Source organism: Panthera pardus, unplaced genomic scaffold, assembly GCF_024362965.1.
Source record: "Panthera pardus isolate Hobbes unplaced genomic scaffold, ASM2436296v1 HiC_scaffold_181, whole genome shotgun sequence".
Taxonomy (NCBI): Eukaryota; Metazoa; Chordata; class Mammalia; order Carnivora; family Felidae; genus Panthera; species Panthera pardus.
This window is the reverse complement of record NW_026526745.1, coordinates 356,389-428,477: the sequence shown is the minus strand read 5'-3', so window position 1 is coordinate 428,477 and position 72,089 is coordinate 356,389. Positions and strand designations below refer to the sequence as shown.

The following is a 72,089-nucleotide window of genomic DNA, read 5'->3' as shown; positions in this document are numbered from 1 at the left end:
CAGGCAATACTTTAAACGTAGCCCAACAAGAGGTCACATGTCCCAGAAAGATTCAAACAACTTCTGAAATGAGAAAACCCACTGGCACCTCATCAATTCCCATCCTAACCTTCCATCTTAACCTTCCATCCCAATACCATTTAATCACCCATGCTAAGCAGCACCTGGTCATCAAGATCATTGTTGGGCACACTTTCCTTGCTGGCAGCTGCATGTGGCATGCACCTTATCCGGTCCTCCAAATGCTTTAATATTGGTGATTATAGTCCTCCAGTGTTGACCAGGGAAGACCAAGACCACATGTGCCTACATGTTATGACAGCTGGAGCTCAAATTCAATGAAAACTCATTGTTAGAAAGCTCTAAATGGCTTTCTTACATCCTTCCACTTTTCCCAAATATTGCTTCTGCAAGAGGTATCACTCGAAGTATCACAGGTATCACAGGTATCAAAGGTATCACAGCTGCTTCAGGGGGCAGCTGTGATAATTCAAGGGATTATCAGTCATAACACAGTTCTTGAGAGATTCAACAATATGATGCAAAAACCTCTACAGAGATTCAAAAATTCAAGTATCTGTTTTCAGTTTCTCCTCCATTCCACCTTTCACATTTTGCCCCTTCTTTCTTTTTCTTTCTTTTTTTCTCTTTCTCTCTTTCTTTCTTTCTTTCTTTCTTTCTTTCTTTCTTTCTTTCTTTCTTTCTTTTCCTTCCTTCCTTCCTTCCTTCCTTCCTTCCTTCCTTCCTTCCTTTTTCCTTTTTTTCCTTTCTCGTTTCCTTCTTTCTTGGTCTGGTTAGTGGTCAGGTGTTAGCATAATGAGATACTAAACTTTGTCTTCAGCTCATGCTACATTAACATCCCTGATTCACTGTAGGCCTTCCCTGATCTGTTTATTCCTTTTATTCTTATTTCCTGCTTCCATTCCTACCCCTGCCCCACCATACACAGGCAGGCTTTGAGGTTTAAAGTGCATTCTTTGCTGTAATGTGTTCATATGTAATACATATTGTTGTGCCTGTTTGTATTTTCAATCCATGTGCATCATTCCATTGTTTGTCTCTGCGCACTGTGGTTTAACATTCATTTATTGCTACCTCTGATCCATTTGCACCTTACAGATGCTGTGTATGTTTCAGGGTATGCATTCATGCACTGACCTGTCTACTTTCTCCAAAGGACACCCTGCCCCAAACAGCATTTCAGTGAACACCCTAGTCATGTTCCCTGTGCACCTGTATGAGATTTTGTTGGGGACTGATATTTAGGGTAGGAATTTCCTGGTATGTCTGTATTTCAGTTGTCCAGATAGTGCCACACTGCTCTCCAGAGAATGATTGCTTCAATCTACTCTCCCAGGGGTAATATGCTAATGAATGCAAATTTCTGTGCACTCCTTATTAGCATTCAGAGCTACTCACATTTCTCATTTTTGTTGGTCTAATAGATGCAAAGTAACATATCATAATTTACCAACTTTTTGTTTTTTGATGGTATTGGTGAGGGGCGGTTTTCTTCCGTAAATTAACAGCTCATTTATTTGCCTCTTTTTATACTCAGATTCCTGTCCCCTACTTTTTGATTTGTAGCTCTAATATAGTGTATATATTAATTATATTTTAATTGTAGATATTACAAATATTTTCTTTCTTTCTCTCACCTATTCACTTTGCCCAGGCAATTCTTAGTGAAGCAAAATCCAAAATCCTTAAGTTTCAGGTAATTGAATTTATCAAATGTTTTGCCTCCATTTTCTTTTTGGGACATTTGTTTAAGAAGCTCTTCACCATTCCTAAGTCACAATGATTTTCTTCTCCTTTTTCTTCTGATAAAAATAGTTGTATACTTTTGTCCTTAATGTTAGTATCTCAAATACACTTGGATTTGACTCTTGTATGTGGTCTTAGGTATCCAGTTGTGTATTCTGGATACCTATATAGTGATCCAGATTTCCCAACATTAAATATACTATCCTTTCCCCATTAATAAGTAGAATATGCTTAAATTTATATATATTGAGTCCTCTTATACACATAGAGTTGTATTTTGGGTCTTTCCTCCTACCCAGGCCAATTTTTTCCTGTGCAAATACAATACTATTTTTCTAACTATCACCTTGTAATAAATAAAGAAATTAAATATGAAAATATGTGGTATGTTTTAAGGTGATAAGTACCATATTGTGGAGAGAAATTAAAGCAGTAAAAAACAAAGAACAAACAAACAAACAAAAAACAAAAAAAAAATTCGGAGTTCCCAGTGAAGCTGAACTTTAAAATATAATCACCTAAAATATTATCATTAGAATATAATTTGTAAATAAGAACCTACAGGAAGGAAGGGAGTAATCCATGCATATATCTGGTGGAAGAATTTTACAGGAAAAAGAATCTGTGAGTACAAATGGCCTGAGGCAGACCATGTCTGTTATATAGAAAAATAAAAGAAAACAAGTGTTACTCTGGTAAAAATTTAAAAATACTTTTTCTAATAAAAAAGAAAGAAGAATTATTATCAATCCTTCACAACCTCTTCCAAAAAAAATAGAAAAGGAGAGAAAATTTCCAAACTCATTTTACAAGGCCTCCTTTACCCTGATAAAAATCAGACAAAGACACTATAAGAAAGGAATATTACAGGCCATTATTCTTGATGCACATAGATGTAAAAAAAACCCTCAAAGTATCAGCAAACTATTGAATTCAATAATACATTGATAGGATAATATACCATTGTCAAGTACTAATTATTACTGGGATACAGGAATTATTCAACACCCACATTTCAGTGTTATATAACACATTAACAAAATGAAGCATAGACACTACATTTATATCTCTATAGATGCAGAAAGAGCATTTGACAAAACTGAACATCCATTCACGATAACAAGTCTCAACAAAATGGGTATGGAAGAAAAATATATCAGCTTAAAAAATGCCATTTATGACAAGCTCAGAGCTACCAACATACCCAATGGCAAACAACTGAAAGGTTTACATCTAAAATCACAACCAGGATAAAGATGGCCATTCTCACTAGTTTTATTGGAAATCCTAGCCAGAGAAATTAGGCAAGAAAAAGAAATAAAAGGTTTTCAAATTGGAGAGGAAGAACAAATCTGTCTATTTGTAGATGATAATGATATTATATTTAGAAAGCATTAAAGACTCTACCAAAAATACTGTTAGAACTAATAAATAAATTCAGTTAAGTTGTTAAATTGCAGGATATGAAATCAGTATACAAATATAAGTTGCATTTCTGTACAATAAAAGTAAACTATCAGAAAGAGAAATTAAGAAACATCTAATTTATGACAGCATCAAAAAGTATAAAATATGCAAGAATAAATGTATTTAAGGAGGTAAAAGACTTGTATACTGAAAAGTAAAAGACACTGCTAGAAAACATTGAAGAAACCAAAAACAAATGATAAGACATTCCCTGCTCATGGATTAGAAGAAACAACATTGTTAAAATGCCCATAGTACATAAAGCAATCTACATATTCAATACAATCCCTATCAATGTTACAATGGCATCTGACACAGAAATAAAACAAACAATCCTAAAATTTGTGAGCATAAAAGAGCCCAAATAGCCAAAGTGGTTTTGAGAAAATAAAACAAAGCCTGATGCATCAGACTTCTTGGCTTCAAATAATACTACCAACTTACGCTAATCAAAACAGTATTGTATTGGCACAAAAAAAAGACGCATTGATCAATGGAACAAAATAGAGAGTCCAAAAGTAACCAACCCATGTATGGTTAATGAACTTATGGCTCCTTTGTCCTATTTTCCCAACATAGGACAGGCACATGCAAAAGAATGAAACTGAACCACTCTATTACAGCAGACATAAAAGCTACCTCAAAACACATTAACACATGAGTGTAAGGCCCAGAAGGATAAAACTCCTGGAAGAAAATTTAGGTAAAAGACATCTATCTTAGCAATGTGGTTTTTTTGTTTGTTTTTTTGTTTGTTTTTGTGGGAATGGGTATATGACACTGAAAACGAATACAACACAGCAAAAATGAGCAAGTGGGGGAGTATCAAACTGAAAAGCTTTTGTACAGGAAAGAAAACTATCAACAAAATGAAAAGGCAACATACTAAATGGGGAAAGTATTTGTAAATCATTTATTAAACAAGGGGTTAATATTCAAAATATATCAAGAACTCCGACAACAAATAGAAAAATTAACTAAAGTGTAATTGAAACATGGACAAAGGTCTTGAATAGACATTCATGTATATATACACACACATATATGTTTTAGTCTGATCTGAGTGCTACAACAAAATATTACCCAGATAATTTAAGGTTTATTAAACATGAAAATTAGTGTAACCTAATTTTCTTCCTTCTCATGTACTTAGTTATTAAATACAGCTTCAACCGTATGTCCAAAGTATCTGCCTAAATGGTAAATATTTCTGCATCCTTTCCCAGCCCACTTCGGCAACTCAGTGTTTAATAGGGTGTCTTCAATTTCTACTTCAGTACTTTCTCCATTTCCTTGTCCAAATCAAAAATAACACAGCAGAGTGCCTGGGTTTATCAGTTGTTCAAGCATCCAACTCTTGATTTCGACTCAGGTGATGATCTCACAAGTGTGAGATTGGGCCGCACGTTGAGGTCCCAGCTGAGCATGGAACCCACTTAAGATTATCTCTCCCTTTCCTCTACCTTTCCCTTGCTTGTGTCCTCTCTCTTTCAAAAAACAAAAACAAAACCAAAAACTTACAGCTACATTGTAAGATACCTTATTTTATAGGATATTAAATTCAGTTAACTCTATAATATCCAATAGATTAACTGCATATGTCCATGTATAATACTAGTAAAAATACAGAGTTACCATATTATAAAAGTATCACATTAGCTATTATAATACAGAACTCACCAGATTTGGAGTGTGTGATTGTGAAGACACCATCTTCCTTAATTTCAAAATCATTTAAATTTTCTATAAAACCAATATCAAGGGTTTCCCAACCAAAATAATACCCTTTCAATTTGAATAAAAATGTGTCTGTGTCTTCCATATACAAGTCACCTGCAAAAGACAGACAAAATCATTTTAAAGAAATTTAGTAAAATGTGTGGAGTGTTCCCTTATGTATCTTCAGTTGTTGGCCATATACTGAGAAAAGAAATTTATTTCCTGTTTTCTTCACAAACACTAAAAACCAGCTGTCTCTAAAAGCTACCATCTTGGACTCCAGACCTGTGGAGTTTGGCCCAATTCCCAAGCACCAGTTGTTCAGGGACTTAGTTTTATGTGCGTGTGTTCCACTTACGTAGCTACAAGAAAACTAGTTAAAAACGATTTTTGTAATTACAAAAAAAAGACACCTTTAGTAAGAAATCATACGTATAAATGTGTGTATATATATAAATAAAGTAAAAATAAATGTACAAATTAAAAGTGAATAGGCTTCAGAAACACTTGTCTTCAACCACTCCATCAGTTTGGCTTTTTTTCCCCTGTAACTCAAGTACAGTGTCTTAGCTTTTAGCAGGTTTGTAGAAGCTTTCTTTATATAGCTGTGAGGAATTAAATTGTCCATAATGACAAAATGGATACTGGTAAGCATGAAGAAAAGTCAAGTAAGTAAAGTATGAAATAAAACATTCAAATAATGTGTCATACATAGAAAGTGCAAACCAAGCCTGGGGAGTCATCACTTATGTACATATTTTGTCTGTCATTATTATCTGTCACTGGCCATATGGAAATATCTATTTTGACACTCTGAACTCTGAGGTTTAGTTGACTTGGAGGTTGTTCCAGATGACTTTGAAGTGTCCTTTTTTCTATTTCCCAAAATAGATAGTCACAGGAGTATCTCACAAATAAAAGCTTCAGAATCACAATTGGAAAGCAACTCCAGGAAGTGCAGACAGAGCATTATTATAAGAAAATGGGAAACAAGCAATTTTTAAACATATTTTGATGGTCACACTATTACGACCTCTGTTTTCAAAGGAGATTCATGAATCATAAGGATACCAGCTAGGCTTGAGAAAATCATAGAAGACATTAGAGAATCCCTACTGCAGAGATAAAAGAATAAAAACTAGTAAGGCTGAAATAAAAAAAATCCTATAATTGAGATGCAAAACTGAATGTTGCAATGACACTGAGGTTGGATGAGGAAGAAGAACAAATCAGTGACACAGAAGAAAAAACTACAGAAAATAATGAAGCTGAGAAAAAGAATAAAAGAAAGGTACTGGATCACAAATGTAGACTGAGAACTCAGTAGCTCCTTAAATAATAATAACATTTGTATCATAGTAGTTGCAGAAGAATAAGAGAAAGGAAAAGGATCAGAAGGTTTAGTTAAACAAATTATAGCAGAAAACTTCTCTAATCTGGTGAAGGAAAGAGATATCCAAATCCAAGAGGCACAGAGAATTCCCATCAAAATGAACAAAAGCAGGTCAAAATCAAGATATATCATAGTAAAATTCACAAAATACACAGACAAGGAAAGAATGCTGTAAAGGTAAGGGGAAAAGTCCTTAACTTAAAAGGGAAGACAAACCAGGTTCACAGCAGATCTGTCCGCAGAAGCTTGGCAGGCCAGAAGGGAGTGGCATGATATGTTCAACATGCTGAATTAGAAAAATATGGAGTCAAGAATATCCAGCAAGACTGTGATTCAGAATAAAAAGAGAGATAGATGAAAAGTTACCAGACAAACAAAAAGTAAAGGAGATCATGATCACTAAATCAGCCCTGCAAGAAATATTAAAGTGGACACTTTGAGTGGAGAAAGAAAGATCAAAAGCAACAAGGACTAAAAAGGAACAGAGAACATCACCAGAACCACCAACTCTACAGGTACCACAATGGCACTAAATTCATAACTTTCAATATTCACTCTGAATGTAATGGACTAAATGCTTCCATCAAAAGGCATAAGGTATTAGAATGGATAAATAAACAAGACCCACCTATATGCTGCCTACAAGAGACTCATTTTAAAGCTAAATACACCTCCATATTGAAAGTGAGGCAATGGAGAACCATCTATCATGCTAATGTACGTCAAAAGAAAGCCGAGTAGCCATACTTATATCAGACAAACTAGATTTTAAACAGAAGACTGTAACAAGACATGAATATATGATAATAAAGGGGGTCTATCCAACAAAAAAGATCTAACAATTGTAAATATGTATGCCGTGACCTTGGGAGCACCTAAATATATAAATCAATTAATAACAATTATGAAGAAACTCATCGACAACAACCCAATAATAGTAGGGAACTTTAACACCCATTTACAACAATGGACAGACCATCTAAACAGAAAATCAACAAGGAAGCAATGACTTGGAATTACACACTGGGCCAGATGGACTTAATAGATATATTCAGAACATTTTATCCTAAGGCAGCAGACTATACATTCTTTTTTGAGAACACATGGAACATACTTCAGAATAGATCACAGGGGGTATAGCTCAGGGGGAGAGCATTTGACTGCAGAATAGATCGCATACTGGGTCACAAATCAGCCCTCAACAGGTACAAAGCATCGATATCATACCATTCATATTTTCAGACCACAATGCTATGTAATTTGAAATCATCCATAAGAAAAAATTTGGAAGTTAGGTCCTGGATGTGTTTTGGTCTCCTTGTTAAGAGAGGCTTGATACAAAAAAGAGAAAAGAAACAAAAAAATTAAAAATTAAAAATATAAAAGTTAAGGGCACTTGAGTGGCTCAGTTAAGTGTCTGGCTCTTGATTTGGGCTCAGGTCATGATCTCACAGTTCGTGGGATCGAGCCCTCATCTGGCTCTGTGCTGAGAGTATGGAGCTTGCTTGGGATTCTCTCTCTACCTCTCTCTATGCCTCTCCCCTTCTCACCCTCTCTCTTTCAAGATAAAATGAATAAACTTAAAAATAAATAATTAAATAATTCAAATTCAAATTCAAAAATAATAAAATACAACAAAATAAGAATAAAAAGAATAAATATTTTGCTCCTTCTGTATGCAAGAAACAAAACAGAAGCAACAAGAATGAAAACAGAAGCAACAACAACAGAAACAAATGAACAAACCAAAAACCCAAATGAAGCTAGATCTAGTTTCCCCTAGTGCTGAAACTGCAGCAGTCTATCGTCAGTAGAGTGGCTCTTGGAAGTGATTTGTGCTGGTCTTCTTGGGGTGTGGCCTGCTGCTCTGATTCTCATGCTGACTTTCTCTAGTGGAGATGTGCCTGGAAGGCACAGGGGGGTGGAGTTTGGGGTAATGGCTTTGTTCTCCACTCGGGGGTGGTGTTTAGCTCAGTGGGGTCATTCAGTGCAGGTGGGCTATAGGTAAAATTCTCTACTCTCCAGAGAGGGAAGTTCCTGCCCTCACAGAAGAGGGATCAGTTACCTGTCCTGTGTCCTCCCTTTCGCCAGCTCCCCACCTTCCCCAGGTCTGTGTCTGAGCTGTCTGCCCACCAGGCAGCACCTCTCTCCAGAGTTTCATCTCAGGCGCAGCTGTGTTTCAAAATCCCATGCTTCAAAGACCCCCATGGTTCTGACCAGCAGTGGTTTTCTGGGGGAGGCACTCACCTTCCTGTGGCCAGGGCAGACTTGTCCCAGGCCAGCTGCAGCAGCAGCTCAGAATTTATGGTAAATCTCAACACACAGCTGGCACCAGGGTTTGCTACCCTCAGCCAGTGTCTTTATTCCTATACAGGTGAACGTGGCGGCTGGATGGAGCCTACTCAGTCTTTTCCCCCAGGAAAAACTGTAGCACCTCCACTAAATGCATTCCAACCAGGAGAACCGCTTCTCCCCATGTGACGCAGGAGATCTTCAGACGACACTGCCAGCTCCCGGGGCTCTAGCCTGCTTCCTTGCCACAGCACTGCCAGGCACTGACCTCTGAAACTTCAGACTCTGTGCTCTGCTGGTTATGAAAAACAGGCAGTATGGAAATCCTCTCCTTTTTCCCCCATCAGTGGTTTTGGGGAACAGTGTTTTTGTTCAGTCCTCTGTGTTTGTTTGCACTCTCTCTCTAGCTGTTTTTAAGGGAAGTGCTTTCTTACACAGGCTGGATGCACTACTCTTTCCCCCTTTCTCTTTCTCCTACCACAAAAATCGTTCTCTACCCTCTGCACTACCAGGCCTCTTCTCTTGCCAAACTCACTTCTCCATACCACGTACCTGCTGCAGTCTTTCACTGAAATTTTGCATATTGTTTTGTTAATCCTCATACAGATTTCCTAGGTATCCAAAATTCTTTGATGTTGTTTGATCTAGCTGTGTTCGAAGGATGAGAAAAGCCCTGGGTTCCCTTACTTTTCTGCCATCTTATCTCATGAACTATTTTCTCACACTATTCACAAAAATACATTTAAAAATGAATGAAAGATCTAAATGTGAGACAGGAAATCATCAAAATTCTAGAGGAGAACACACATAGCAAACTTTTTAATCTCAACCTTAGCAACTTCTTACTAAATACATACCTGGAGGCAAGAGAAACAAGAAAAAATGAACAATTTGGACTTCACCAAGATAAAAGCTTTGGCAGAGCTTTTGGCAGGAAAGAATCAACAAAACTAAAGGCAGTCTACGGAATGGGAGAAGATATTTGCAAATGGCATATCTGATAAGGGGTTAGTATCCAAAATCTATAAAGAATTTATCAAACTCAACACCCAAAGAACAAATAACCCAGTTAAGAAATGGGCAGAAGACATGAGTAGACATTTTTCCAAAGAAGACATCCAGATGGGTAACAGACACATAAAAAGATGCTCAACATCACACATAATCAGGGAGATACAAATCATAACTACAATGAGATATCACCTCACACCTGTCATAATAACTAAAATTAACAACACAGGAAACAACAGATGTTGGCAAGGATGCAGATAGAGGGAACCGTCTTATACTGTTGATGAAAATGCATACTTGTGCATTCACTCTGGAAAACAGTATGGAGGTTCCTCAAGATACTATAAATAACTACTTGTTGCCATGCAATTGTTCACAGTAGTCTCTTATGCTCCTATATATTGATGTAGTGTAAACTGTAATGCCTCCTCTTTTATTCCTAATTTTATTTGAGTCATCTCGCTTTTGTCTTAGCTAGTCAAGTTTTGTCAATTTGGTTGATCTTTTCAAGGAACCAGATCTTAGTTTTGTTATTTCTTTTTATTGTTTTCCTGAACTCCATTTCATTTATTTCTGTTCTGATCTTTGATTTCTATTATTTCCTTCCTTCTGCTAAGTTTGCTCTTAACTTGTTCTTCTCTAGTTCCTCAAGCTGTAAAAGTCAGTAGTTTATTTGATGCCTTTCTAACCTTTGATATGTGATTATTGTTATTAAATTTCCATTCAGTATGTTTTTCCTGCACCCCACAAGATTTGATATGTTGTTTTTTTAAAAAAAATTGATATGTTGCATTTTCATTGCACTTATTTAGAGATAATGTTTTATTTTCCTTTTGATTTATTTCTGACCTATTGGTTATTCAGAGATGCATTATTCAGTTTGCACATATTTGTGGGTCTTGTCACTTTCTATTATCAGTTTCGTACATAGAGAAGATAATCTGAAATTTGCTAAGATTTGTTTTGTGTCACATTATATAATCTACCATGCAGAATAATGAGATGAATGTGCACCTCACAGATATCAGATGGAATGTTCTGTAGATGTCTCTTAGGTCCATTTCTCCTAAGGTATTTTCCATTGCAATGTTTCCTTGTTGATTTTTGTCTGGGTGATGTATCTATTGCTGATGGTGGGGTAAATTCTTTACTGTTACTGGATCGCTATACATTTCTCCCTTAAGATCTCTTAGTATTTGCTTATTAGATTTCAGCGCTTGAATGTTGGGAGTAAAATACTTTGGGTTTTTATATATTTTCATTGTACTGACTCTTTATCATTATATAATGACCTTCTTATCTTTTGTTACCATTTTTTACTTCAAATCTATTTCATTTGCTATAAAATGGCAGGCTGTGTCTACCCTTTTTTGGTTTTCAGTTGCTTAGAAAGTCATCTTCCTATCCCTTCACTTTGAGCTTATGTGTGTCTTTAGAGCTGATATAAGTCTCCTGTAGGAGATGGTCTTGTTTTTTGATCCATCCAGCCACTGTATGCCTTATTATTGGTAAGTTCATCCATTTATAATTAGGGTGATTATTAATAAGTAAGAATTAGTAGTGCTCTTTATCTTTCACTTTCTGGTTATTTACTATCTATATCATTTATTTTTCATACTGTATACCTTTCTAAATTGGTGTTTTTTACCATGATTTGCTCAATCTTCCTTTTTTTAATGTTTTGTGTCTGCTCTAGATCTTTTATAATGGTTACCTTGAGACTTACTAAAACATGCTAGGCCTTTTTCTGTTGCTAGCAGCTCATATTCATTTGTGTCAGATCTAGATTTTTGCTTTATGATTATTTTGAGGCTAGCATAAAAATGCTAGTCTTTTTCTGCTGCTACCAAATCATATCCATTTACCTACAATGGTTCCACACTTTTACTTCTCCCCTTTTATGTTCTTGATTTAACAAATTGCCTTTTATTATGCCGTGAATTTGTTACCCAATTGTAGCACCTATTGTTATTTTTTTTAATGTTTATTTATTTTGAGAGAGAGAGAGAGTGTGAGCTGGGCTGGGAGGGCAGAGAGAGAGAAAGAGAGAGATAGAATCTGAGAGAGAGAGAGACAGAATCCAGGTTCAGTCTGAGCTTTCAGCATGGAGCCCAATATGAGGTTGGAACTCAAGAACCATGGATGATGACCTGAACCGCAGTTGGACACTTAACTGACTGAGTCACCCCAGCACCCCTATTGTTATTTTTAATGCTCTATTCCTTTAATATTTATTCTATAATTAATTAACAGACTATTCTTAGACAGAGTTCATTTTCTAATTTTGACTCTATATCACCTTTATCATGTTTTGTGTGATTTTATTTTTTGTATGTCACTAGTGTCTTTTCATTTCATCTTGATAAGCTCTTTCTGTATTTCTTTCAAGGCAAGTGTAGGGGTAATAAACTCCCTCATCTTCTGTGTGTCTGGGGAAGTCCTTATTTTCCTTCAGGTGTTCAAATGAACACCTTTGGCGGATACAGTATTCATGTCTGACATTTCTGTCTTTCAATACTTTGAGTATGTCACTCTATTGTCTACTGGCCTGTAGAGTTCCTGCTGAGAAATCTGCTGATATCGTAAGTTGGGGGAGGGTCCTTTGTGGGCTAATTGTTTTCTTCCCCTACCTTAAGAATTCTTTAGCATTGATTGATACTCATTGACACTCATTATAATTTGCCACTGAGAAAGTCTTTTTGCACTGACATAATAAAGCGTTCTATTAGCTCTGTGGACTCATATGTTAAGTTCCTTCCCCATTTGGGAAGATCTCAGCAATTATTTCTTTACATAGAGTCTGCTCCCATTCTTCTCCTTCTGGTATAATCATTATTCTTATATTGCCTTTTCTAATAGCTGATTACTTACACAGTGTTTCTTCACTTGTTTGAAATCTTAGTTCCCCTCCTATCACTTGAATCACTTCTAAATTCCAGTCCACAAGATAGCTTATTCCTGCTTCCATCTGACCTGGTATATTTCCAATGCTTCTTAATGCATTTTTTTTTTCATCTCATTCACTGAGTACGTAAGCTCCATAAATTTTTTGGTTCTTTTTTATACGTTCATTCCCTTTAGTAAAGTACTCCTGTTCATTTTTTTTTTTATGCCTGAGTTGACAAAACTGCCTTCTAAATTTTCTTGTGCTCATTGAATTAATTCATAAAAGCTGTTTCGCTATGTATATCAGTAAGATTACAATATTCTTTGTCTTTGAATTTGGATGCTGGAGAATTGTCATTTTTCTGTGTGATACCATATAACTATGATTTTTCACAGTGGATGAAATGTGCCTTTCTCATCTCACTTGAAGGCTTGAATACCTTTCTTATGTAGAAAAGGCTTTGTTTACATTGACTGTAACAGTTAAACAGATTGGCAATCAGAAACTTTATTTTTGTTTCACAGAAGACCTCATGACATAGCACAATATTTTCTTTCTCCTAAAGGAGCTGATTCTCCACGAAATTTAGGAGCACACCAAATAGAGCTGACATTAAAAACAAAAACAAAAAAAATCTGGTAGCACAGCAGCAAGGGAATTGTGGGCTTAGCCCTTGGGTCTTTGGGTGTGCCCAAGGACTCTAGGGTGGGTGGGAGGAGTCTCAGAAGTCCCAGACCTCTTCCTGAAATACCAAGGCAGACAGCAGAACACTTCTTCCTTCAATTCCCTTTCTCTGCCTTCTTCCCTTTCCGTCCTTTGTCCCAGTCGCAGAGTTCTCTTCCGGGAAACCCAGGTGCTGCTGAAGAGCAACAGGCTCCAGCTGCACCTGAGCAGTCGGGAGGACTTCACTTACCACCTGTGCTTTCCACCTCCTGTGCCTCCTCTGCCGGTACCAGCACTGCCGCTCCTGCTGTTGCACCTCCCTTGGCCCCATAGCCTCTCTGCTTCTCAATCCACCTGCTTTTGAATGAGGATGGATGGATCACACTGTATCCTTGTATGCTGGGTAGAGACACTTTTATTCAGTCATGGATGTCCAGTTAGATGCAAACTGAAGGGGAGACAAAAATGAACAACTTACACTGCCAAGATGCCGATTTTACCCCTATTACTCTCATTTCAATAGAGTTGAATGACAGATGTTAAATGAGGACTCTTTTCTATCTGGAATTTTACCTAAAGGGGGACTGAGATGAGGTTTAAATGCAGTACAATTGTTATCTGGAAAGAGCAGGCATAAAGGAAAAGGGAAGCAATGAACCTAAGATTGGCCAGTTTCCAAGGAGCAGGTGGTTGTTTTTCTCTACAACTGTATTACAAATACTGGAACAGTGAGAACCCTACCAGGGAAGTCATGACTTCACCTGAGATGCATTGTTTCCAGAGGAGCTTAATACACATCATAGTTTGCCCAAACCCCATTTAATACCCAGAGATCAAAACTCTATCACTCTAGTTCTTGTTCCAGGATGATGGCATAAACCCCCTTCAGCCCATCTTTCACACATCTATAAATTTGAGACAAATACAAAAAGAACCCACGAGTAGCTGAAGATACCAAAGAGTGCATGGGAGACGAAACCTGAACAAGAGGCTAGTACAGGAAATAAGGTTTACAGTTTATTTCTTTTTACACCTTTTGTTTCTGCAACAGTTTTTTTTCTTGTGAGAAAAAAACTGGTTCTTCCCATCTGACATATTGTGACAAGGGAAAATACTCCCACATATTTCCAGTGCCCACTCGGACCCAATTCCTTCACAGTCCTTGGGGTGTGTGGGTCACCAAGGGCCCTAGTCAACACCCATCCCACGAAACTCTGCCCTCAGCCGGTTCTGGTCTAGTGCTGTTCTGCCACTGAACACCAGGCTGCTTTAATTGAAATCGTTTCATAAGGTGTTTTACTTTGGGTCCTCCCAGAATTTGCATGAGGACTGGGAACTGCCCTCAGGAACAACACCTGTGAGGGAGTGAAGGCAGGTGCTCTGGGCAGAGGGAGAAGTTGGACTGCGATGCACTAGCAACAAAACCCACAAGTGATCACACAAGGAGCTAAGGAGTTGGGCTGCCCTTCAAATTGTTTTAACTTGAGGCAGTTTGGCTGCTACAGATGTGAAGGCAGGTAACATTTGTGTAACTGCTGCTGACAGAAGTGCTGCATGCACTGCTAAATGGCTGGTTTTCTCATGGATTCGATTTTTTGGTGAATAATGTCAAAAAAAAAAAAAAGATGGAGGAGTATTTGTCTTAGTCCAGCCAGGCTGTTATCACAGTACAGTATACACTGGATGGCTTGTGCGGACAGACACTTGTTCCTCACAGTTCTGAGGCTGGGAAGTCCGGATGATGACACCAGCAGATTCGTGTCTAGACAGAATCCCCTTTCTTCGTGGCCTCTTCCCTGTGACCTCACATGGCAGAAGCAGCAATGGAGCTCAAGACCTCTTTTATAAGGGCGCTTATATCCCAATCATCACCTCCCCAAATCCCACCTCCTAGTATCATCCCCTACAATTTCACAACATGAATTTCTGGGGGACACAAACATTCAGTCCAAGCAAGGCAGTACACTTCTTCCCTATAATTTCACTGTGTGAGGCAGGGGGAAAGGTGGAGTGGGAAACATGGGGAGATTTGTAGACGAAGCCCCAAGGATAACTTCAGTGGTAACGCACCAACTTCAGCGTGTTTACTAGTTACGCTTTTTAATAAAAACTTTTGTATTCAGGAAGTATTGTGATCCCCCATTTACAGGTGAGGAGGTTGAGGATCAGAGGTTAAGTGAGTGAGTGGAAGCTCCCAGTTAGTAGCAGATTCTGTTGTTCCAGTTCTCATCTTTCCACCAGAAACTTCTCGTGTGTTTTCAACTACCCAAAACATCCAAGTTCATTGCTGAACTAAAACAGTAAGTACTAAATATTAAATCTACACTTTTTCACCTTGTGTTCATGCTCTCAGGTGCTGACTCAACATGTGCTGTTTCATTACCAAAAGGGCAGCAACGTCAGAGAGAAATCCCAAGCTCCTTTCATAAACCACCATAGCATAGGGATACTTTCGGTCTCAAAAGAGTTCTGTAAGATTAGTTGATAATAGCAAGGAAACAGATAGACACTAATGCATCTTTGAGGATGTGCCTAACGCTCTCCTTTAATGTCATTTTCAAGGGCAGAGCTTCAATATTTACTTTTTAAAACAAACACCTGTAGTAACAGATCCTGTTTTCAGGGCCTTTAGATAAATAGAGATGTATCTGCCTGACCTTTGAAAAGTAAATTAAATGTCAGAATACACTTCCAAATTCATTTCAAGAAGTTATTTTAAAAGCTTTATCCACCAAATGTAAAGGTTGAAAAATATCCTGGATCCATACTTTCTGAATAGACTGAGTTCCACAAGAATCAATCTATTAAAGATATCACCAAATCTGGAGTATAAATTATTTTATTCTAATGATTATATCATACGTAGATATATTTGAACTGCTATGGTTCCACAAGTAACCCAAATTTTAACGTTTTATGCATGTGGCACTAACCCACAAACTAGTAATTTCTAGGCCTTTAATTCCTTTAAGCTTAATTATCTTCTTGGGGAAATAATATGGCTTCATTCTCTTTTTTTCCCTGAGCACCTTCATTTACACCAAGAAGCCCCCCTTACCTAAAATTCCACATGGTTCCACCTCCAACTCTTTCTTCCTAATAGTTTTAGAATGGAGGCCAGAGAACCCTGAAAGCCTTTGGGACCTAACAAGGACAAAGCAAGATGAGTGAGCACTGATCTTGGGTGCAAAAGTTAAGGAGGCACACAATTCAGTTACTAGGGTAAATAATGTTTTAATGCAGTAGTAAAAAAAAATCAAATGAGATAAAATCTCTGATAATGAAGTGTCCAAATTTTAAAATATTACCAAATTTTCTTTGACCTCACGTGTCAAGAAGTCTCTGCACAGTAAGGTTATTTTTTTTATTTTTTTAAATGTTTATTTATTTTTGAGACAGAGAGAGACAGAGCATGAATGGGGGAGGGTCAGAGAGAGGGAGACCCAGAATCTGAAGCAGGCTCCAGGCTCCGAGCTGTCAGCACAGAGCCCGACGCGGGGCTCGAACTCACGGACTGTGAGATCATGACCTGAGCCGAAGTCGGAGGCTTACCTGACTGAGCCACCCAGGCGCCCCCACAGTAATGTTATTTAAAATTTGATTTTAAATCCCTCTACAATCTTCTTGAAACTTTTCCAGCATTTTCCCATTACTTTTTTTATTAGAGAAAGCTTTATTTGATGGAGGGCCAGGTATCTGCTTCCCAGCAACGCCGCTTAAGTAAATGCCCAACTCATACAGTCAGCATTACTGTCTCAAAAATCTTTCATTCTGACATATTATCACACATTTTTCATTAGGGAATTGCATACTCACATATGTCCATAAATATTTGGTCTTACTAGATCCAGGTTGACCTGCTTGAGAAGCAGAATGGGGAAAAAATCTTATCTCTGTCCTTGGAAAACATACAACTAAATGAAGGGAAAGTTTGAATGTGGCTCTGAGAGACTCTGTTTCCCTGAAAACAAAATCATTTTGTTCTAGTCAATCAATAACTACATGGTAAATGTGAATCTTAGGCTCAGGAAGAGGTTATCGGCCACAACATTTCCTAACACTTTCATAATGTTATCAGGAATTAAAAGGTAACATTTGTCAAATATTTACAAGTTGGGTGGGACACAGCACACTGTAAACATATGAATCTGCCAAACTGCAGTTTTAAAACAGATCCAAAAAAATCTCAAAAATGTTTGCTCTTCAATGATACATTCTCCATCACAAAAATTTTTTTAATTTTAATTTTTTTTATAATTTACATCCAAGCTAGTTAGCATATAGTGCAACAATGATTTCAGGAGTAAATTCCCTCATGCCCCTTACCCATTTAGCCCATCCCCCACTCCCACAACCCCTCCAGCCGCCCTCTGCTTGTTTTCTATATTTAAGAGTCTCTTATGTTTTGTCCCCCTCCCTGTTTTTATATTATTTTTGCTTCCCTTCCCTTAAGTTCATCTCTTTTGTATCTTAAATTCCTCATATGAATGAAGTCATATGATATTTGTCTTTCTCTGACTACCCTCTACCCTGAATACACAATACTTCTCTGACTACCCTGAATACCCTCTAGTTCCATCCACATAGTTGCAAATGGCCAGATTTCATTCTTTTTGATTGCCGAGGAATACTCCGTTGTGTGTGTGTGTGTGTGTGTGTGTGTGTGTGTGTGTGTGTGTGTATGCCACATCTTCTTTATCCATTCATCTGTCGGTGGACATTTGGGCTCTTTGCATACTTTGGCTATTGTTGATAGTGCTGCTATAAACATTGGGGTGCATGTGCCCCTTCGAAACAGCACACCTGTATCGTTTGGATAGATACCTAGTAGTGCAATTGCTGGGTCATAGGGTAGTTCTATTTTTTGTTTTTTGAGGAACCTCCATACTGTTTTCCAGTGTGGCTGCACCAGTTTGCATTCTCACCAGCAGTGCCAAAGAGATCCTCTTTCTCCACATCCTCGCCAACATCTGTTGTTGCTTGAGTTGTTAAAGTTAGCCATTCTGACTGGTGTGAGGTGGTATCTCATTGTGGTTTTGATCTGTATTTCTCTGATGACGAGTGAAGTTGAGCATTTTTTCATGTGTCGGTTGGCCATCTGGATGTCTTCTTTGGAGAAGTGTCTATTCATGTCTTTTTCCCATCTCTTCACTGGATTATTTATTTTTTGGGTGCTGAGTTTGGTAAGTTCTTTATAGATCTTGGATACTAACCCTTTATCTGATATGTCGTTTGCAAAGATCTTCTCCCATTCTGTCGGTTGCCTTTTAGTTTTGCTGATTGTTTCCTTCGCTGTGCAGAAGCGTTTTATTTTGATGAGGTCCAAGTAGTTCATTTTTGCTTTTGCTTCCCTTGCTTCCAGAGACGTGTTGAGTAAGAAGTTGCTGTGGGCAAGATCAAAGAGGTTTTTTCCTGCTTTCTCCTTGAGGATTTGGATGGCTTCTTGTCTTACATTGAGGTCTTTCATCCATTTTGAGTTTATTTTTGTGTCTGGTGTAAGAAAGTGGTCCAGGTTCATTCTTCTGCATGTCGCTGTCCAGTTTTCCCAGCACCACTTGCTGGAGAGACTGTTTTTATTCCATTGGATATTCTTTCCTGTGTTGTCAAAGATTAGTTGGCCATATATCTGTGGGTCCATTTCTGGGTTCTCTATTCTGTTCCATTGATCTAAGTGTCTGTTTTTGTGCCAGCATCATACTGCCTTGATGACTACAGCTTTGTAATACAACTTGAAGTCTGGGATTGTGAGGCCTCCAGCTTTGGTTTTGTTTTTCAAGATTGCTTTGGCTTTTCGGGGTCTTTTCTGGTTCCATAGAAATTTTAGGATTGCTTGTTCTAGCTCTGTGAAGAATGTGGTGTTATTTTGATAGGGATTGCATTGAATATGTAGATTGCTTGGGGTAGTATTGACATTTTAACAATATTTGTTCTTATCCAGGAGCGTGGAAACTTTTCCATTTTTTTTTTTTGGTGTCTTCTTCAATTTCTTTCATAAGATTTCAATAGTTTTCAGTGTACATATTTTTCACCTCTTTGGTTAGATTTATTCCTAAGTGTTTTATGGTTTTTGGTGCAATTGTAAACGGGATCGATTCCTTGATTTCTTTTGTGTTGCTTCATTATTGGTATAAAGGAATGCAACCAATTTCTGTGCCTTGATTTTATATCCTGCGACTTTGCTGAATTCATGGGTCAGTTCTAGCAGTTTTTTGGTGGAATTTTTTGCGTTTTCCATATAGAGTATCATGTCATCTGTGAGGAGTGAAAGTTTAACTTCCTCCTGGCCAATTTGGATGTCTTTTCTTTCTTTGTGTTGTCTGATTGCTGAAGTTAAGACTTCCAATAGTATGTTGAGTAACAGTAGCGAGAGTTGACATCACTGTCGTGTTCCTGACTTTAGGGGGAAAGCTCTGTTTTTTCCCATTGAAGATGATATTAGCGGTGGGTCCTTCATATATGGCTTTTATGATCTTGAGGTATGATCCTTCTATCCCTACTTTCTTAAGGGTTTTTATCAAGAAAGGATGCTGTATTTTGTCAAATGTTTTCTCTGCATCTATTGAGAGGATCATGTGATTCTTGTCCTTTCTTTTATTGACGTGATGTATCACATTGATTGTTTTCTGGATATTGAACCAGCCTTGAATGTCAGGTATAAATCACACTTGGTCATGGTGACTAATTCTTTTAATGTATTGTTGGATCCAGTTGGCTAATATCTTGTTGAAGGTTTTTGCATCCTTGTTCATTAGGGAAATTGGTCTGTAGTTCTCCTTTTTAGTGGGGTCTTTGGTTTTGGAACCAAGGTAATGCTAGCTTCATAGAGTTTGGAATTTTTCTTTCCATTTCTATTTTTTGGAACAGCTTCAAGCGAATAGGTGTTAACTCTTCTTGAAATGTTTGGAAAGCCCCTGGAAAGCCCCTGGAAAGCCATCTGGCCCTGGACTCTTGTTTTCTGGGAGAGTTTTGATTACTAATTCAATTTCTTTACTGGATATGGGTCTGTTTAAATTTTCTATTTCTTCCTGTTTCAGTTTTGGTAGCATATATGTTTCTAGGAATTTGTACATTTCTTACAGATTGCCCATTTTATTAACATATAATTGCTCATAATATTCTCTTATTGTTTGTATTTCTATTGTGTTGGTTGTGATCTCTCCTCTTTCATTCTTGATTTTATTTATTTGGGTCTTTTCCTTTTTCTTTTTTATTAAACTGGCTAGAGGTTTATCAATTATTTTAATTCTTCAAGGAAACAGTTTCTGGTTTCATTGATCTGGTCTACTGTTTTTTGGTTTAGATAGCATTGATTTCTGCTTTAATCTTTATTATTTCCTGTGTTCTGCTGGTTTCAGGTTTTATTTGCTGTTCTTTTTCTAGCTCTTTAAGGTATAAGGTTAGGTTGTGTATCTGAGAACTTACTTCTTTCTTTAGAAAGTTCTGGATTGCTATATACTTCCCTCTTATGACCATCTTTGCTGCATCCCAGAGGTTTGGGCTGTGGTGCTATAATTTTCATTGGATTCCATGTACCTTCTTATTTCCTCTTTAGCTTTTGGTTATTCCATTCATTCTTCAGTTGGATGTTCTTTAGTCTCCAAGTATTTGTTATTTTTCCACACTTTTTCTTGTGGTTGATTTCGAGTTTCATAGCATTGTGGTCTGAAAATATGCACAGTATGATCTCGATATTTTTGTACTTATTGAGGGCTAATTTGTGTCCCAGTATGTGATGTATTCTGGAGAATGTTCCATGTGCACTGGGGAAGAATGTGTATTCCACTGCTTTAGGATGAAATGCTCTAAATGTATCTGTTAAGTTTATCCGGTCCACTGTGTCATTCAAAGCCATTTTTTTCTTGTTGATTTTCTGTTTAGGTGATCTATCCATTGCTGTGAGTGTGGTATTGAAGTCCCCTACTAATATGGTATTATTATCAATGAGTTTCTTTATGTTTGTGATTAATTGATTTATATATTTGGGTGCTCTCACTTTTGTAGCATAAATGTTTACAATTGTTAGATCCTCTTGGTCAATAGATCCCTTAATTATGATATAATGACCTTCTTGAACTCTTGTTACAGTCTGTTTTTTAAAGTCTAGATTGATAATTATGTCTACTCCAGCTTTCTTTTGGCGACCATTAGCATTATAGATGGTTCTCCATCCCCTTATTTTCAATCTGAAGGTGTCTTTAGGTCTAAAATGGGTCTCTTGTAAACCGCATATAGATGGATCTTGTTTTCTCATCCATTCTGTTACCCTGTGTCTTTTGATTGGAACATTGAGTCCATTGACGTTTAAAGTGAGTACTGAAAGATATGAATTTATTGTCATTATGTTTCTTGTAGAGTTGGAGTTTTCTGGTGGTGTTTCTGGTCCTTTCTAATCTTTGTTGCTTTTGGTATTTATTTATTTATTTATTTATTTATTTATTTATTTATTTATATTTTCATCTTTTCTCCCCTCAGAGATTTCCCCTTAAAATTTCTTGCAGGGCTGGGTTAGTGGTCACAAACTCCTTTAATTTTTGTTTGTCTGGGAAACTTTTTATATCTCCTTCTATTTTGAATGACAGCCTTGCTGGATAAAGAATTCTTGGCTGCATATTTTTCTGATTCAGCACACTGAATATATCCTGCCACTCCTTTCTGGCCTGCCAAGTTTCTGTGGATAGGTGTGCTGCAAACCTGATCTGTCTTCCCTTGTAGGTTAGGGACTTTTTTTCCCTTGCTGCTTTCATGATTCTCTCCTTGCCTGAGTATTTGGTGAATTTGACTATGATATGCCTTGTTGATGGTCGGTTTTTGTTGAATCTAATGGGGGTCCTCTGTGCTTCCTGGATTTTGGTGTCTGTGTCTTTCCCCAGGTTAGGAAAGTTTTCTGCTATGATTTGCTCACATAACCCTTCTACCCCTATTTCTCTCTCTTCCTCTTCTGGGACCCCGATGATTCTGATATTGTTCCTTTTTAATGAGTCACTGATTTGTTTAATTCTTAAATCGTGCTCTTTTGCCTTAATCTCCCCTTTTTTCTGCTTCATTATTCTCTATAAGTTTGTCCTCTATACCGCTGTTCTGCCTCCTGCACCCTTGCTGCTGTGGCATCCATCCGTGATTTCAGCTCAGTTATAGAATTTTTTATTTCATCCTGACTAGTTTTTACTTCTTTTAATTCCACAGAAAGGGATTCTAGTCTATTTTCAACTCCAGCTAGTATTCTTATTATCATGATTCTAAATTCTGGTTCAGACATCTTGCTTGTATCTGTGTTGGTTAAATCCCTGGCTGTTGTTTCTATGTGCTCTTTCATTTGGGGTGAATTCCTTCAGTTCATCATTTTGAAGGGAGAAAAGTAATTAATGAGGTAGAAAAGTTAAAATTAAAAAATATTAAAATGAAAAAAATAAGAACACACCCACACAAAAAATCGAATAAATGGGGCGCCTGGGTGGTTCAGTCGGTTGAGCGTCTGGCTTTGGCTCAGTCGGTTGAGCATCTGAATCATGAGCATCATGATTTCATGGTCTGTGAGTGCAAGCCCCGCATCAGGCTCAGTGCTGACAACTCAGAGGCTGGATCCTGCTTCAGATTCTGTGTCTCCTTCTCTCTCTGCCCCTACCCTGCTCATGCTCTGTCTCTCTGTCAAAAATAAATAAACATTAAAAAAAACAATTTAAAAAATTGAATAAATGATGCTAGATCCTAGGTGTGTTTGGGTCTGAGTGTTGAAAATGGTTTGATAGATTAGAGAAAAAAGGGGGGAAAAGAAAAAAGGAAATCATTTGAGAATTTGAAAAAAATTAATACATTGAAGTAGACTACAATGAAATGATGGAAGTAAAATAGCATATGAAAAAATTTACACAAAAGTAAAGAATAATAGAAAAATAATTAAAGAAAAATATTTTTAATAAAAATTAAAAATAAAGGTGAATTGTTATCTCTCTGTATTCAAGAAAAAGAAAAGAAACGAAAAAGAGAAAAAAGAAACAAAAAAGGGAATCATTTGAAAATTGGAAAAAGCGAATACACTGTAGTAGACTAAAATAAAATGATGGAAGTAAAATAGAATTTGAAAAACTTTACACAAAAGTAAAAAATATAGTGAAAAATTAAAGAAAAATGTTTTTAATTAAAATTGAATATAAAACTGAATTTTCTCTTTGTGTATTCAAGAAAAAGAAAAGAAGTGAAAAAGAAAAAAAAGCAAATTGAATAGATGGACCTGCTAACAGATTGAAATATGACTGAAATTACTTCATTTTCCCCTAGAAGTCAGACTATGAAACGCTTTATAGTCCATAAACTAAGCAGGTGGTGAGACTTGTATTATTGAAAAGCGAGGTTGACCCAGTTGGGCGGGGCTTAGTGTAACGGCTCCGTTCTCCACTAGATGGTGATGCTTAGCTTACTGGGGTGTATTTTTGTGGTGCACTTAGGCACATATGTGCATGCGCAGGAGGGGTGAAAATGGCATCACCAGCTACCCAGTCTCTAGTATCAGAACTCTGTGCTCTCCCTCACCAGCAACGAGCAACCCGCCTTTGTCTCTGGCTTCCATCCACTCCTTGCTTTCACACTGTCCATGACCAAGCCATCAGGCTGCCAGGCAGCACCTTCCTTCTGAGTTTTATATCAGATGCACCTGTGTTTCCCAACCTGAGGGGCTGCGGCTTTGACCCATTCTGCCCCTCTGCAGGAGGGTCTCACCAAGCAATGGCCAGGTCCCCGCCCACACCCAGGAACATTCACAAGACCGTGCTGCTGCTGACCCCAAGAGACTGCCGCTGGGTGCCAGCCCGCCCCAGAAAAAGTTCATGGGATTGTGTGGCAGCAGCGTTTCAGGGATTATGGAAAATCACAACACACATCTGGCACCAGGCTTCCCCCTTAACATCCTTGTTCAGTACCAGCAAATGTGGTTGTTCTCCAGGGTCCGCTGGGACCTTTGCCTGTGGGGAGGCTGAATAGCCTCTACCAAAGGTCCTCCAAGCAAGGGTACCACCTCTCCCCATGTCACCCGAGGACCCCTTGGACCTCACTCTCTGCTCCTGGGGATTCGTGCTTCCCACCAGAGCACTGCCAGGTATCGAGCTGTGGAACTTTAGACTCTGTGCTCCCCATGTTTATAGAGTCCTAAGTGAATTTCAACCCTCTCCTTTCTCCTTTCTCCCTTGTTTTGTTCAGTCCCTTGTGTACTCTTCTTTTTCTCTCTAGTTGCTTTAGGTGGGGTGCTTTCCAGTACTCTCCCCCTGTCTCTGTCCTGTCTCCAAAAGCAAAAATAGCTCCCTGCCCTCCATGGCTTCTTTCTCCCCCAGTTCACCTCTATGCACCAGGTAACTGCCAAGTTTTGTGGTTCAAGTTGTGCAGATTTTTGTGTTAGTCCTCAAATCAGTTGTCTAGGTGTGCAAGATGGTTCATTGTTGATCTGGCTGCATTTCAGGGACAAGAGATGCAAAAAAAAACTTCCATGCTGTTCTTGGCCCCTCTCCTCCACCTTTCATTTTATGGCTCATAGGGTTTGTATCTAAGTTAGAATGTTGCTGTCACAAATGTTTGCATGTATTCATAAATCTGATCTATATTGAATCTGAATATTTATCTGATGTTGTAAGACACCTGTCTATTTCTTTTCTAGGAGAAAACAAATTGGCCCAAGATTGTTTACAGAATTCCCATCATTTTCCTACTGGTTAAAATAGACACTGTATTCTTCTAAACAATTGTATGTACATCAATTGTCTTATGTAAAATGACATCTTTTCTGTTGGTATATTGTTCTTTTTTATAACCACGCTTTAATTTTTAACATAAATTAATAAACTGTCATGATGAGTTGTGTTGGAACTCTGCTAATTATTGCTTTACCTTGAAATGTCACATAAAAACTGACATCACCACTGAGAGTTTCCACTTAGAGATATTGTATACTCACCTTGCATTTGTGTTTTCTAACCAGTTATTTGCTACAAATACAAGGTGGTTATATTAGCCTCGTTCATTGCCTGTGAAGATTATTTTCAGCAGGCATAGATGGTGTCTGTCACTATTGGGAGGAGGATATTTTTGAGTTACATTTTCTAACTGCTCTCCTTTGCTTACGGATTTTTGCCTGCTCATGCATCATCTGGGTTTCTTGTAGTACAGCTGGCTGAGTGAAAGCAGTGCAGTTAGTCTGGGCCCATAGGGGTGTAGATGCGCCATCCATAATTCTATAGACCCACTTGTGTATCTCTGTATGTTTGTGCCCAGCTGGGGGCACATGCCTGGTGTCAATGCCTTTATTCAATTTCAGTTTTCTCATTGCTGTGTTCGTCTTTTCCAAGAAACACACGTAATTTCTTTCTTAAGCTGCAGCTACTCTCAAATACAACTGTGGGGCAACATTGGTCTGAAGTGAATTAAGTTGTCCTTGTGCAAGACCTTGTTCATAGCACAGGTGTTGTACCAGTGATTCCTGATGCTGGGACATTCTATGGCTTATAAACCAATCCTCTGAACCACTTTCTCCTGGAGTGATCCATTTCTCTTATTAACATAAAAGCTCTTTTGCACATTATGATTGAACCATTATATGTTATAAGAAGAAAGATGAACATTCCAACCCCAATTCATCAGTGGGAAAACTGAGATTTTCGATAGGTAATCTGCAAACAATTCATTATACCTCAGTGAATTACTTTAATTATTTCACAATATACTTAGATGTTTCTGTTTACATGAGTAACATCTTTCTACTGCCTTTCACATAGATCCATCCCATTTAACTTCCCCAAGTGATCATCCCTGAGATGAGGCAAAGGATGTATTTCAAACAAGATATGCATTACCTGTGCAGTGGTTTTTGTACCTCCACTATATAGAAATTTCCTGGTTTGTTTGTGAAATATAGGTTTTCTGGCCTCACTCCCTAGAAATTCTGATTTTGCAGGCTTTTAGGAAGGCCCAGAACTGTGTGATTTCTGGGTAATCTATAGTCACACTTTAGGTGATGCTCATCAATGACTTCCATGTATGGTGTAGTAATTTGGTGTGTGTGTGTGTGTGTGTGTGTCACTATGTCTCTACTTTTCTATGAAATCACTCTCACAATTAATTTTTAAAAATTTAACCAATTACCTGCCAACAGCGTCTCAAATTAACTACACTATAATTTTCTGGGTGTTAATGCCAACATCCACTGAGTTTAGTTTGAAGTCCATGTGCTGGGACATGTTCAGGATCTGGCTCTTCTTTCATGTTCTTAAGTGTTAGGGGTTGTTCTGAATAATAGAAATTCACAATAGCTTCACTATTTCATGGAGGAAAACTTTATTAATTATCAGAGAAAGGGAATATAAGGGATTAAACAATTATAATCAACATAAAGAGGGAGAGAGTATGGAGAAGAACAGGGAAGGCTTAATACATCAAATTGGGTAGTCACAACTTCCAACCTTCACTACAGGAAGCCCCGTAGTGAACAGCCAGGTTAGAGACCCTTTGAGGGCCCTGAGCCAAGCATCCTTTCCTTAGGTGAGGCTTCCAACTACCTATTTCCAACAGGGAAATATATATACCAACCGTGTGTGATTTATGGTGGGTCATTAAGTTTGCTTAAGTGGAGTCCCAAGCAAGATGTTTTTCTCTCTCTCTTTATGGTATCCTACAACAGGGTGCCTGGGCATGTGTATATTTCTCTTCCCCTCCTGATCCATTCCAGGGAGCCAGCCTGGTCTGGTCAAGGAGATGAGGCAAGTTAATCCCTCTTGGTGTCAGGAACAGAAGGGACATTTATGATCTTGAGGCAAGACACGAAGTTCAAGCCAACTAAGCCCTCCATATATGTGTGGCTCTGGGAAGAAATTCATGACAAGTCATACAAACATTTTCCATGCAGAACAGAGGTTAGGAAAAGACTCAGAGAATGAAGTCTTTTTTTTGCTTTCCCCTGGAAGTGGGAACATAGCTTGTTTGACTCATTCAGAGGCAAAATACAGAAGATGAGTAAATGTTGCTTTAGAGAAAAACAGCACAAGATGGAGCCTTTCTAAAATGAAGTCGTTTCTTTCCCTACTACATCTCCCTGCTATGGGATTTTTATCCTCCTCATTCTTATAGGGGGTGTTGGAGAGTGAAGGCCTCATCTTTTGTAACTTCTATAAGCTGAAAAGGATTGAGGACCATGTTTATTAGGAGGCATAAACATCCCAACCTATCTGATAAATGAAAGGCTCCTAATTGTACATTGTCAAGAGTAGATGAAGCTTCATTAAATGGATAGGATATTTAAATTTGGAAACCATGCAGCAAATCTGCAACCACAAAAAAAATTCCTATTGTAATGATTATTACTTGTAAAAAATAACAGTGTGGAGTAGGAGCAGAACCAAAGAAACAATATTTCCAGAAGGCTAATGGTCATGGATTAAGAAACAATATTTAAAATCAGTATATATGTTGAATGTTAACTCTTTATCTAATAGTAGTGCTAAAGTTAAAGCAGTTAGTTCAGCCACTTGTGCCAAAATATGGGGAGACATTTTTACCTGGAGCACATCCTACAGACCGACAACAGCATATCAAGCCTTTCTTATTCTTTCATGCATACAACTACTTCTATCTGTAAACCATTCAGCCTCTGGATTAGGCAGAGGTTCATCTTTAAGTCAGGCCTCCTTGAATATACTTGTTTTATAGTGTCTTTACAAGAGTGAATTGGAAGAGCTTTATTGTCTTTATCACTCAGTAGAGTAACTGGGTTTAAGCCTCAACACACCCTGAGGGTTACATTAGGGGTGTCAAGGAGGAGGGCTTGTTAACTTTCGATTTTTTTTTGAAAGAGAGAGTGAGAGTGTGAGTGGAGGAGGGCCAGAGAGAGGGAGAGAGAATTCCAGGCAGTCTACATGCTTTAAGTGCCCTATGTGGGGCTCAAACTCACAAACCATGAGATTGTGACCTGAGCCAAGATCAAGAGTTGGATGCTCAACCAACTGAGCTACCCAGGCACACTGAGGGTCTGTTACTTTAATAATCTCCCATCTGTTAGCCATTGATGTCCTTTAGCTTCTAAAACTCCTTGAACCCCATTTGAACCACATCAATGTGGAGTCATAACATCCAGATGCTGTCCCAGACCTTTGAAATGGAAGAAGATATTTGAAAATGACATGTCTGTTAAGGGTTAGTGTCCAAACTATGTAAAGAATTTATAAAACAAAACACCCAAAAAACAAATAATCCAGTTAAAAAATGGGCGATAGACATGAATAGATTTTTTTTCTAAACTCTACAGATGACTAAGGGACACATGATAAGATGCTCAACATCACTCATTATCATGGAAATAGAAATCAAAACTACACCAGTCAGAATGACTAAAATTAGCATCACAGGAAGCAACACATATTGGCAAGGATGTGGAGAAAGGAGAGCACTCTTACACTGTTGGTTGGAATAAAAAGTGTGGACACTTTTTACTGTGGACAACAGTATGGAGGTTCATGAGAAAGTTAAAAATAGAACTACCATATGATCCAGCTATTGCAATACTAGGTATTTACTCAAAGGAGACAAAAATATTGATTTGAAGGATACATGCACCCCCCTAATGCAAAATTACCAACAATAGCCAATCTATGGAAAGATCCCTAATGTCCATTGACTGATGATGGGTAAAGAAGATGTGGTATATACATAAAATGGAATATTATGCAGCCATAAAAAAGAATGAAATCTTTCCATTTGCAAGGATGTAAATGGAGCTCGAGAGCATAATGCTAATTAATTTCAGGCATACAACATAGTCATTCAACATTTCCGTGTATCACCCAGGGCTGAATGAGTTTAGACTCTAGGATGGTATGAAACTGAAAAAAAACATGTCTGTTCTTGTGTAAGCATTAATGTGTAATGCATTAATAGGAGGGTAGCAGCTTTTAAGATCAATAACATGAGTATATATAGAGGGAATTTAAACAGACCATAGAATATTTATCCTTTATGGTCATTCTATTTAGGTGACAAACTGACTGGATGGAATGCGGATCCCTGAAAGAGAGGACACCAAAGAGTATCTGAAGAGCCAACCCCACCACCTATCTCTCTGTGATATAGTGGTATGAAAAACTTGCAAGTAGTGGCCCATATGAGGGGAATAATGACAAGATACGTTGATTGGTAGTTGAATGTGTATTATATTTGTGTCAAGCATATGATAATTGAATTTGGGAAAGTGTCTAATCCTTCAATGTAAATCTATTCACTACTTACAGATATGGATGTCTTCCCTCCCCTTATCATTGTTCACACCACAACTATTATAAATCCATTTTATAAGAAACAACGCAAATATCTAAAAGACTCCAAAACTAGTGCCAGTGAAGTAGAAGCAACTCTGGCCTTTGTATTAGCGATTTACAGCCTTAAGAGTATCATGAGTGGACAGCAAGCAAAACCATCTTTGTTTTCTGAAGTTATTCAGAAAAAGAGACTTTAAACCATACTCAACAACATTGAGTAACACTGATCTGGTTGAAGCACTTAGGATCCATTTTTTTGTGTGGTAAAATCATCAAGGCTTTTCACCAGTCTGTTAGATGATATACTGGTCAGCATCAGCCTAATCCCTCCCTCTTAATGAGTTATGGATTCTGGCAACTCTGCTAATTGGTGAATCACTAAATCTCTTCATGGAAAACTTAGTCTTGAACTGTGCTTTCTCCATGAGCAACAACACAATTATTCTTCCCACTGACATTGATATCAGAAGTTAACTCTTCATTTTAATGAACTCCTACTGAAGAGTAGTTTCAATCTTGATTGGGGGTGAAAGTTTTTTCTATTCTCTTTTTATGTTCTTTGGCTGATATAATAATTAAATTATATTTTTGTTCCCTGCCTCTTTTACCCATATCTCTGGATTTTGCATTACTTCATATTTTTGTTCCATAAGGATGCTTTAGAAAACATATGGATAAACACAATATAAGGCAAACTCAATTAAAGCATTACATGAACATTTCCTAGTTGAGGTATAACCAGGAAAAGTGATCAAAAATATTACAGATGCAAGAATAAGTTCACTGATTGTACTGTCACAAACTCCAAAGATCTATGTGCCAAGAAGCAAAGAGATGCATTCTTAGATTCCAGGAGAACAGAGAACATGGGTTTCAATATTCACGTGTTAGCCCATTATTTATGTTACAACAGATAGTGAGTATACTACCTCAGGTAGTTCACAGTATTTGTCGTTCAGAAACATAACATCAGGGAGCAAAGGTAAGCATTGTATGATTATATATGAAAATGAATCAATCACACACTTCCAGGACTATAGGGTGCCAGATGTGTGTTGTGATTTTCTGTAATCCCTGAAACGCTGCTGCTACACTGTCTCGTGAACTTTTTCTGGGGTGAGCTGGCACCTGGCTGCAGTGCAGGGCACCCGCAGCAGCAGGGTCCAGCAAGTGTTCCTGGGTGCAGCCAACATTTGGCCATTGCTCAGTGAGACCCTCCCACAGAGGGGAGAAATGGGTCAAAGCCACAGTCCTTCAGAAGTAAGGGGCCAGGGAAAACAGCCACATCTGAAACAAAACTCAGGAGACAGGTACTACCTGGGGCTTGGTCACGGACAGTGAAAAGGGGGGGAGTGGACAAAAGCTGAAGACAGAGGACCGGTGCATGATTGTTGATTGGGGAGAACAGAGTTCTGATACTAGAGACTGGGTAGCTGGGTGACGCCATTTTCACCACTCCCTTGAATGCGCATATGCACCTACAGCGCCACAACAATCCACCCCAGTAGACTAGCGGCGCCATCTAGTGGAGAACTGAGCTGTTACACTAAGCTCCACCCAACTGGGCCAACCTGGCTCTTCAAGAACACAAGTCTCACCGCCTGCTTACTTTATGGACTATAAAGCGCTTCATAGTCTGACTTCTAGGGGAAATGAAGTAATTTCAGTCATATTTCAATCTGTTAGCAGATCCATCTATTCAATTTTCTTTTTTTTCTCTTTTTCACTTTTTTTTCCTTGAATACAGAAAGAGAAAAAATTCAGTTTTATTTTCAATTTTTATTAAAAATATTTTTCTTTAACTTTTTTACTATATTTTTTACTTTTGTGTAAATTTTTTCAAATTCTATTTTACTTCCATCATTTACTTCCATCCACCCCCCCCCCCAGGGGTTCGATGCAATCCCTATCAAAATAACACCAGCATTCTTCACAGAGCTAGAACAAGCAATCCTAAAATTCCTATGGAACCAGAAAAGACCCCGAATAGCCAAAGCAATCTTGAAAAACAAAACCAAAGCTGGAGGCATCACAATCCTAGACTTCAAGTTGTATTACAAAGCTGTAGTCATCAAGGCAGTATGGTCCTGGCACAAAAACAGACACTTAGATCAATGGAACAGAATAGAGAGCCCAGAAATGGTCCCAGACGTATGGCCAACTAATCTTTGACAAAGCAGGAAAGAATATCCAATGGAATAAAAACAGTCTCTCCAGCAAGTGGTGCTGGGAAAACTGGACAGCGACATGCAAAAGAATGAACCTGGACCACTTTCCTACACCAGACACAAAAATAAACTCAAAATGGATGAAAGACCTCAATGTAAGACAAGAAGCCATCCAAATCCTCAAGGAGAAAGCAGGAAAAAACCTCTTTGATCTTGCCCACAGCAACTTCTTACTCAGCACGTCTCTGGAAGCAAGGGAAGCAAAAGCAAAAATGAACTACTTGGACCTCATCAAAATAAAACGCTTCTGCACAGCGAAGGAAACAATCAGCAAAACTAAAAGGCAACCGACAGAATGGGAGAAGATCTTTGCAAACGACATATCAGATAAAGGGTTAGTATCCAAGATCTATAAAGAACTTACCAAACTCAGCACCCAAAAAATAAATAATCCAGTGAAGAGATGGGAAAAAGACATGAATAGACACTTCTCCAAAGAAGACATCCAGATGGCCAACCGACACATGAAAAATGCTCAACTTCACTCATCATCAGGGAAATACAGATCAAAACCACAATGAGATACCACCTCACACCAGTCAGAATGGCTAACGTTAACAACTCAAGCAACAACAGATGTTGGCGAGGATGTGGAGAAAGAGGATCTCTTTGGCACTGCTGGTGGGAATGCAAACTGGTGCAGCCACACTGGAAAGCAGTATGGAGGTTCCTCAAAAAACAAAAAATAGAACTACCCTATGACCCAGCAATTGCACTACTAGGTATCTATCCAAACAATACAGGTGTGCTGTTTTGAAGGGGCACACGCACCCCAATGTTTATAGCAGCGCTATTAGCAATAGCCAAAGTGTGGAAAGAGCCCAAATGTCCACCAACAGATGAATGGATAAAGAAGATGTGGTATATATATATACATACAATGGAGTATTCCTCGGTAATCAAAAAGAATGAAATCTGGCCATTTGCAACTATGTGGATGGAACTAGAGGTTAGTACGTTAGGTGAAGTTAGAGAAAGACAAATATCATATGACTTCACTCATATGAGGAATTTAAGATACAAAAGAGATGAACTTAAGGGAAGGGAAGCAAAAATAATATAAAAACAGGGAGGGGGACAAAACATAAGAGACTCTTAAATATAGAAAACAAGCAGAGGGTGGCCGGAGGGGTTGTGGGAGTGCGGGATGGGCTAAATGGGTAAGGGGCATGAGGGAATTTACTCCTCCTGAAATCATTGTTGCACTATATGCTAACTAACTTGGATGTAAATTAAAAAATTAATAATAACATATGTAATTCAAAAAATGAAAGTTTGACTCATTTGATTACCTAAAAATTAAAATCTTAAATGTGAAGACAAAACTCGTGTAGTTTTTTATAATTACCGGGCTTCTAATTTTTTTAATGTTCATTTATATTTGAGAGAGAGATGGGGGGGAGGGGCAGAGAGAGAAGGGACAGACATTCCAAACAGGCTCTGTGCTGACAGCAGCAAGCAACCTCATGCAGGGTTCAAACACACTATCATGACCTGAACCAAAGTCGGACACTTCACCAACTGAGCCACAAGTTTCTATTTTAAGATGCAAAATTAATCACATCTTAAGACCTCCTTTGTTGCTCAAGACTTTCGAATTTCTGAAGGTGAAATAAAAACTATTCCATAATTATATTGCAAAACAAAAAAGGAATCCCCTTTTGCTAAGAAACTGAGGAATTCCAGCAAATGGAAAACAGATGACATGGCAAATGATGTAAAAGAGGCATATTAATATTTATTAATCACTGAGGTTTTTCAATAACGAGCTAATGACAATGAAAGATGAAAGTGTACAATTTAGTATATTTTCTTCTGAAAGTGCTTTCCTAAAATAGCTTGCGTTGCTGATAATTCTATTCTTCATTCATATCCCAGATGAACTTCAAGGGAAAATCTTTCATCTGCCTTTGGAAAATCTTGTCAAAGCTTTCATTCTGTTCAGCAGTCATATGATTTTTTTTCCAGTCTCCAGTGGTACCTGGGAGGAACAGCAGAGAAATTGCTTCACTGAATATTCAAGAAAGTGGGGGCGTCAAGCTCTAGTGTTGGGAAAAGCACCAGTTTTTGGACTTTTATTTTCCTCCCCTCTAAGACCGGGTTGCTCCTGCACATGACCATGAATCTTAACTCTCCCACTTTATAGCAAGGGGGAAAAACAAACTTATAGCAATTATGATGGAATTTAAGTAATTAGCCCTACAACTCAGCTGTCAGCCACCTGGAAAAGAAGAAAACTCCTGCAACTTGTGTACTGTCCTGTTGTAGGCTAGCATGGGCTATTGTAGTTTACAGAAGTCCTTTAAAAATTCCCCAAATCAGATATCGTTGGGCAAATATTTACTGATGAGGACATGGCTGCTCAGAGAGATTCTTTTAAATATAGCATGTTTTCATACAGTTTGGAACGGCATACGTGTAATGATTCAATCTTTAGCCTCTTTAGGTTTACAAGTCTTATTTTAAAATTATAGATGCAGAGCTGGGATGACAAATAGATATTGGTAGAAGGAAAAGCAAAGAACCCTGATTGTAAAATCACTCTGAAGTATAAAAAAATAACTAAACCAAACTGAAATACTAATGAAACTGAAAACGCAAACACAAACTGCAGGAATGGTAAAGCCAGTGTAAATTATTTTCCACTTCATAACATCTCTAAGAAAAAAGTGTGTTTATGTGCAGAAGAAACATATGGGAACGTGCTTCACTTTCACAAGGAAATTTGACTACTCCTCTGTGTCTCCTTAGCCATTTCATCTCTCATTTTCAGGTGTGTAAAAAAATGCATAAACACATAAAATTTCCTTTGTTCAAAGAAAAACCACTCTCAATAAATGAGGAAAAACTGGGCAGAACACAAGGATGGCAGTAGCGACTAATTGGCCAGTTACTGCAATATCCTCAGATGATCTGATCTTGTCAGTAGGTAAGAATTGAATCTTTTGTTCGTTTCTTTTTTCCCAATGTGTAAGAACAACCTGGGCACTGGGGCATTCTCTGGATCTTATTTAACCCAATGTGATGTTTAGTTTCCCACCAGAATGTCTCGAATCCCAAGTACAGCTTGTCTCACTCAGGAACTCATGAAAGCGAACAGTGGAGAATGGACTTGCTCCGTTCCCTGAAAGGCAGGCAGAAAACCCTGGTGCAGAAATGCCACAGACCCTGGCAGCAGAGATGGACAGAGAGTTTCAGGATTTTACTGCTGAACCTCCAGTATATGAGAAAAATCCACCTTTGTCGCTCTACATGTTCTCTCTTGTCTTTAAAATTAATTTGATTATTTTCAAGTGAAATAAATTATCCATGTTCATGAACAATATATGTACATCACAATTAATCTATAAGGCAGTTGCCCTTGCAACCATTAATATTTAACAACAATAATTTTTGGCGTTCTGGATTTTCAATGTTGATTTATTTCACCTAGAGAATCCCACTGATTTCTTTTAAAACTGTATATATTTAGCTACTGTTCAGATACTAAGATGCACATTATATTTAAACACAAATTTTTTATGGCCAGAAATCTAATCAGATTCTGGAAATCAGTATAAATATACAGAACACATATGCCATAGAAACAACCCACTGTTAAATTAAACCTAGTAACAGTCTTCCGTTTTTCGAGCTATCAAAAATGATTTCAGATTATCCAAGATAAAAAGATCAGAAAATTCTAGTGAAGTTAATTTGAAAAGCTGTTGACAGATCATTGGTTAAGTTTTTAAAAGTTAACTGTAACAATGATTTAATAGAAAGATAGAGACAAGCGACACACACAGACACACGTACACACAAACGCACACCACATTAGTACCAGGATCAATACATGGAAGCCATCATTGGACATCGCTTAAAGTTTGGTTACAGACCACCTACAAATCTCAGACTTCTGGACCTTCCTGAAAATCCTCAAAATCTGAATTTCAATGGAGTGAGGACTTGAAATTTTTATTTTCCCACACAAACCAGGATACGTCTATCTACTGATGATCAGAAACCACTGTCACAGGGAGTGTGTGTTCTTTTTCAAGTAAATCCTTTGCCTTACCTCATTTGGGGAAGGTAAAATGAGATGGGTCGATGTAAAAAGCAGTATAAATGTGTTATTCATGTAGGCAGAAGCATGTATGTATATTGTGAAATTATTAGCCCTATTAATGATCATTGTTTGCAGATTACCTATCAGAAATCTAAGTTTTCCCACTGATGAATTGAGGTTGGTACATTCATCCTCTCCCTAGTACATGATAGTTCAATAACAAGATGTGTAAAGAGGTTTTATGTTAATAAGAGAATTGAACATACTCAGGAGAATTGGTTCAGAGGAACGGTTTATAAGCCATAGTACATCCTGGCATCAGGAATCACTGGTACAAAACCTGTGCCATGAATGAGGACTTATAGTAGAATAACTCAATTTACTTCAGACCCTTGTGTCCTCTTAGATGCATTTGAGGGTAGAGTACAAACAGTGAAATTCCTACCACAAAGTGTCAACTGACTTTTCTGCTAACACTGAAAGACTAGAAAACCTGCGTAATTGTCAGGAGGTCGGCAAAACTGGTCAAATCATTGTGAATTCTTCTCCTAAGAATTCTCCTGAGTAGGCAGAATGGAGTAGGTTAGGAGAGGCCAATGCACAATGGCTAAAATTAGTTAAAAAACACAACTAAAATACATAAGTTTTATTGTTAAAGACCATAGATCTCTGGAAACAGAAAGAACTAGCTCAACTAAAATTCCAGAGTGGGAAGAGCCTTTTTTAGGTATCCTCGTGTCCTTTCCTCAGAGCATTTGCCAAGTATGGGCTCAGGTCACATTTTGAAACTAGAACAGGAGAATAAAGAACTAAAATCCACACCACTGAAGAGAAGAGCTAAAGAGAAGAGGTAAATACTCTCATTTCTAAGGGCTAAGGAGAAACACACCCCCTGGTCTCTCAGTGGAATGGGGATGAATCAGACAGATTTGAATCTTGTTACATTGAAAACTCATTTCACCCAACTCAATCCATAATTGGACACTGAATGCTAAAAGAAGAATATTAAGGATTTTTTATTTCTAGAGTAAGACAGAGCAAGTTTGAATGAGAGTACTAACACTATATATTTTCTCAAGGTAAATTTCATTTCCTCTCTTCACCTCTTGTTTTCTGTTATGAAACACCACCTACCCCATAAGCATTTTTTTTAAATAAAGGAAATAATGCATATGTAATTCTAAAGTTGGTATCTTGTTCACAGAAGGTGCCTATATACAAAACTATTTTTTTAAACAATATTTCCTTTCTGCTACCACACATAAACCTTTTTTGAGAAGATAAAAGAAGGGAGCAGAAAAGATATGTTTCTCTAAAGGCGTACATCACCTAAGCCACAGCTGTGGAATTTACGAACTCTTGGAAGAAAGGAGTTCAGAAAAGCAGGAGACAATGTAGCAGTAGTGGGCTCCTGGGGATGTGAAATCCTTTCCTAATAGAAGGATCAGGGACCTTTATAACTTTTCTTAAAAGTGCAGCATAGGAAAGAAATTATGTATGTTACTTAAGAAAGATGAACAGAGCAATGAGCAAATGGAAATAAAGGCACTGATGCAGCCAGCAACCCCGAGTTGGGCACAGACACACAAAGATACAAGTGGGTCTACAGAATCTGATGGACGGCAGCATCCACACCCCTACAGGCCTAGACTGACCGTACTATTTGCAATGAGCCAGCCTGACCACAAGAAACCCAGTGTATGCCTGAGCAGGCAAAAGTCCATGAGAAAAGGAGAGCAGTTAGAACACTTGACTCAAAAATATTCTCCTCCCAATATCTACAGATACTTTCTATGCTGGCATAGGATAATCTTCACAGGAAATGAGCAAGTTTAATGTAAGGACCAGGTGTCCTTACAAAATGACTGGAAAGAAAACACAAATAAGTGTGAGTATAAATACCTCTGAATGGGAACACTCAACTAGTGGTGATGTCAATTTTTATGTGACATTTTAGGAGTAAAGCAACACTTAGCAGAATTCCAACACAATACATCATGATTTATTGGTTTCTTAATCTATGTTAGAAATTAGGGCATAGTTATAAAAAAGAAAATTATATCGACAGAAAATATGTCATTTTACATAAGAAAATTTATGTACATACAATATTGTAGAACAAGATAATGTCTGTTTTAATCAGTAGGAAAATGATGTGAATTCAGTAAATGATTTTGGGCCATTTGGCTATCTGTTAGGAAAAAAAATTGACAGGTATCTAACAACAAAAGATAGATATTAAGATTAAATAAAGAAATGACTTATGAATACATGGAAATACTTGTGATAGCAACACTCCTAGTTGGACACAAATCCTAGAAGCCATAAAATGAAAGGCTGACTCGTTTGATTACCTAAGAATTAAAATCTTAAATATGAAAAAAGACCATAAGTAGTTTTTTATAAATGACAAGGCTTCTATTTTAAGATGTCAAATCAATCACATGTTATGATCTCCTTTGTGGTTCAAGGCTTTGGAACTTCTGAACTTAAGGTAAACTATTCCATAATTATACTGCAACACAAAGAGAGGAAACCTCTTCTGATCAGAAAGTGAGGACTCCTAGCAAATTGAAACAGGCCACAGATGGCAAATGATGTAGTGTGGGCATATTAATATTTATTCATCAATGAGTTTTTTCAATAATAAGCCAGTGACAATCAAAGATGAAAGTGTACAATTCAATATATTTCCTTCTGAAAGAAGTTTCGTAAAAATATTTGTGCATTGTTAAGAAATCTATTCTTCATTCATATCCCAGATGAACTTCAAGGGAATATCTTTCATCTTCGTTTGGAAAATCATGTCAAACTTTTCATTCTGCTCAGCAGTCATGTGATTTTTCCAGTCTCCAATCGTACCTGGGAGGAACAGCAAAGAAATTGCTTCAAGGCAGATTCTGGGAGGAGGGGGCATGATGCCTTAGTGCTGGGAGAAACACCATTTTTTGGACATTCATTTTCCTCCCTAGTAAGGCCCCTGTTGCTCCTGCACATGGCAATGGCCCTTTTCTCTCCCACTTTATGGCAAGGGGAAAAGAAAACTCATCATCACAATTATGAGGTAATTTAAGGTAATTAGCTCAAGCCCTGAGCTGTCAGCTACCTGACAAAGGAGAAAACTCTTGCAACTTGTTGACTATTTTGTTTCAGGCTAACATGGGCTATTGTAGTTTACAGAAGTCCTTAAAAATTCCAAAAATCAGATATCATTAGACAAATATTTACTGATGAGGACATGGATGCTCAGAGAGATTTTTAAAATATAGCCCAAGCTCATACAGTTTGGAATGGCCCACCTGTAATTATTCCATCTGTACCCAGTGTAGGTTTACAACAATCTTACTTTAAACTTACAGACACAGAGTTGGGACGGCAAGTAGAGGTCGATAGAAGGAGAGGCAAGAAACACTGAATGTAAAATCACGCTAAAGTGTAAACAAATAAATAAACCAGCTTCAATGCTAATGAAACTGAAAACACAAACACAATTTGTGCAGGAGTGGTAGAGCCAGTACAAATGACATTACACTTCATAACATCTAAGAGAAAAGTATGTGCAGAAGAAACAAGGGAATGTGCATCATTTCCGTAAGGAAATTTGGCTTCTCCATTTTTTGTTGTCTTGGCCATTTCAGTCTCTCGTTTTTCAGGTGTGTTAAAGATGTGTAACCACAGAAAATTTTCTTTTTTCAAAGAAAACAAATGCAAGTGCCATGATGATGGCATTGGAGAAGGATTGTAGCATCTACAACATGACAGGATGCGCTGAGGGTAAAGGGAAGGGCATGTCCCCACTTCAGGTTGGCTCCAAGTTACCAGTGTTTCACATTTTTTAATTGAATGGGTGAAGATGTACAAAGTAGTTAAGTGAAGGAAATACTAATGTATTTAAGCCACTATTTATTGCGATTGGCGTAGAGGCATAAAACATTCTGATTAAGTGTAAAATTTATGTCAATTCTGTATTATCGATTTTCCAGGTACTAAGAAGATCATACATTTTAACTTAGAATAATTTATAAAATAATAAAAATATTCTAACATGTTCACATTTATCATTTATATGAAGGAATCATTCATTTAAAAATGCACTCACCAGAGGTATCATATTGAGATAAAGGAGATATTCCTATACATTTTTATGATGGAAGATTATTTTGTTACTGGGAAGGACTATTATGTATACTATACTATTATGTGTGTGTGTGTGTGTGTATGTGTGTGCGTGTGTGTGTATACTATTATATGTATACATAATAGTCCTCCCCAGTAACAAAAGAATAGTGAATATGTGTTGTTAATTCAGTCCTGGACGAGGTTCAGACTAAATCACAGAGATGGAAGAACAGCCAGTGATGGCCAACTGTGCCACCATTAATTCATCATCATGTGCCTAACCCATTGTACTGGGGGAAAATAGTCTAACACTAAATGAACATCCCTTTTGTGGTAGACATGGTGATAGGCATTGGTAGATTTCCAGGGGCCAAGGAGAAGGCCTTGCAACTTTAGGTTATTCATCCAGACACATTCTGGGACCAAATAATATAGTCTCTCGAAGAGCACCAAGAAGAAATCATGGAAAATCAACTGTGTAGGGAAGGGAACAGGGCCATAGCAGCTCCACATCGGGACAGCTTAGAAGCTACACTTCGTTATGTTTGTATCACAGTGCAAGATAGCCAAGCATTTATTGTTCAACATCACCTTTGCGAAGGAAATGACCTTTTTTCTGTATCCCAAAATAGGCCTTGAGTTTATTGTCATAATTGGCTCGTGGGTCATTCTTCATGTTTTCAAACGTGGCCTGTCTCACAACGGCATCCACGTCCTCTTCACTCAATTCTTTCCCCAAAAATTTGCATATTTTTAACACAGAGCCTCTGAGATCCTGAAACAAATCATAATATGATAAATGATGCACATTATAAGAAAGAAGACACACACAAAAGTCACAGCTAAATATCATGGGAGTGAAAAATGTAGGTGCTTAGGATACTTAGAAAAGTGGAGCAGGACCATGAGAAGGTTCTTGCTTATTCCTTCTTGATAAATTAATTCCTCCCTTGTCCACTGTTTTAGAGTGCATATTAGGAACACTCATATTTCATTCTATTTGTGTTAAGTGGGCAAGTATTTGGTGAATAGCTACTATATGTCAGATGCTGCCCTAAATGATGGTGCACGTGAACAGAGGCACAACAGGGAATCAGTTCTGGGAATTCAGTACAAGCACTTACTGGCAAAGAGTAATTATGTAACACAATTCAGAGAAAGTTCCTCAAAGATGAGAAATTTGTTCTGGGAATTAAACCAAAACCAGGACTTTTTTGATAGACAAACTGAAGATACAGTGTTTAAATCAAAAAAAGAGTATCTGCAAAATTGTGGTTGCATGGAAGGTGTGGGATCTCAGGTCACAGGAGTATGAGAATTTGAGTTTCTCTGGGGCTATATGGGAACAGGTCTGGAATGAGAAAGATGGGAGGTGAGCCTGTAAGCAATAGAAGGACAATCAACAAAACTAAAAGGCAACCAACAGAATGGGAAAAGATATTTGCAAATGACATATCAGACAAAGGGCTAGTATCCAAAATCTATAAAGAATTCACCAAACTCCACACCCGAAAAACAAATAATCCAGTGAAGAAATGGGCAGAAGACATGAATAGACACTTCTCTAAAGAAGACATCCAGATGGCCAACAGGCACATGAAAAGATGCTCAATACCACTCCTCATCAGGGAAATACAAATCAAAACCACACTCAGATATCACCTCACGCCAGTCAGAGTGGCCAAAATGAACAAATCAGGACACTATAGATGCTGGAGAGGATGTGGAGAAACAGGAACCCTCTTGCACTGTTGGTGGGAATGCAAACTGGTGCAGTCGCTCTGGAAAACAGTGTGGAGGTTCCTCAAAAAATTAAAAATAGACCTACCCTATGACCCAACAATAGCACTGCTAGGAATTTACCCAAGGGATACAGGAGTGCTGATACATAGGGCCACATGTACCCCAATGTTTATAGCAGCAGTTTCAACAATAGCCAAATTATGGAAAGAGCCTAAATGTCCATCAACTGACTAATGGATAAAGAAGATGTGGTTTATATATACAATGGAATACTACTTGGCAATGAGAAAGAATGAAATCTGGCCTTTTGTAGCAACGTGGATGGAACTGGCGAGTGTTACGCTAAGTGAAATAAATCATACAGAGAAAGCCAGATACCATAGGTTTTCACTCTTATGTGGATCCTGAGAAACTTAACAGAAGACCATGGGGGAGGGGAAGGGGGAAAAATTACAGAGAGGGAAGGAGGCAAACCATAAGAGACTCTTAAAAACTGAGAATAAACTGATGGGGGATGGGAGGGAGGGGAAAGTGGGTGATGGGCATTGAGGAGGGCACCTGTTGGGATGAGCACTGGGTGTTGTATGGAAACTAATTTGCCCATAAATTTCATATAAAAAGAAAAAAAAGAAGGGCCATATTGTGAAGAAGATTACAAGGCCAGCCAGACACTTGAATCTCTATTTCGTAGGTGATATGCACTCAGCCAGAGAGTCTAGATTTGGTATATGCCCTATGGCAGGGGTAACAGAAGCTAGTGACAAACACGCAGCAGGTGGCAGCCTTTAGGGTCGCCAGCCTTTCAGCTCTTTCTCTTCTTTCCTGCTAAGAGATCCTGGTGGTGTCCTGGCAGCAGTGCCCAGCCACATTCCATAATGATCATTATTAATCCAACTTCCTCGTGGCAATCCCACTGTCTGCTACAAGAGATTAGTTTAGGGTGGTCACATGGCCCAATTTGGGTATTGGGTCTGAAAGAGGAAGTCAAACAGAAGTTTCTGAGAGTGAGTTTCCTCACGGAGCAAAAGTGGGAACAAAGCAAGGCAAGAATGCCACTTTTCTCCCCGTTAACACTCTGTCTGCCATGTAAGCTATCATGTGAAGACATGACTTTGGAGCTACAACTGTCCTGCTACCATGAGGGAAACATCGTCATCACACCAAATATGGTACAAAAGAAACACAGAAAACCCTGGGATATTCTTGACATGCATGAGCCAAACACCCAGCATCAGGGTAGCCTGGCTCTGGGTTTTAGTCAGTAAGCAATAAAAGTTTTCTTTTCAGGCACATGTAGTTGACTGTACTGGGAGCTGAATTCTTTCTAATCATACACAGGTATTTTCATTTAATTTTTCCTGCATGGTTTAATCATACACAATACAGACAAGATTAAAGTTCCCAAGAAATGTACCTGCAAGTGAGGAACACACATCTACAACGTTAGTGTAATTAAAAATGGAAGGAAATAGATATAACAATTCACCAAAGAGAAACCAATAATCTGACTCAAAATAATCAAATCATTCACACCAACATACATAAACAGACATCTATTGACACACAGGTAAATTTTGAAAAGAAACCTCCAGTGGTAGTTCTAAATGGAAACCTGGTAAAGAAAGCATAGAAGTGATATAGGAAAAATGTCTCCTGGTACACAATCTGGGTTCTCAAATTTGATATCATCCTTTGGGTGTTCTGGGCATAAACAATCAATTCATTCAGCCAGGCTGGCTTACAGCTTCAGTGAAGTCAGTAATGTCACATTTCTCACCTTCTTCATCTCCTCATACATCAAGAAATGAATGTTGAACAGGTTTTTGTGCTCATACCAACCTTTGATGTGGTCAAACCAAAGACTTCCTGCCACTGTGGGGAGAACAGATACATCATTAAGTAAATATGTTGAACACATTGAAAAGAATCTACAGTCCTAGGAGATGCAGGAACCTTTAGTAACAAAGGAGGAAAAGGAAGTGTGCTGCTAGATTCCAGATTTCCCCTAGCATCTGGTTGTGGGAGAACCATCCAACTTCCACCAGGAAACAAACATACAGTCAAGGAGAAATTAGTCTCTTAAAAATGCATTTCATATAAATAGAAAATAATCTTGCCATGGGGTAAGAAAAACTGAAAAGGGAAAGGAGGAATGAATCCTCTCCTTACTTCTCGACTATCCCCAAAGGCACATGGAGGTATTTCTACTCTGCAAGGAGCACGAGAGGTCTCTGAAGAGTCACTTCAGCTCTGCCACAATGCATTGGACACAATCGTAAGTCTGTTCCAGATCATCACGTTTACTTCTGCAAGCTTTGTTCCTGGTCAAATAGCTGCACTGGCTCCTCAGATAAGAATGTGGTGAGCACCTGTTTTGCTCGATGGATAGAACATGCAACTCTTGACCTCAGAGTTGTGAGCCCCATTCTGGGTGTATAAATTACTTAAACAAATGAATAAAAATTTACTAAAATATTTTTTAAAGGACCCTTGGGAGGAGCCCCTTGAAATATGAAGTGCAAAGCTCCAAACGTACGCTCTCACTGAGCTACTTCTCACTAAGCTAGGACAGAAATCTGTGTGCCAGTGAAATAATCTCTCCATGGTTAGATGTAATTATTCTCTGTTGGTATGACTGTAATCTTGACAATCTGTTGAGAAGGAGAGAGAGTTAGCAATATTTGTACAATGGCTGGACATGGTCACCTAAGACAACACTACCAACTGGCTTGATACGTTGATTACTGATCCCCATTCTACTCTATTTAAGCAAACTCTTTCTCTCTGCTAGAGCTTAAAAACTCACCACAGGACACCAAACTTAGTATTTTATGAAATTTTAGTTACCTTCTCCTTCTAGAAATAGATTCATGAATTCCACAAAGTTATCTGTAGCGGATGCTGTCAGTTTCTTTGAAAAGTGAAAATATGAGCACATAACATCCTTAGGGTTTCTGTATATGTAAATAACCTGGAAAGAAAGGAAGTATTCATTATATCTGATGCTTTCATAATGTCATATTTGTACCCTAATGCCCTCCAACTGAATGAAGCCTGTTAGCTTAACTTTACAGTTTCTAACCATTTCTTGTATATATTCAACCCTCTTTGTATTTTGCATTTCTCCTCTGCAATGGCTCTCCCTTAATGATTGGGAGACTTAATTATTGGTGACTATCAATTACCTCACATGGTACCTCTTCTTACTCCCCTAGACAGAAACCAACAATATTCTCCTGTCCCTACCTCAACAAGCTAACATATGTGAAAATATCTCATAGCTATACAATTATGGCAATAGGAAAAACTTACTAAGATATTTTCAAATCATCTGTGAAAGTTTAGATTGTATTTCTCTCATCCTTCAGTGTATGGTTCACATAATTCTTATATATCTTCACAGTATAAAGCACAAGTACTTGACCCATAGTAGTTACTTCTTCAATATTTTTTGCATTGAAGGACTATGAGATTTAACTTTAAAAATGTATATTGTAACCAATCAGAAGCCATAATTTCATAAAGCAGTGAAGCAACCCAAAGACATTAAAAATACAAAGGATTGGGGTGCCTGGGTGGCTCAGTGGGTTAAGCGTCCAACTTCAGCTTAGGTATGATCTCATGGTCCATGGGTTTGAGCCCTGCATCAGGCTCTGTGCTGACAGCTTAAAGCCTGGAGTCTGCTTTGGATTCTGTGACTCCCTCTCTCTCTGCCCCTCCCCTGACTATGCTCTCTCTATACATAATAAATAGAACAAAATATATAAGGAAACTGGGAAAAGGAGTGGTTTGAAGATAAAATCAAAACTCCTTTTGGTATTGGCGCCCATATTTGGATAATACCTATATAGAGATATATTTGACATCTCTATAGATGTAGAGTTTTTAAATACTTTACATCAATCTAGAATTAAAGGGAGAAATCAACTATACATACATTGTATTTAACTTACGTGATTAGATAATCTAACTGAGGGATTAACTATAGAGGGAGAATAGGAGAAGGCCAGGCCAAAAATCTGGGAATCATCAGCTCTCAGAGGTTAGACAGAGAAGGAGAAGCCAGTAAAGAGGAAGGAGCAGCGTCTCAAAATATAATTGTATAAGTTAGAAAAGATCTCACATAACATTTCCTAAATAGTGAAAGTATCAACTTTTCTCACAAAAAGCCAAAGCCCAAGATGAGAGTGCAACAGGTTAGGTTAACTCATCATCTCGATGTAGTCATAGACTGAGTCTCCTACTTTTCCACTATGACATGCTAACCCTTCTTTATGTCCCACACAGCTGCCACTTTTCATCCCCATGGTCAATTAAAATAATGAAGAAACCTTCTTTCAGAGGACACGAAAGAAACTTCTTCTTTACTTGTGTTGTTGTTCATAAGCTTGTCACTTACCTGTGCCTTAAAAATTAATGGCAAGATGCCTGGTACCAAGCCCTGGTTTTGCACCAACCAAATTTTACCACTCTAACCATCAGACCAGAAGCATATACAGGATACAAGTCCAAACAAAATGAGAGCTCTGCTGAAATGAAATATGAAGAGAGGGAAAGGTTTTTGGGCAGAATCTCCTCTAAGTGTCCACTGAGACAATATGATACCACGAATGTGGTGTCTGGAACAGCAGGAAAAGAAAATGTTTAAAGACATAGAAAGTGATCAACTATGTCAGATGCCAGTGATAGGCCAAGTAAAGTGATCAAGAAATGATCCCCCCTTTTCAAAAACTATAATAACAAGGGACGTTGACATTCAGGATTCAGTGAAAGCGCGGAGAATGAGGCTAAACGCTTTTAAGAAGTTTATCTCAAACAGAAAATGAAAGGCAGAAAATGAAAATTAAAATGGAGCAAGACAAGTTTTATTTTACTGTTAAAAAATGCCACATGAAAACTTCATTATGGGCCAAACAGAATGATCCAATCAGCATAAGGAAATTGGTAATGAATGAAAAAAAGCAAATTATATTGCTTAAGGAAAGTCTTTGAGAGTAGAACAAGTTTCTCAACAGTGGCACCATGGACATTTCGCCAGATAACGGTCTGTGGTTGGGACTACCGTAAGCATCATGGGACATTTAACAGCATCCCAGGCCTCAACCCACTATAACTAGCACCACCACCACCATAACCAAAAATGCCTCAAATATGCTAAATATCCTGTGGGGAATACGCAGAGCTGAGAGCTGATGATTCCCAGATGTTGGCCTGGCCTGACTCCCATTTGCGAAACAGTGGTACAGACAAAAGGGATCCAAAAAGGGATCCAGACCATGAATGGAGGGGCAGATATGTAATGAGAACAAAACTGTGTACACATCCCACCTTTTCCTCTTAAGGAGGGACAGCAGTGAGGGGAGGTTTTGCATGTGGAGGGCATCTACTATTAATGGTTTACTTGGAGTCTTTTACTGGGATAGGTAGAGCAGAATGCTGCTGAGGTTTGAGAAGATAAAGAAAGTATGAAAAGTCAGTATGGAAAGGGGGGGAAGCAAAACATTTTTAAAAAGTAAAGTGTGAGAATTGTGGCCATAAATGTAAAGAAAGACACAATTTTTAACTGTTTTGATTTTTTCTGACCACACTACCAGATTCATGAATATAGGTACTAATATAACACAATTGTGTTTCAGCAGAATTAAGGGTTGGCAACAAATCATAACAGTTGAATTAGCAAAAGAATTTAGACAAAAAGGATTTGAATTTAAAATGTAGAGTCATTGGTGGGCAAGAAGCAATTGGGGACACGCATATATATGAGAGTGAGTGTGGGGAATAGGAGTGGGGAGGGGGCTGGAGAAATGAATGTGCTGACACATCATTGAACGGAACACCTGAAAAGAGCAGGAGGAAAAGGAGACAGCACTCAGATAATAAGGTGCTTGAAGCAAAGATCCGCATTAGGGCAATTACTGGCGATCCCTTTTGTCATTCATTCAACTCTAATGCCTTCTGGACAGGGTTCTATGCACTGCAAACTCCATCTGTCTCAAGGGTTTTACACTGTGGCCAGAAACATAGACAATAAATAAACAGGTAAGTATGTATTACATCAGAAAGCAAAAACAGTCATAGACAAAGGCAGGTGCATAACACGTGGGTTGCAGAAGAGGGTTACTGAGGTTGGTGGAGGAAAAGTGGCTGGAGTTTAAATCAACCGGAGAGGCCTGGCAGGGCTAGGGTCTGGGAGGCCAGTGCAGAGCCTGATGGGTCAACCTGAAGGAGGCAATCCCACACTTGTGTGGCCCTGACAGGAAGTGCCTCCTTCATGTTGATCCTTTGAGCGCAGTTGGCCTCACTCCTATCTGGCCAGCCAGAGACAATGTACATCAACTTTGAAATAATCCCGTGAGTCAGAGGAGTGGAGGTAGAGAGGGAGAAAATGAGTCAAGAGTTGAAATTATCAGTGGGTGGAGGTGACTGATACTGGGAGAGACAGAAAAATCACTCAGTAGGTACAAATGATTCTCTCTGAGCTTCCCTCAGATTTCCAATGAACTCGGTACATTCACAGAGAAAGCGGGCAAAACAGGTTGGAAGCGTCAGAAGGAAGCGAGGAGAGCATACAGAAAAAAGAAAAAGGAATTGTTGGCAGTTTATATACACATGGTAATATAGCTAACAAATGAGAGGGTATATAATATATAATGTATATGATATTATAATATACTCTATGAAGTAAATTAAATGCACTCCTATATAGTCTCATTTTCCAATGGTTGTGTTCCATATGTGATCAGAAAACAAAGGGTGAAAGATAAAATCAGATACTGGAAGATAAGAACACAAAAGTCTGTTGAAAATTAATGCATGACAAATACCACATTTGCTAACACCTGGACGAGTGCAGCATCAATGTAATGAATAGAAATGAAATAATGAAAAAGCAGTTGTCTTTCAGCAGCCATAGTCTATTTTCCTACTTTGGCTTTTTTGTTCTTTAGCCCCCTGGGAACCAAGTAGTATGGGATGTGGGTAGTGAAGAGACGAGGAGATGGTCTTTCAGCAAAATCCACTTCTCGAGAGAAGTACTCAAGGAAGGGGATGCGTTCAACTGTTTCCAGATTCCCAATGCCTTTGCGATGTTCTTCAAAATAAATCAAGCACAATATCTGCTGAAACCAGACAGTCCCTGTAAAAGAAATAATTTTGTTTTAATGATGCGAAAATTTATCCAAAAAGTATATAGATGTGTCATCAGTTTTTTAATCAGAGGTTGTTATTATAATACGTACAAAGGTAATTTTGTCTCAATGGAATTTTTAATATATAAAGGGTGCAGTGTGGGTAAAGACAAACATACGTTGCCTTTGCTTTTCATTATAAGGAGATTCTACATGTGAAACTCCATGGGCATTTGTCCCACAAATTTTTCTTGAGTCTTCTGTACTTTCTTCTGCTTCATATATGGGAATTTTAAACTATCTTCTATGCCTGCCTCAAGATTTCCTTCCCCAACCCCACTCCTAGGACGTTAGCTAATAGAGAGAAAAAAAAATGGCATTTTACTGATAGAGTCACTTTCCATCTTTCCCCCGTTCCCTATGTTTCTTACTGTGCCCATGATGTCACTTCGGGAAATAGTGTTCATTATAAATCCCTAAAGGAGGCCCTGTGATCCACATGGAGACAGGAAGGAAAAGATTAGACCTTTTGCTGTAAGTGGGATGTGACAAATTCTAAGGATGACTATTTCTCCCAATTCCAATTAGAGTGGACATATGTCACAGAATACACGGGTGTACTGCCTACTCTAGATTCCTTCCACTTCATTTTGCATGCTTCATATATGGGAATATTAAGAGTTAAAACACACCTTCTGTAAGGTCATGCTTCTCATATATACAGGCAATGCTTCAAAAACCTACCCCAACAAGAAGTCACATGTCCCAGAAAGGTTCAAATCAACATCTTAAATGAGAAAGTACATTGGCCCCTCATCAATTCCCATCCTATAATTCCTTCCTGAGACCACCCTATCACCCTGCCTGTGAAGCAGCAGCATCTGGTAAGCAAGATCATTGTTAAGAATACATGCCTTGCTGTCAGGTGGTATGCACCTTGTCTGGAGCATGATGGGCATAAATCCTCCAGTGTTGCCCAGGGAAGACCAAGATCATGTGTGCTTACATGTTACCACAGCTGATGTTCAAACACAAAGAAAATTCATTGTTATGAAGCTCTAAAAGGGTTTCTTACATTCTCCAACCTTTCCCAGATAAGAAGTACTGCTTCTGCATCAGGTATCACAGCTTCAGGGGTGCCGAGGAATTACCAAACATGACCTTAATGGGTTACAAATCTGCAGAAATTTAAGACTATGAGGACTGGAAGAACGCGTTCCCCAGGCAAAATAGGCTGCATTTTTCCTGTCTTTGTCCTCTCTCCTGCTTCTGCTTCCATATCCACTCCCCTATCACAACCTATCTTTCTCGTTTTCTCTTTTCTTTCTTTCTTTCCTCCTTCCTTCCTTCCCTCCCTTCCTCCTTCCTTCCCTCCTTCCTTCCCTCCTTTCTTTCTTCTTTCTTTCTTTCTTTCTTTCTTTCTTTCTTTCTTTCTTTCTTTCTTCCATTCTTTCTTCTTCTTTCTTTCTTTCTTTCTTTCTTTCTTTCTTTCTTTCTTTCTTTCTTTCTTTCTTTCTTTCTCCTTCTTGCCTTTTTGGATGTCAGAGGTTAATGTAAGTTGATATTTATCATTTTCTGCAGTCATGCTATACTAACATCACTGATTCACTGCAGGCACTCCAAGATCTATTAATTCCTTATATTCACATTTCCTGCTTCCATTCCTACCCCTACTTCCACCACAGACAAGAAGACTTTAGGGTTTAAAGTATATTCTTTCTTGGAAGATGTTCTTTTGAAATATGTATTGTTGTATGTGCTTGATTTTTAATCCATGCACGTCATTTCTTACTGTTTGTCACTGTGAGCTGTGGTTTAACATTCCTTTACATGCTACTGCTGATCCATTGCACCTAACAGATGCTGTCTGTGTTTCAGGGTGTGCATTCATGCACTGACCTGTCTAATTTCCCCCAATGGACAGCACACCCCAAACAACACTGCCACATACACCCTCACTCATGTTGCCTATGAACCCATATGAGATATTCTTGGAGACATATACTCAGGAGCAAAATTGCCTGGTATGTCTGTATTTCAGTTGATCAGATAGTGCCAGACTGCTCCCCAGAGAATGGCTGCTTCAGTCTACTCTCCCAGCAGTATTATGCTAAAGCATGCAGATGTGTGTGTACTCCTTGGCAGCATTCAGGGTTTCTGACCTTTCTAATTGCTGTCAGTGTACTAGATATAAAGCAAGTGACTATTGTGTACCAGCTTTGTGGTTTTTTGTTGGCATTGGTGGAGAGTGGTTTCCTTCGGTAAATTTTCAGCTTATCTCTTTGGCTCTTTTTATAAGTAGATCACTGTTCTCTTCCAGTTGATCTGTATATACACCTAATATATTCTAGGTATTAATTATTTTTAATTATAGTCATTGCCAGTAGTTCCTCTCTTTTTTTTTATTTTTTATTTTATTTTTTATTTTTTAATATATGAAATTTACTGTCAAATTGGTTTCCATACAACACCCAGTGCTCATCCCAAAAGGTGCCCTCCTCAATACCCATCACCCACCCTGCCCTCCCTCCCACCCCCCATCAACCCTCAGTTTGTTCTCAGTTTTTAACAGTCTCTTATGCTTTGGCTCTCTCCCACTCTAACCTCTTTTCTTTTTTTTTTTTTCCTTCCCCTCCCCCATGGGTTTCTGTTACGTTTCTCAGGATCCACATAAGAGTGAAACCATATGGTATCTGTCTTTCTCTATATGGCTTATTTCACTTAGCATCACACTCTCCAGTTCCATCCACGTTGCTACAAAAGGCCATATTTCATTTTTTCTCATTGCCACGTAGTATTCCATTGTGTATATAAACCACAATTTCTTTATCCATTCGTCAGTTGATGGGCATTTAGGCTCTTTCCATAATTTGGCTATTGTTGAGAGTGCTGCTATAAACATTGGGGTACAAGTGCCCCTATGCATCAGTACTCCTGTATCCCTTGGATAAATTTCTAGCAGTGCTATTGCTGGGTCATAGGGTAGGTCTATTTTTAATTTTCTGAGGAACCTCCACACTGCTTTCCAGAGTGGCTGCACGAATTTGCATTCCCACCAACAGTGCAAGAGGGTTCCTGTTTCTCCACATCCTCTCCAGCATCTATAGTCTCCTGATTTCTTCATTTTGGCCACTCTGACTGGGGTGAGGTGGTATCTGAGTGTGGTTTTGATTTGTATTTCCCTGATAAGGAGCGACGTTGAACATCTTTTCATGTGCCTGTTGGCCATCCGGATGTCTTCTTTAGAGAAGTGTCTATTCATGTTTTCTGCCCATTTCTTCACTGGGTTATTTGTTTTTCGGGTGTGGAGTTTGATGAGCTCTTTATAGATTTTGGATACTAGCCCTTTGTCCGATATGTCATTTGCAAATATCTTTTCCCATTCCGTTGGTTGCCTTTTAGTTTTGTTGGTTGTTTCCTTTGCTGTGCAGAAGCTTTTTATCTTCATAAGGTCCCAGTAATTCACTTTTGCTTTTAATTCCCTGGCCTTTGGGGATGTGCCGAGTAAGAGATTGCTACTGCTGAGGGCAGAGAGGTCTTTTCCTGCTTTCTCCTCTAAGGTTTTGATGGTTTCCTGTCTCACATTCAGGTCCTTTATCCATTTTGAGTTTATTTTTGTGAATGGTGTGAGAAAGTGGTCTAGTTTCAACCTTCTGCATGTGGCTGTCCAGTTCTCCCAGCACCATTTGTTAAAGAGACTGTCTTTTTTTCCATTGGATGTTCTTTCCTGCTTTGTCAAAGATGAGTTGGCCATACGTTTGTGGGTCTAGTTCTGGGGTTTCTATTCTATTCCACTGGTCTATGTGTCTGTCTTTATGCCAATACCATGCTGTCTTGATGATTACAGCTTTGTAGTAGAGGCTAAAGTCTGGGATTGTGATGCCTCCTGCTTTGGTCTTCTTCTTCAAAATTACTTTGGCTATTCGGGGCCTTTTGTGGTTCCATATGAATTTTAGGATTGCTTGTTCTAGTTTCGAGAAGAATGCTGGTGCAATTTTGATTGGGATTGCATTGAATGTGTAGATAGCTTTGGGTAGTATTGACATTTTGACAATATTTATTCTTCCAATCCATGAGCAGGGAATGTCTTTCCATTTCTTTAAATCTTCGTCAATTATCTTCATAAGCTTTCTATAGTTTTCAGCATACAGATCTTTTACATCTTTGGTTAGATTTATTCCTAGGTATTTTATGCTTCTTGGTGCAATTGTGAATGGGATCAGTTTCTTTATTTGTCTTTCTGTTGCTTCATTGTTAGTGTATAAGAATGCAACTGATTTCTGTACATTGATTTTGTATCCTGCAACTTTGCTGAATTCATGTATCAGTTCTAGCAGACTTTTGGTGGAGTCTATCGGATTTTCCATGTATAATATCATGTCATCTGCAAAAAGGGAAAGCTTGACTTCATCTTTGCCAATTTGGATGCCTTTGATTTCCTTTTGTTGTCTGATTGCTGATGCTAGAACTTCCAGCACTATGTTAAACAACAGCGGTGAGAGTGGGCATCCCTGTCGTGTTCCTGATCTCAGGGGAAAAGCTCTCAGTTTTTCCCCGTTGAGGATGATGTTAGCTGTGGGCTTTTCATAAATGGCTTTTATGATCTTTAAGTATGTTCCTTCTATCCCGACTTTCTCAAGGGTTTTTATTAAGAAAGGGTGCTGGATTTTGTCAAAGGCCTTTTCTGCATCGATTGACAGGATCATATGGTTCTTACCTTTTCTTTTATTAATGTGATGTATCACGTTGATCGATATGCGAATGTTGAACCAGCCCTGCATCCCAGGAATGAATCCCACTTGATCATAGTGAAGAATTCTTTTTATATGCTGTTGAATTCGATTTGCTAGTATCTTATTGAGAATTTTTGCATCCATATTCATCAGGGATATTGGCCTGTAGTTCTCTTTTTTTACTGGGTCTCTGTCTGGTTTAGGAATCAAAGGAATACTGGCTTCATAGAATGAGTCTGGAAGTTTTCCTTCCCTTTCTATTTCTTGGAATAGCTTGAGAAGGATAGGTATTATCTCTGCTTTAAACGTCTGGTAGAACTCCCCTGGGAAGCCATCTGGTCCTGGACTCTTATTTGTGGGGAGATTTTTGAAAACTGATTCAATTTCTTCGTGGTTATGGGTCTGTTCAAGCTTTCTATTTCCTCCTGATTGAGTTTTGGAAGCGTGTGGGTGTTTAGGAATTTGTCCATTTCTTCCAGGTTGTCCAATTTGTTGGCATATAATTTTTCATAGTATTCCCTGATAATTGTTTGTATCTCTGAGGGATTGGTTGTAATCATTCCATTTTCATTCATGATTTTGTGTATTTGGGTCATCTCCCTTTTCTTTTTGAGAAGCCTGGCTAGAGGTTTGTCAATTTTGTTTATTTTTTCAAAAAACCAACTCTTGGTTTCGTTGATCTGCTCTACAGTTTTTTTAGATTCTATATTGTTTATTTCTGCTCTGATCTTTATGATTTCTCTTCTTCTGCTGGGTTTAGCCTGCCTTTGCTGTTCTGCTTCTATTTCCCTTAGGTGTGCTGTTAGATTTTGTATTTGGGATTTTTCTTGTTTCTTGAGATAGGCCTCGATTGCAATGTATTTTCCTCTCAGGACTGCCTTCGCTGTGTCCCAAAGCGTTTGGATTGTTGTATTTTCATTTTCGTTTGTTTCCATATATTTTTTAATTTCTTCTCTAATTGCCTGGTTGACCCAGTCATTCGTTAGTAGGGTGTTCTTTAACCTCCATGCTTTTGGAGGTTTTCCAGACTTTTTCCTGTGGTTGATTTCAAGCTTCATAGCATTGTGGTCTGAAAGTATGCATGGTATAATTTCAATTCTTGTAAACTTATGAAGGGCTGTTTTGTGACCCGGTATGTGATCTATCTTGGAGAATGTTCCATGTGCACTCGAGAAGAAAGTATATTCTGTTGTTTTGGGATGCAGAGCTCTAAATATATCTGTCAAGTCCATCTGATCCAATGTGTCATTCAGGGCCCTTGTTTCTTTATTGACCGTGTGTCTAGATGATCTATCCATTTCTGTAAGTGGGGTGTTAAAGTCCCCTGCAATGACCACATTCTTATCAATAAGGTTGCTTATGTTTATGAGTAATTGTTTTATATATTTGGGGGCTCCGGTATTCGGCGCATAGACATTTATAATTGTTAGCTCTTCCTGATGGATAGACCCTGTAATTATTAGATAATGCCCTTCTTCATCTCTTGTTACAGCCTTTAATTTAAAGTCTAGTTTGTCTGATATAAGTATGGCTACTCCAGCTTTCTTTTGGCTTCCAGTAGCATGATAAATAGTTCTCCATCCCCTCACTCTCAATCAAAAGGTGTCCTCAGATCTAAAATGAGTCTCTTGTAGACAGCAAATAGATGGGTCTTGTTTTTTTATCCATTCTGATACCCTATGTCTTTTGGTTGGCGCATTTAATCCATTTACATTCAGTGTTATTATAGAAAGATACGGGTTTAGAGTCATTGTGATGTCTGTATGTTTTATGCTTGTAGTGATGTCTCTGGTACTTTGTCTCACAGGATCCCCCTTAGGATCTCTTGTAGGGCTGGTTTAGTGGTGATGAATTCCTTCAGTTTTTGTTTGTTTGGGAAGACCTTTATCTCTCCTTCTATTCTAAATGACAGACTTGCTGGATAAAGGATTCTTGGCTGCATATTTTTTCTGTTTAGCACACTGAAGATATGGTGCCAAGCCTTTCTGGCCTGCCAAGTTTCAAAGGAGAGATCAGTCACGAGTCTTATAGGTCTCCCTTTATATGTGAGGGCACGTTTATCCCTTGCTGCTTTCAGAATTTTCTCTTTATCCTTGTATTTTGCCAGTTTCACTATGATATGTCGTGCAGAAGATCGATTCGAGTTACGTCTGAAGGGAGTTCTCTGTGCCTCTTGGATTTCAATGCCTTTTTCCTTCCCCAGTTCAGGGAAGTTCTCAGCTATAATTTGTTCAAGTACCCCTTCAGCACCTTTCCCTCTCTCTTCCTCCTCTGGGATACCAATTATGCGTATATTATTTCTTTTTAGTGTATCACTTAGTTCTCTAATTTTCCCCTCATACTCCTAGATTTTTTTATCTCTCTTTTTCTCAGCTTCCTCTTTCTCCATAACTTTATCTTCTAGTTCACCTATTCTCTCCTCTGCCTTTTCAATCCGAGCCGTCGTGGTTTCCATTTTGTTTTGCATTTCGTTTAAAGCGTTTTTCAGCTCCTCGTGACTGTTCCTTAGTCCCTTGATCTCTGTGGCAAGAGATTCTCTGCTGTCCTCTATACTGTTTTCAAGCCCAGCGATTAATTTTATGACTATTATTCTAAATTCTCTTTCTGTTATATTATTTAAATCCTTTTTGATCAGTTCATTAGCTGTTGTTATTTCCTGGAGATTCTTCTGAGGGAAATTCTTCCGTTTGGTCGTTTTGGATAGTCCCTGGAGTGGTGAGGACCTGCAGGGCACTTCCCCTGTGCTGTGGTGTATAACTGGAGTTGGTGGGCGGGGCGGCAGTCCGACCTGATGTCTGCCCCCAGCCCACTTCTGGGGCCACAGTCAGACTGGTGTGTGCCTTCTCTTCCCCTCTCCTAGGGGCAGGATTCACTGTGGGGTGGCGTGGCCCGTCTGGGCTACTTGCACACTGCCAGGCTTGTGGTGCTGGGGATCTGGCATATTAGCTGGGGTGGGTAGGCAAGGTGCACGGGGGCGGGAGGGGCAGGCTTAGCTCGCTTCTCCTTAGGTGATCCACTTCAGGAGGGCCCTGTGGCAGCGGGAGGGAGTCAGATCCGCTGCCGGAGGTTTGGCTCCGCAGAAGCACAGAGTTGGGTGTTTGCGAGGAGCGAGCAAGCAATTTCCCTGGCAGGAACTGGTTCTCTTTGGGATTTTGGCTGGGGGATGGGCGGGGGAGATGGCGCTGGCGAGCGCCTTTGTTCCCCGCCAAGCTGAGCTCTGCTATCTGGGGGCTCAGCAGTTCTCCCTCCCTTTGTCCTCCAGCCTTCCCGCTTTCTGAGCAGAGCTGTTAACTTATGACCTCCCAGACGCTAAGTCGCGCTTGCTGTCGGCACACAGTTCATCCGGCCCCTCCACTTTTGCCAGCCAGACTCGGGGGCTCTTCTTGGTCGGCGAGCCGCCCCTCCGCCCCGGCTCCCTCCTGCCAGTCCGTGGAGGGCGCACCGCCTCGCCGCCCTTCCTACCCTCTTCCGTGGGCCTCTCGTCTGCGCTTGGCTCTGGAGACTCTGTTCTGCTAATCCTCTGGCTGTTTTCTGGGTTCTTTAGGCAGGTGTAAGTGGAATCTAAGTGATCAGCAGGACGCGCGGTGAGCCTTGCGTCCTCCTACGCCGCCATCTTCAAAAGCCCAGTAGTTCCTCTCTTTCAGACCCTATTAACTTTGCCTAGGGAACTCACTGTTAAGCAAAGCCCAAACATCTTAATTTTGATGTAACTGAATTTATCAAACTTTTACCTGTATATTTTTCTTTGGACATTTGTGTAGACGCTCTTGACCACTCCTTAGTTTCAATGATTTTTCTACAATATTTTTAATAGAAATAGTTGTATAATTTTACCTTTAATATTAGTGTCTTGAATACACTTAGAGTTTACTCTTTTATGTGCTGTTCGATTCCAGGTGAACTTCCTGCATATAGTGACACAGATTTCCTGGGACCAAATATACTATCTTTTCCCCATTAATAAATGCACCTTACTTAAATTTATATTGAGTTCTTTTATACACATGGAATTGTTTTTTAGGTCTTTCCTGTTCTTCTGGGTTATTTGTTCTTGTCTAAATGCTATGATGTGCTTCCTAAGGATGGCTTTGTAAAGAATGAACAAATTAAGTATGTAGATATATGGTATAGTATAAGGTGATATGTGTTATATTATGGAGGGAAAATAAAGCAGCAAAGAAGAGTGTGAGAATTTTGAGTGAGGCTGCATTTTTAAATATGACCATCCAGAATGCCTTAATGATAATATAAGTTTAAAATAAGGACCCAAAGAAGGGAGTAAACCATGCACATATCAGGTAGAAGAGCATCAAGGGAAAAAGATTCTGTGAGTGCAAAGAGCCAGAGATAGGAACATGTCTGTTAAATTGAGGTAGAGCAAGAGAATCAGTGTTTTCTGGGGGAAAAAAAATATTAAAAACATTTCTTTCTAACAAATATTTTAAGAATTAGTAACAATCCTTCACAGACTCTTCCAAAAATAAAAAAAGTGGGGACACTTCCCAATTCATTTTACAAGGCTAACATTACCCAGCTAAGTACCAGAAAAGGCACTAGAAGAAAAGAATGTCACAGGCCATCAGTCTTGATGAATATAGATGCAAAAAATCCCCAATAAAATATTAGCAAACTGAATTCAACAACACATTAAAAGGATCATACACCATGATCAAATACAATTCATTCCAGGGATGCAAGGATGGTTCAACATCCACAAATAGAATAGTTTGATAATGCATTAAAAAATGAAGCATAAAAACCATATTATCGTCTCCATAAATACAGAAAAAATTCAACAGAATTGAATATTGTTCATCATAAAAATTCTCAACAAAATGTAGAAGGAACATAACTCAATAGGTTAAATGCCATTTATGACAAGATCATAACTGACATCTTTCTCAATAGTAAGAATTTCAGTTTTCCATCTAAGATCATAACCAGGGCATCTAAAGTAATGACCAAGATCAGACGCTTCTCACTAGTTTTACTGGAAATCCTAGCCAGAGCACTTAGACAAGAAAGAGAAACAAAAGGCATCTAAGTTGCAGAGGAAGAAGTAAAAGTGTCTTTATTCGTAGATGATATTATATATCAAAAACCCTAAACATTTCACCAAAAATTCTGTTAGAACTAATCATTTGAATTCAGTGAACTTGCAAGATAGGAATCAGCATACAAATATAACTTGTATTTCTATAAGCTAACAATAAACTATCAGAAAGAGAAATTAAGAAAACAATCCCATTTATGATAGCATCAAAAAGGAGAAAATATATAGGAATAAATTTACCTATGGAGGTAGAAGACTTACACGTTGGATATTGTAAAGTACTGATAGAAGGAACTGAAAAAAAAAATACAAATATATAGAAAGACATTCCTGTTCATGGGTTGGAAGAACTAATATTGTTAAAATCCCATACTACACAAAGCAGTCAGCAGGTTCAATGCAACCTTTATCAAAATTATCATGACATTTTTCGCAGAAATAAAACAAATAACCATAAAATTTTTTTGCACCATATAAGACCCTGTGTAGCCAAAGCAATCTTTAGAAAATACAGCTGAGCTAAAGGCATCACATTTATTAGTTTCAAATAATATTAAAAATTTATAGTAATCAAAACATTATGGTATTGGCATAAAAACAGATGCATAGATCAGCAGAGCAAGAGAGTGAGCCCCAAATTAAACATGTATAATCAACTAATTTCTGACAAAGGAGCAAAAAATATAGGGTGGACTCTTCAATAAATGGTATTGGGAAAACTGGACTGGCATAGGAAAAGAAGACTATGAACCACTCCCTTAAACCATACACAAAGTTAACTCAAAATGGATTAAATCCTGAATGTAAGACCCGAAACAACAAAACTCCAATAAGAAAACAAGGGCAGTAGTGCCCCAAAATTCATGCTGGCAATGATATTTTGGGACATGACACCAAAAGCAAATGCAGCAAAAACAAAATAAGTAAGTGGGAGTATATCAGACTGAAAAGTTTCTGTACACCAAAGAGCCCAAACAAAATGAAAAGGCATATTGAATGGAATAAAATATTTGGAAATCATATTTCTCATAATAGGTAATATCAAACCATATAGAGAACTCATACAACACAGCAGCAAAAAACATTCCCCCCAATCCCATTAAAACACAGGTAGAGAATACCCCACATCATGGTACTAGGCACCTTCAACCCATGGTGTTTGAAGGTGAGAATGAAAGGGTCCAGGCAAGGTGTAGAGAAACTTATTAATCCAGTGATTTCCCTCTTCATTCTCAGCAGTATATCTTCTATCTATACCTGGCTATGGAAGGGACCCCCCTACTGTGGGATCAATGGGATATACCTGTGGCTCGGCCTCCCTAATGTCATTCACATTGAATGGGGATGAGGCCGGACAGTGGCTCATAGAGCTGAGTATGAGCCCTAGCTGTGGGCTAGAAATGTCCTTAATAAACATCCTTATTTTTCAAAAAATAAAAATAAAAAAATAAAACACAGGTAGAGAATGTAAATAGATGTATGTGTAGGCCCACACACACAAAATGTATGTATATATTCTACACATATATATGAGTGGTATCAAAAATAAGACCCAAAGTATTTGGGGAATGATCGTAATTAGTATAAGTTTAATTTCCTCTTTCTCAGGTACTTGGTCATTAAATACAGCTTCAAGTATGTCCCAAGAAGCTGCCTAAATGGCAAATATTCCTGTGTCCTTTCCCAGCCCACTTCAGCAACTCAGTGTTTGATAGGGTTTCGTCAATCTCTCTCCTTCTTCATTATGCCCATTTCCCTTGCCCACATGAGAAATTACTTATATCCAGTAGATTGACTATATATGCAAATAGAATATGCTCCTAAAAAAAACAGTGCTCCCATATTACAGAAATATCATTTTATTAATTGTATTAGCTGTTGGAATACAGGACTCACCAGATTTGGGGTATGTGATTATGAAGACATCATCATCTCTGATTTCAAAATCATCTAAATTTTCTAAAAATTCAAGATTAAGTTGAGTATTTGCAAAATAACATCCTTTAAGTTTGGTTAAAAATTTGTTTGTATCTTCCATATTTCTGTTGCCTGCAAAATACAGATAAATTATTTGAGAGAAATTTAGTAGAATGTTATAGTTTTCCCTTCTGTATCTTTCCTTTTTAACAAACACAAACACTGAAAACCTGTTGGCTCTGAAAGCCTGGATTCTGGGTGTGTGGAATTTGGGGAATGCCCAAGAGACTTCTATTTATGGGCTAGCTCTTGGTTTTATTTGTGCGTGCTCCATTCATGTAGGTATGGGGAAAGTAGCTTACGAGTAATTATTGTAATATTTCTAAAAACTGATGCTCTTAATCAGAAATCTTATGTATATTTGAACAGAAAATGTATATACAAATAGGATTTAAGTGGGCTTCAAAAACACTTGGCTATCAGACCAACCACATAGTCCTTTATCAGCTGGCCTTTTTTCCCCCCTGTAAATGAACTACATTCACTTGCTTAGGTCTTAGTAGGTTCATAAAAGATTTCTTTTATATAATGTCTCGGTAGTCATTATCTGTTTATAGTAATCTTGGTACCTTTGAATTTAACTTTCTTTTTTTTCTTTTTTTTAACTTGTGACATCTTTAAAGTTATTGGGGTAGTACCAGCATGAATGGTCACAGGCATGAGTCTATTCCGGGAAGCCTGAGACATTGCGTGTGAGCAATTAAATTGCCCATAATGATAATATGGACAATGGCACAAAGGAAAAGCATGAAAGAAAACATTTAAATAATGGATCGCATGTAGAAAGTACAAACCAAGACTTGTGAGTCGTCATTTAGGTACATATTTTGCCTTTCATTATTATCTGTCCCTAACTATATGGAAAAACGCATTTTGATATGAGAACTCTGGGTTTCAGTTTTCTTGGAGGTGTTGCATCCACACGACTCCTGAAACAGAATGCTACGGGCACCGGTGACAGTCACAACAAAGTTTATTACAATGAGAGGCAAGGCCGACCGATCGGGACCAACACTCTTGATAAGAGTGCGGCCCCGAACAGCCGGGATACAGAGTTTTTATAACCGATCACATCGTTTTATCATCACCTGGGAACAGAACAGAGAAACAGTTCCCAGGTGAGTTAGAAACAGTTGTCTAATGAGGTGTTTACTTTAGACTTTCTGCCTCTAAGTTGCAACCAGTGGATCTCCTTGACCCTGCCTCTGATGCTCTTTTCTTTGAACTTTTGTTTCCTTAATTGGTGAAGCCTAATTTACAAGGGTATGAGGCATAGTTTACCAGAGCAAAGCAAGGCTGTTATCTCTTAACCTTCAGTGTCAACACAAAGCTGTTATTTTTCAAGCGAAGCATTAGCTCTACACTACAATTTAACCCTTACAGAGGTACTTCCAGATGACTCGGAAGTGTCCTATTCCTAGTTCTCAAAATAGTTGATCATAGCAGTAGCTGACAAAATAAGAGCTTAGAATTGCATAATTTGAAAACAATTCCAGAAAGCCAGAGCCAAGGGTCATTATAGAAAAATGGAAATAAGCATGTTTTTTATTTTGTTAAAGTTTATTTATTTTGGAGAGAGAGAGAAAGAGAGACAGAGCGCGAGCACAGAAGGGGCAGAGAAAGACGGAGACACAGTATCCAAAGCAGGCTCCAGGCTATGATATGTCCGCACAGAGCCAATGCGGGGCTCAACTCAGGAACTGTGAGGTCATGACCTGAGCTGAAGTCTGATGCTTAACCAACTGAATCACCCAGATGCCCCCAAATAAACAACTTTAAATATATTTTCACAGTCACACTGTTACTGGAAAACCTAGGATTGGTAGCCTCTCTTTACAAAAGAGATTTACGAAAAAAACCAAATTACTTGGAATCATCAACATGAATTCATAGGCAAGAAAGAAAGTGGGGGACCAGACAGCAAAGGATGGAGAAAGACAGGAAAGATGAGTTTTCGGTCACTGGAGATATTTAAAGAGTCTCTTTGCCATCTGCAGTGTCCAAGATGAAGAACATAATTTACATCTCGATCCCCACATTGGGCTGTAATAGTAACTTGCATTATAAAGAAGCAGTGGCTCCTTAGTGCAGCCAGTTCCACATCTTGGGATTAGAAAACAACAATAAGCCTGTAACATTTTGATCTTTTCATAAAGCAAACAAGATTTTGTTGCTATCAGAGGTGGTACTCAGGGGTCAAAAGGACCAACATGAGGACTGCCAGGGCAAAGATCAGAACAAGTAAAAAAGTTTTGTACAAACGTGACTTCATGATGATGCTATTAAAATGTGGCCACACAAACCGGCAACAAATTTTTAAAGCCTTAATAGGATTCATAAGATTAAATCATGAAAATCTAATAAGCAACCAGGTAAGAATTATCCATTGTTAGTAAAAGTAGGAAGGTCGTGTTTAGAGAACATTTAAAAATATATATGCCTGACCATAAGAGACTCTTTTTTTAATTTTTTTTTAACGTTTATTTATTTTTGAGACAGAGAGAGACAGAGCATGAATGGGGGAGGGTCAGAGAGAGGGAGACACAGAATCTGAAACAGGCTCCAGGCTCTGAGCTGTCAGCACAGAGCCCGACTCGGGGCTCAAACTCACGGACCATGAAATCATGACCCGAGCCAAAGTCGGCTGCTTAACTGACTGAGCCACCCAGGTGCCCCAAGAGACTCTTAAATACAGAGAACAAACTGAGGGTTGATGGGGGTGAGGGAGAGGGGAAACTGGGTGATGGACATTGAGGAGGGCACTTGTTGGGATGAGCACTGGGTGTTGTGTGGAAGCCAATTTGACAATAAATTATGTTTTAAAAAACATTAAACCAGCATAGAATCACAAAGATAAAAAAAAATACAGGGGCGCCTGGGTGGCTCAGTAGGTTGGGCGTCCGACTTCGGCTCAGGTCATGATCTCACAGTCCGTAAGTTTGAGCCCCGCATCAGGCTCTGTGCTGACAGCTCAGGGCCTGGAGCCTGTTTCAGATTCTGTGTCTCCCTCTCTCTCTGACCCTCCCCCGTTCATGCTCTGTCTCTCTCTGTCTCAAAAATAAATACACGTAAAAAAAAATTTTTTTAAATATGCCCGGTTTGTAAATTAACATGGGGGAATAATGAGAATTACTAACAAGAATATGGAAAATACAGAGTGACTTCTAACAGTGAGATAAAAAGTTAGAAAAACTTATGTAAAAGATACAGGAATGTTGGGGAGTGAAAATTGGTCCCTTTTATCTTTTCACAAAAGTAGAATAATGGTATCTTATAATACTGGAGCCTAGGCAGGGACATTGTAAACAATGCATCTGTGTCAGAGATTGACATGGTCTGGCTATCCAACGGGTCCCCTATATCAAAGGGCTTATATGTTCCTCAGGGTCCAAATGTGTAGAGTAGGCTTTAGGGGAAGGCATATGCCCCCATCTGAGCCCAACGTGATTGCAAATTGGATGGGAAGAAAACCTGGCATGTGACATATGTAATATTACCCAGGGTAGAAAGTTGAAGCTCTTGTACAATAGATGTGGAATTATAATTAGAATGAAGGTGATTCACAGTCAGTTGAGGTTAGTTGGAACACCTGTCAATATCTAATTTTTGATGTTCAGGAGCACCAGGAAATGCACTGAAAGTAAGGGATTTGCCTTTAGCACCGGTGGCCAAACAGCAAGAAACGTTCATACCTAAAGGAAGTGGTGTAGCAATTAAAATCCTTGGGAAGTGGCAGGGAGGATGTGAATATACCTTTAAAAGTGGGGAAAACAGAGCAAAAATATCTTTTGTGGCCAAAAGATATTGCTTCTGAGGGAGCTCAAGGAAAAGGCCATAGGACACATAGGACACATGCCTTTTCCTCGAATTGGCTGTGTTAACAGGAAATAAAGTAACAAGATAAGTAGACAAAAGGGGACATATCATCGATGGACTCCTTTTCTAGGGAAGTAAACTATTTGAAAACATATGAAAAAACTTAGTGTGATCCGAAAAGGGGGTAAAAAAGAAGATAAACTAGAATGAATCTGGTATTCTGCTATCATACATACTATACATTCTACCCTCTTCTATTCTCCGTGTATTAGAATCTAGTATAAAACACTACTGTTATGGTCCATTATATCTTTGTTTTAGTGTAAAATGTTCTTGAATCTCTATATAAATATTTTGGAACCAAAACAGCTAAGTTGATTGAAAATCAATGCAAAACAATTACATAATATTTTTGCTTCAAATATATGAGCTGATATCTTATATTTATCTAGCCCAGTGTTTAGAAAGATCACCTGAGGGGCTCCTGGGTGGTTCAGTCTTGGTTTCGGGTCAGGTCATGATCTCATGGTTCGTGGTTTCAAGCCCTCCACCAGGGCTCTGCACTGACAGCCCAGCCCCTGCCTGGGATTCTCTCTTTCCCTCTTTCCCTCTTTCTCTGCCCCTCTTCTGCTCTCTCCGTCTCTCAAAATAAATAAACTTAAAAAATTTTTTTAAAAAAGAAGGAAAAAAGTCTCACCTGAGACTGTATAATTAGTACAGTTCAGACAAGTTAAGGGGAGCAGAGTTTGTGCCCAGAAATATACTGCATTAGCAGGTGGATTTTTTTGCGACAGAAGCAATACAGATCCAGCAGACCCAAATAGCTTTTTACTTTTCCTTAACTGCCTAAAAGAATTTCCACAGGTGGCCTGTACCAGGAAGAAAACTTATACCAGAGATAACTTTGTACATCATAAAGACTCAATCACATGGTTGAGGTTGAGTAAACACAAAGAATATGTGCTCTTCACATGTTCCTGTCAATCGTCTTTGTCTTCTTTGAATTCCCAATGCTTTCACCCTCTTCTCTTTAGCTCAGGATAATATATAAACCTCAGTTGTGGGACTGTATTTGACTCTTCCTGTTATATGGGGCTGCCATATGTAGGTAATTACATTTGTTTTTTTCTCCCGTTAACCTGTCTTATTTCAACTTAATTACTATATCAGCCAAAGAACATAGAAAGAAAATGGAAAAGGTTTTCACCCTCGATCAAAAATGCAACTACTCACCAATAAGAGCTTGTTGAAATGAAGACTGAACTTCTGACATCAATGCCAATGGGAAGAATAATCGTGCTGCCACTGGTTGAAAAAGACTTAGCTCAAGACTGTGTTTTCTATGAAGAGATTTAATGATTCACCAATTAGCAGATCTCCCAGAATCAACAGCTTAATCATGAGGTGGGATTAGGCTGGTAATGATGGTAAATCATCTAACAGACTGGTGAAGAGCCTTGATAACTTTACCACACAAAAAAGTGAAGGTCAAATAATTCAGCTAGCTCACTGGCACTCAGTGCTCCTGGGCAGGGTTCAAAGTATGCTTTGGAGTAACATTAAAAAACAAGGATGGATTTGTTTGCTGTCCCACTCCACAATACTCTTAAGGCTGTAGGTTACTAATACCATGGTTTCAGTTGCTTCTATTTCCCTAGTACTACTCTTAGTGTCTTTAAATCTTTGCGTTGTCTCTTATGAAATGGTATTGAGAATAGGTGTAGTGTGAACAATTAAGAAGTGGAGGGAAGAAATCCACATCTGTAAGTAGCAAATACTTTGAAGGATAAAGTGCCTTCCCAAATCCGACTATCATATGCTTGACACAAATCTAATACACGTCCAACTACCAATCAACATTTCCTGTCATTATTCCCTTCAAAGGGCCACCGTTTGCAAACTTCTCCATGCTAGTGATACCACAGAAGGAGAGATAAGTTATGGGATTGGCTCTTCGGGTAGCGTTTTATGTCTTCTTTTTCACACTCTATTCAATCGGTTTGTGGTCCAAATAGAATGGCCATAAAGGATTCTAAGGCCTATTCAAAATCCCTCTATACGTACTTGGGTTATGGACCTTAAATGCTGTTACTCTCTACTGATAATGCTTCCTCAATAACAGACATGGTTGTTCCAAGTTCCATAAAACCATAGAGTCTACACTGTCATTCAGCACCGGGACATGTATGGAAGTGTTGAATCACTGAAGTGTAAACTGGCAACTTGAATTACAACAAAAACTTAAAAATGTAAACATAACTAAACATTGAAAAAATTAAAAAAATCAACTGTCATTAGAGTTCCAGTTTCAGTATGGTGGTATTAACCACCTTTCGCCATCTTTGAAGCATCTATAAACAACACTGGATGAAAAAAAAGAAAAGCCTCAAAACTAGCTGAGGATACTAGAGAGTAAGCAAAGGCAAGCATTTGGTGGAGGAGAGACAAAATTTGAAGAAGTGGCCAGGCAGAGTGGGGATAAATTTTTCTGGGTTTTGTTTGTTGTTTTTGCCCCCTTCGTCCCTGGAAATGGCCACAATTGCAGAACAGTACAGGTGGCTCAAAATGAAGTGGATTCTTTCATCCCCAGATGGTACTGGTAAACACAGCATTTTCAGCATAATTTACTCCATTTGGCTGGAAGATGGCCATGGTGTCCTTTCATGATCAAAAGACGTATTTAAATTTAACAAAATTTACGTATTCACCAGAACAGGCAGTCTGAGGAATTTACCATGTGCTTGGCAAAGGGGACTCCATTATAAACAAAAAATTCGCATGAAATGGTAATAATATATTTGCATCATATGGTAATTCAGAATGAAATTCACATCAATCTCACTCCTCCTTTTCACAACCCTTTCAGATAAGCCTCGGCATGTGCTTCTTTTCCCCGATTTGTCATCATAAAAAATATGGAACAATTTTCAAAAAAAGAAATTCCTCTTGAAGTGGTGAGGAAGCCGAAGGGACTCGTTTAGAAAGACTCCATCATGAGCAAAGAACCATCCCCATTTGGGGCATGGTAGGCTATCACTGCATCTGGATCCCTGGGTTTAGCCTCACATCCAGACCTCTTTCTGGAGCCATTCAGAGGAACAATTTGGGTGGATTGGAATGGGGTAACTGTTACCACCAGGATGTTAAAGAACTAAAAGAAAAATTAAGTAATCCCCCTGCCCTAGAAATTCCCTTTCCTCTTTCTCCACCTTCTCCTCGTGTTCTTTCCGAATTTTAGCCATTCTGAAGGGTGTGAGGTGATATCTCATCGTAGCTTTGATTCGTAGTCCCCAATGATGAGTGATGTTGAACATCTTTCCATGTGTCCTATAGTCATTTATAGGATCAGAAAGAAAGTCTACTCATGCTTTCTGCCCATTTTTTAACAGATTATTTGGTTTTGGGATGTTTTGCTTCATAAATTCTTTACTTATTTTGGATATGACCCTTTACCCCATGTGTCATTTCCAAATATTTTCTCCCATTCTAAAGGTTACCTTTAAATTTTGTTGATTGTTTCCTTGGATGTTCAGAAGCTTTTTATCTTGATGAAGTCCCAATAATTTATTTTTGCTTTTCTTTCCCTTGCCTCAGACAACATATCTAATAAGAAGTTGCTACAGTCAATGTCATTTACAAGAGCCTTTTATCCTATACGTAGGGGAAAGAAGAGGAATCACTTTGGGTGTCCTAACCCAAAAACTGTGGCCTGTTCTCACACAGGCAATCTCTCTCTCCAAACAGATAGACCCAGTAGCAGAGGGTGGCCAGGATGTTTTCGAGTAATAGTTGCAACTGCCTTGCTAGTTGAAGAAGCTAATAAACTTACTCTGGGACGGCATCTGGATGTTATGACCCCACATCAAGTTCAAGGAGTTTTAGAGCCCTAAGGACATCAGCGGCTAAGTGGAAGGAGATTAATAAAATAACAAGCCCTTCTTCTTGGCACCCCGATATAACCCTCAAGGTGTGTCAAGACTTCAACCCAGATACTCTATTGCCTGACAAAGACAATAAAGAACTTCTAATCCACTCTTGTAAGAACAGTATACAAGTATAGTCAAGTAGGCCTGTCTTAAAGAATAAATCTCTGTCTAATCCAGAGGCTGACTGGTTTATAGATAGAAGCAGTTGTATGCATACAGCAATAAGGAAAGCTTGATATAAAATTTATCATTGTGCAGGATGTAATCAAGGGCAAACCACCTCCTCATATTTTAGGACAAGAGGCTAAACTAACTGCTTTAATTTAAGCACTACAATTAGGCAGTTAACATTCAATATATATACTGATTCTAAATATGGTTTCTTGGGGGTGCCTGGGTGGCTCAGTCTGTTGAGCCTCTGAGTTTGGTTCAGATCACGATCTCGCAGTTTGTGGGTTCGAGCCCCACATGGGCTCTGTGCTGACAGCTTAGAGCTTGGAGCCTGCTTTGGATTCTGTGTCTCCCTCTTTCTCAGCCCCTCTCCTGCTCATGCTCTATCTCTCTCTCTCTCTCTCTCTGTCAAAAATAAATAAACATTAGGGGAGTTGGAGGGAATATGGCAGCGTAGGAGGACGCTGGGCTCACCTCGCATGCTGCTGATCACTTAGATTCCACCTACACCTGCCTAAGAACCCAGAAAACCGCCAGAGGATTACCAGAACGGAGTCTCAAGAGCCAAGCGCAGACGAGAGGCCCACGGAAGAGGGTAGGAAGGGCAGCGAGGAGGTGTGCGCTCCACGGACTGGTGGGAGGGAGCCGGGGCGGAGGGGCAGCTCGCCGGCCAAGCAGAGCCCCTGAGTCTGGCTGGCAAAAGCGGAGGTGCCTGACGGACTGTGTTCCGACAGCAAGCGCAACTTAGCATCTGGGAGGTCATAAGTTAACAGCTCTGCTCAGAAAGCGGGAAGGCTGGAGGACAAAGGGAGGGAGAGCTGCTGAGCCCCCGGACGGCAGAGCTTAGCTTGGCGGGGAACAAAGGCGCTCGCCAGCACCATCTCCCCCACCCATCCCCCAGCCAAAATCCCAAAGAGAACCAGTTCCTGCCTGGGAACTTACTTGCTCCCCACAAACACCCAACTCTGTGCTTCTGCGGAGCCAAACCTCCGGCAGCGGATCTGACTCCCTCCCGCTGCCACAGGGCCCCTCCTGAAGTGGATCACCTAAGGAGAAGCGAGCTAAGCCTGCCCCTCCTGCCCCCGTGCACCTTGCCTACCCACCCCAGCTAATACGCCAGATCCCCAGCACCACAAGCCTGGCAGTGTGCAAGTAGCCCAGACGGGCCACGCCACCCCACAGGGAATCCTGCCCCTAGGAGAGGGGAAGAGAAGGCACACACCAGTCTGACTGTGGCCCCAGAAGTGGGCTGGGGGCAGACATCAGGTCGGACTGCGGTCCCGCCCACCAACTCCAGTTATACACCACAGCACAGGGGAAGTGCCTCAGGTCCTCACCACTCCAGGGACTATCCAAAATGACCAAACGGAAGAATTTCCCTCAGAAGAATCTCCAGGAAATAACAACAGCTAATGAACTGATCAAAAAGGATTTAAATAATATAACAGAAAGAGAATTTAGAATAATAGTCATAAAATTAATCGCTGGGCTTGAAAACAGTATACAGGACAGCAGAGAATTTCTTGCCACAGAGATCAAGGGACTAAGGAACAGTCACGAGGAGCTGAAAAGCACTTTAAACGAAATGCAAAACAAAATGGAAACGATGACAGCTCGGATTGAAAAGGCAGAGGAGAGAATAGGTGAACTAGAAGATAAAGTTATGGAGAAAGAGGAAGCTGAGAGAAAGAGAGATAAAAAAATCCAGGAGTATGAGGGGAAAATTAGAGAACTAAGTGATACACTAAAAAGAAATAATATACGCATAATTGGTATCTCAGAGGAGGAAGAGAGAAGGAAAGGTGCTGAAGGGGTACTTGAAGAAATTATAGCTGAGAACTTCCCTGAACTGGGGAAGGAAAAAGGGATTGAAATCCAAGAGGCACAGAGAACTCCCTTCAGACGTAACTTGAATTGATCTTCTGCACGACATATCAAGTGAAACTGGCAAAATACAAGGATAAAGAGAAAATTCTGAAAGCAGCAAGGGATAAACGTGCCCTCACATATAAAGGGAGACCTATAAGACTCGTGACTGATCTCTCCTTTGAAACTTGGCAGGCCAGAAAGGCTTGGCATGATATCTTCAGTGTGCTAAACAGAAAAAATATGCAGCCGAGAATCCTTTATCCAGCAAGTCTGTCATTTAGAATAGAAGGAGAGATAAAGGTCTTCCCAAACAAACAAAAACTGAAGGAATTCATCACCACTAAACCAGCCCTACAAGAGATCCTAAGGGGGATCCTGTGAGACAAAGTACCAGAGACATCACTACAAGCATAAAACATACAGATATCACAATGACTCTAAACCCGTATCTTTCTATAATAACACTGAATGTAAATGGATTAAATGCGCCAACCAAAAGACATAGGGTATCAGAATGGATAAAAAAACAAGACCCATCTATTTGCTGTCTACAAGAGACTCATTTTAGATCTGAGGACACCTTTAGATTGAGAGTGTGGGGATGGAGAACTATTTATCATGCTACTGGAAGCCAAAAGAAAGCTGGAGTAGCCATACTTATATCAGACAAACTAGACTTTAAATTAAAGGCTGTAACAAGAGATGAAGAAGGGCATTATCTAATAATTACAGGGTCTATCCATCAGGAAGAGCTAACAATTATAAATGTCTATGCACCGAATACCGGAGCCCCCAAATATATAAAACAATTACTCATAAACATAAGCAACCTTATTGATAAGAATGTGGTCATTGCAGGGGACTTTTACACCCCACTTACAGAAATGGATAGATCATCTAGACACACAGTCAATAAAGAAACAAGGGCCCCGAATGACACATTGGATCAGACGGACTTGACAGATATATTTAGAACTCTGCATCTCAAAGCAACAGAATATACTTTCTTCTCGAGTGCACATGGAACATTCTCCAAGATAGATCATATACTGGGTCACAAAACAGCCCTTCATAAGTTTACAAGAATTGAAATTATACCATGAATACTTTCAGACCACAATGCTATGAAGCTTGAAATCAACCACAGGAAAAAGTCTGGAAAACCTCCAAAAGCATGGAGGTTAAAGAACACCCTACTAACGAATGAGTGGGTCAACCAGGCAATTAGAGAAGAAATTAAAAAATATATGGAAACAAACGAAAATGAAAATACAACAATCCAAACGCTTTGGGACGCAGCGAAGGCAGTCCTGAGAGGAAAATACATTGCAATCGAGGCCTATCTCAAGAAACAAGAAAAATCCCAAATACAAAATCTAACAGCACACCTAAAGGAAATGGAAGCAGAACAGCAAAGGCAGCCTAAACCCAGCAGAAGAAGAGAAATAATAAAGATCAGAGCAGAAATAAACAATAAAGAATCTAAGAAAACTGTAGAGCAGATCAACGAAACCAAGAGTTGGTTTTTTGAAAAAATAAACAAAATTGACAAACCTCTAGCCAGGCTTTTCAAAAACAAAAGGGAGATGACCCAAATAGATAAAATCATGAATGAAAATGGAATGATTACAACCAATCCCTCAGAGATACAAACAATTATCAGGGAATACTATGAAAAATTATATGCCAACAAATTGGACAACCTGGAAGAAATGGACAAATTCCTAAACACCCACATGCTTCCAAAACTCAATCAGGAGGAAATAGAAAGCTTGAACAGACCCATAACCACGAAGA

The 72,089-nt window shown here is 38.8% G+C and overlaps 1 protein-coding gene and 2 long non-coding RNA genes across 4 annotated transcripts in view; all 3 read right to left on the bottom strand.

Annotated features, from left to right (window-relative positions):
* Positions 1–8,740, bottom strand: part of LOC128778160 (uncharacterized) — a 16,059-nt gene extending 7,319 nt beyond the window's left edge. For both annotated transcript variants that reach the window (XR_008423520.1, XR_008423519.1), the window contains exons 1-2: positions 8,594–8,740; positions 4,915–5,067 (exon numbers count right to left, since the gene is read on the bottom strand). This is a non-coding gene — a long non-coding RNA (uncharacterized LOC128778160). The remainder of the gene's footprint in view (positions 1–4,914; positions 5,068–8,593) is intronic.
* Positions 8,741–13,048: 4,308 nt separating this feature from the next.
* LOC128778159 (uncharacterized) lies at positions 13,049–17,123 on the bottom strand. The gene is made up of 3 exons (XR_008423518.1): positions 17,016–17,123; positions 16,258–16,343; positions 13,049–13,395 (listed from the first exon to the last, which is right to left on the bottom strand). It is a non-coding gene; the product is annotated as an uncharacterized LOC128778159 (long non-coding RNA).
* A 20,630-nt stretch (positions 17,124–37,753) lies between these two features.
* On the bottom strand, positions 37,754–65,690 carry LOC109261624 (amine sulfotransferase-like). Its single transcript, XM_053906491.1, has 6 exons — positions 65,560–65,690; positions 60,430–60,582; positions 48,547–48,755; positions 44,468–44,591; positions 43,398–43,492; positions 37,754–40,652 (listed from the first exon to the last, which is right to left on the bottom strand). Exons 1-6 carry the CDS (start codon positions 65,597–65,599, stop codon positions 40,452–40,454), a joined length of 822 nt encoding a protein of 273 aa, XP_053762466.1. The 5' UTR covers positions 65,600–65,690; the 3' UTR covers positions 37,754–40,451.
* Between the last annotated feature and the right edge of the window lie 6,399 nt (positions 65,691–72,089).

Coding starts and splice junctions, on each gene's coding strand:
- LOC109261624 (XM_053906491.1), bottom strand. CDS start 65,599: ATGTCAGAAGTTCAGTCTTCATTTCAACAAGCTCTTATTG. Junction 48,756..60,429: donor AATCACATACCCCAAATCTG/GTGAGTCCTGTA, acceptor TTTCTTTTACAG/GGACTGTCTGGTTTCAGCAG. Junction 43,493..44,467: donor TCTATTTCTAGAAGGAGAAG/GTAACTAAAATT, acceptor TTCTCCCCACAG/TGGCAGGAAGTCTTTGGTTT.